Source organism: Corylus avellana, chromosome 3 (genome assembly GCF_965113065.1).
Source record: "Corylus avellana chromosome 3, dhCorAvel1.hap1.2, whole genome shotgun sequence".
In the NCBI taxonomy this organism is placed as follows: domain Eukaryota; kingdom Viridiplantae; phylum Streptophyta; class Magnoliopsida; order Fagales; family Betulaceae; genus Corylus; species Corylus avellana.
The window spans coordinates 25,378,270-25,434,165 of record NC_142492.1 but is presented as its reverse complement, the minus strand read 5'-3'; the positions used below and the strand labels follow the sequence as shown (position 1 = coordinate 25,434,165).

Sequence of the window (55,896 nt, the reverse complement as noted above, 5' to 3'; positions counted from 1 at the left end):
TTTGAATTCTTACATTAGTGAAATAACAATAAATAATTCTTAAAATATTAAAGAAAACACGACATTTTGAATTCTTACATTAGTGAAATGACAATAAATAATTCTTAAAATATTAAAGAAAACACGACACTTGGCACTTATTATTATATTAGATTGAAGAAAATTTTTTCCAAAATAAACTTGTGTCCTTTTTTAGAATGAACATGGACAGTATTCATCAGTTTTGGTTTATAAGAAATGATTTTTTTTTTTTTAAAAAAAAATTATAATTATAATTGAATTTATGAGTTCAAGTGAGTTACATAAATCTAAATTAAAATGATGAAAAGAAAATGTATAGCACTTCTATTTTTCTATTATTTTCCATAATGTTTAATAAATAAATAAAAAGTGATTAAAAAAAAAGTATTTTTGTTTTAGTTGAATTGAATAGGGAAGACACGATTCAAGGTGACCCATCACTCGACAACTTTCATATAACTATTGATTTATTATTAGTTTTAAAATAATAGTACTTACATATAGTACTAAAAGGAATAAATGAATTCTAAAAAAAATTATTATTTTTTTCTTAGGTAGAAGTATTTACGAGTTCGTCAATAAAATATGTCGGTCCATCATAAATCATTAGAATGTTTAATCCTTTATGTGCATCGGACGGATGGATAAGAAATTTGAGCCGGCCTAAATGTATACTCCATCAACTACGTACCGATTTCTTTCCGATGGATCAAGAATAAATAATTGTGCATTATTGATAGATAGAAATAAACCAACGTTTATTTACATTCTAGTGTTCATCTCGCTATATATTTTTATTAAGTTGTCATGCCACATTTATTATTAATTAAAAACAAAACAATCATTTCTATCTTTTGGTTTTTGGATTTGAGTAAGTAAGGGTAACGAGTAACATGAACAACTATACCAAATAAGCTATTAAGACAACTAACAAAGCAGAACAGTTTATGTTAAATTACGAGCTATCCCCAAAACTTAAGTTGATAAGAATATTTTCTCTCACGTGTAAGCTTAAACTTCATTTTAATAGATGAGACTCAATATGTGAAATATTTAATTTAAATAGAGTGAATTGACGAAGTCAAAGTTCAATTCCAGGACATTTAGCTCCGACACTATGTTAAATTACTAATTATTCAAAAAGTTTAAGTTGACAGGAATAGGTAAATTCAATCACTTAATCATTACTTTAACAGTTTATACCAACATAGCTTTTTCTTTGTTTTTTTTTTTTTATAGAAAAATTGTAGTTTCATTTCATTAAACAATGAAAACTAGAGCATAACAACTCCAAAGAGAAAGAGTAAATTGTTCTAAGGATACTGCATCAAAAACATTGCAGGGAATTTCTTCCCTCCAAGTCCTATCCATGATGTATCTAGCCGCTGCTTTTGTCGGCCCATGAGCCGCACCGACCACTTTTACCGGCGGAGTATTTACAAGTACTGCAAGTAGCTACAGGATATGCTGGTTAATTTCATCAATTTTTACCATGGTAAATGTTAAAATGAATGATGATATTTTTTTTTTTTTTTTTTTTAAATGAATGATGATATTGATATCAAAGAAATGATTCTAAGGTTGTTTTAGTCAATCACCCTCTCGTGTTTAAACTTCTGTGCTTTTTGTTAACGATCGTTGTGTGGGATTATAAGAAAAAATGTTTTGAGTCAAATATTTATCGAAAAAGATGAATTTTAGGAAAATTATATATATATATATATATATATATATATATATATATAAGAAAACTGATTTTCTGTAATTGCTTGGTTCCCAAGAAAATATACAAAGTAATCAAGACTTTCTTAATTATGCATAATCCTATTAAAACTACATTATCTAATTTAGAAATATATTTTTGTATAAGAATGTAACTAGTTGTGAGCTATATACTGTTTTTGACATCTAAAATAAACAAAAGTAGAATAGATGAATAGATGAATTTCATTGGAATTTTTTGTTAATTCTTGTCAAAATTTACAAAATATAATTTTTTTTATAAACAAAATAAAAAAAATTACAAATATTCATGTAGGTATCTTTGCAAATTCTATTAAATCCTAACCAACGCCTGAATCTTGCAATTTTTTATTTTATTTTATTTTAAATAAAAAACAGAGGTATTTTATAAATTTTGAAAATATTTAACAAAAAATTCTAATGGAGAGGGACATTGCAAAAAATTAAAAGTTCAATGCCCTAAATAAATTGAGAATTTTTAAACATTAAAACGTAATATCAAAGAGGAATGCTAAGCTTACAAACAAATTTTACAAAAAAAAAAAAAAAAAAAAAAAAATTACAACATGATGTAACGCAACATGATTATAAAAAAAATATAAATTTATCTTTTGAGAACCCCAATCATATTATGCCGCATTATGTTGTAAACGTTTTTTTGGTAAACCTAGCATTTATTAATATCAAAATGCTGGAAAGTTAATGAGGCCTTGGGAAGTTTTCCTATTACTTAATTTAATGTTCCATCCACTTTTTTGAACAAATCAAAACGTTTGTGAAATGTCAATTATACCACAAAGAAAATATTCAAAGGACTTTTTAATAACATATCAAAAGCATGGAATGATTTTCATATATTTTTTCTAATAAAATAAAAGAAAGGAACGACGCTGACTAGTCCAAACTCAATTTTATCACCATGTTTGACTCAAGGATGAGGGTCAAGGGAGAAAATGAAAAGGGGAAAAAGGAGAAAAGGGAAAGTTTTAAAAGCCAATTTCGAATCTAAAAGGAGAGGGAAAGTAAAGGGAAGAGATGGTGAGGCTATTTTCAATCAAACAAATCTCTCACTTTCCAAAACAAAAGACAATATTTGAAGATGTGTGGATAATGAAAACAAATATTTTTTTCACACTAAATTCACATCTTTAAAGACGTGGATCTATGATTGTCATTTGTCACGTCATCTTAATTGTATGACATTTATATAGGATCATTTGGTATCTCAGCCCGGAACCTTATAAGACAAAAATGTCTTTTATATTAGGTTGTAGAAATTTACTTTAATCTAATTATATAAAATTGTTATGTGTTTCTTGAGTATGTACAAAATAAAAAAAAAAAATTATTAGTTATATTTAAAAACAAGATAATTTTACATTCTAGTTAAAAATTTACCATAACAAAAGTGAATTGCTTTCGGCTTGGCTTTGGTTGTACTCGGAAACCAACATCCTAAGGTGAAATAGGTACAAGGAAAGAGCAATAGACCGGACCAACTTATAAAAACGAAACCATTCCTCTAAAGCTTCCATAACTAAAACAAATAGGTATAGGGAGAAGGAATCTCCTTAGTTCAATTGGCCAAAGGCCCAAAGCATTACCCTGTTAACTAGAATGTGTATTATTCACACAAGGAATATTTCAATTGAGAAGATTTGTCGGCATGTGGAAAAACTATTTTAGAAAGATGCTTTTCGAGGTGTTACGTGCTAAAAGACATGTAACAATTTTAATGCTTTATTTTAATCAAACAACCACAATAAAAGAGATAAATGTTAGAAAATAATTATATCAAACATTCATACGACCATCAACTAACTCTTGATAAAAAAAATTCTTAATTTTTTATTAGAGAAATATTACGAGTACCAAAATGATGTAGAACTGATTATTTGGTACCTGTAACATTTGTTTCTTATTAATTATTGTAATCCTCTCCAATATATAACTTCCACATCATCTTAATATTTATCTTTTGGCAAAAAATGTAGAAAAAAGAAAAAGAAAAATTAGTCAGTGTGGTTTACTTGATTTACAATTAGTTTAATGTGGTATTAAAATCAATTCAAAGATCACTGAGGTATGCGAAAAAAATAATTTAATTCATATAGTTAAATTCCGTCCACTAATTTAATAGATTCTATTAGTGTAACACTAACTTAAATCGGACAAGTATCACAATTTTATTTATTTTAAGGTTTTACGTTATCAGAATATATTAAGTCAGTGAACGAAATATGACAATAAGAATTAAATTATTTTTTTGATATAATTTTTATTTTATTTTTTATTTTTATTTTTTCAGTTAACAAGGATTAATGCAAATGTTAGTTAAAAGTGCCATACACGATAGACTTGGTCCACGTGCATATCACTCAAACAGAATCAGCATGCTCGTCACCCATCCCAACCACACACGTGTCCCTTTCGACCGGTCCCCATTGACGTGCCTGCACCGAATAATCAACGAAGAAAACCACCTCTGCACCTCACCTAATGATTTAGGTCTCTCTCTCTCTCTCTCTAAGCGAGAAGTCATTTCTCTGTACCGTCCATTCTCTCTTTCTCTCCACGTTCCCAGCTCCATAAAAACCTAATTACCCTCTCCAGGTCAGGATTTTGCAGATCCTTGTAACCAAACACCGACTGGGTCCCTTTCTCTCTGGAAAAATTCCCCTTTTGAATTGATTTTCTGGAGAAAGTTTGGGTTAGGTTTCCGAGAAGAGACGGATAATGAGCTTCCAGGATCTCGAGGCGGGCCGACCCTTGTCTTCGAGGCGAGACCGCATCAATGGCAAGCAGGACTCCACCCAAGCCGTCGCCTCCGGGATCTTCCAGATCAACACCGCCGTGTCCACGTTTCAGCGCCTCGTCAACACGCTCGGTACTCCCAAGGACACGCCCGAGCTTCGCGAGAAGCTGTGAGTTCCATTTTCCGGAAAATTATAGGGTTGTGTGCATTTACTTGATACACGTGTAGAGGATATATAATTCGTATTTGTAGGTTGAATTGTATGCGAATTGGGTTATCGTTTGGTCGAATTGACTTTTTGTGTTCAAATTGGGGTTTTTACGGTTCTTTTTTTTTGGGGGGGGGTGGGCGGAAGGGGTAATGATTGATTTTGGGATTTGGATCATTGGGTTTGAACAAGCTATAATGTATTATTATAATTTCAAGGCCTACAATGTATAATCTATTAAAGGAGAAATGCTATATGCACTCCCAAGTTTACTTCCTGAATGTGGTTTTTTAGTGCCGCGTCGGTGAGTGAAGGGAGTGTGCACTTGGGAGAGGGAGTGTGCACTTGTGAGTGAAGTTGGGAGTGCATGTAGCATTTCTCGTATATTAAATTATGTATTTTTGGCTAGCATTTGGGAAGTAAATCTATTGCTTTTGTGGGAGATAGTCTATGTTAAGTTTCGCTTTTGAAGGCAGTGCTGGTGGACGAGGATTTGTATTGTAGGTAGAGGAATTTTGATGTAATGTATGTTAGGGAAACTTATAGGTGAGAATAATTTGTTACTGTGAATGCGGGCAGTTAGCTTATTCGGCCTCTCTGATCTTTCTAGTATGCGGAAATTCTACTATAAAGTCTAAACTGCATTTCTGTGCGCTTTCTTAGGCCTAAAAGTAAAGGGCTCAGGACTTCATTTAAGACAAAGAGGGGCTTTTATTTCTCCAATCTACCCTTTTTGTCAACGTGCATGCTTGGGGGCTACGAATTCAATTTTTATTTCCGCTTAGCATTATGCTTGTTATGCATATGCTCTCTAGTTATCTTCCTAGCTAAGTTCTAACACTCGGGGTTCTTGTGTAATTTTTGGAATTTACCATGTTTGCAGTGGAATTTATACATAAATGTTTTGATTTATTTATCCTTATAGGCCATCGTTTCTGTGCAACTATCTTATTTCTTTAAGTTTGTTATCATAAATCTTTTGATCTTTGTCAAGAAAATCATGGCATGATGAATTTCCATATTTAGTGGTCCTCATTTCATTTTTTTTTTTTTTTTTTTAAAACTTGCAGGCACAAGACAAGGCTACATATTGGGCAATTGGTGAAGGATACTTCAGCCAAACTTAAACAAGCTAGTGAAATAGATCATAATGTAGAAGTTAATGTAAGTAGCAGAGCTCTCTCTCTCTCTCTTCCTCTCCTTAGCGCACACCTGCCTTATCTGAGAGTGCGGTACACGGGACCGGAGTTTACTCTGTAGGGGTGGGTCCGAAGGGCCCTTCCTTGGAGAGGTTCCCCGACATAGAAGCACACTTGGGTGGTGCTAAAATTGGATCAAAATGATTTTTGAATTAAAAATCTTTTGCCTTTTGCCTTGTTTTTATCATTTAATTCTGATTTCAAGAGTATAACGGTCCTCAATGTCTCCCATCTAATTTCAGGCCAACAAAAAAATTGCTGATGCTAAACTTGCAAAAGATTTTCAAGCAGTGCTGAAAGAATTTCAGAAGGCTCAACGGCTGGCAGCTGAGCGGGAAACAGCATACAATCCTTTTGTTCCCCAAGCAGTTCTTCCTTCTAGGTAATAGGTGTCGGAAAATTTAATGATTAAGCATGCATCTTTGTTAGTTCCTTCCTTTATTGTCTGTGATTATTTTTTTTTGTTGGTGCATGCTTGCAATAAAGCAAATTTTTGAAAAGTGAACTGATTCTAGTAAATTAATGAGAATACTTTAAAAACGGCATTTTTTTTGGGTGTAGAAATCTGCCTCAAAATCCTTTTTCAGGATTTATTGTTTCTTTAGTATTTGCTTGTTCAACTCACCCAGTGGTTGTCAATGCGTTATACTGTATAATTTTGAACTTGACTTGTATGTATCTTACATGCATACATGCATACAATTCCATATTTGTATGTATCTTACATTTTGGTCATTTATGCTTCATACAGTTACACAGCCAGCGAGATAGATGTAATTTCAGATAAGAGTCCAGAACAGCGTGCTATTCTTGTGGAATCTAGAAGGTGAGTTGTGTTTACTTCACCCATTTAGGTCTTTCTTTCTCAAAAATTTATTGCAAAATTATTATTCTGTTTCTGTTCAATCTACATTCTCCAATTTTCTTGGTCTTTGAGGGCTTCTATATTATGTTGCATTTCATTTTTATCTTGTTTCAGAACTCATGGTTACACTTTTAGACTTAACCCAAAATATGTTCCTTTGCTAATCTAAGTACAAGATGATACCTTGGACGCGTGTAGCTATCAAGTTGTATGCATTCTTTTGTCTTTTTGTTTCTTTGTATTCTTGGTGAGGCTCCAAGTAAGATTGATATATGATTTCCCTTGAAGAAGAGAATATTTTTGAACTGAGAATTTGAGGTAAAATACTTCAACCTCTCCTAGATTCTAACGAAAAAAATTCTTGGACCTCCTCATTTTAAAAAAATTTATTTAAGGCTCCCATGTGTTTCATTTGTGGCAAACACTTTTGATCGAGACCATCATTAGCACAGAGGAAAACTATTAATGGCATTTTAAAAATAATTAGAAATGCCCAAAACACCCTTAGTTGTTGCTAGAAGATTCATAATAACATTATATATCATTACTCAAAACTTTCAAACCTGTACCCTACACATGCAGTTGTATTTTAATTTTTTTTTTCCCCAAAATGAACCACAACCCTAATTATTGTAAAAAATGGACTAAGGGCAGGATCATCATCATATGATTTCTATTGACTGAATCCTCTGACATGGACTAAAGTGTAATTTTAGAAAACACAAGGGAGGTCTTGAAGTAACATTTGAAAGAATCCTATTTTCCTTTTTATAATGTGATTGCTACATATTTAGTGCCAAAAGGATGTTGGTGTTGAAACCTCAAATACAGATCCCATTGTCCATCTGGGGAGTTGAAGGCCCCCACTGCCTTTGCTTTGTGTCTTGATTTTATTCAATGTCCATTGGGAATGCTCTTTGTTTATCTACTTTGGTTAAGAGAGTTTGCATCCAGGCATTTGTTTAACCAGTTGCTTAAATTGCATACCCTTAACTTTTAATGATTTGTGCTGCAGACAGGAGGTCTTGCTGTTGGACAATGAGATTGCCTTCAATGAAGCTGTAATTGAGGAAAGAGAGCAAGGCATACAAGAAATCCAACATCAAATTGGTGAAGTGAATGAGATCTTTAAAGATCTTGCCATTCTGGTCCACGAGCAAGGAGCCATGATTGGTAAGTCATCTAGTTTATTATCTACAAGTCACCAATATTTGTCTTTCTGGCTCATGTTGTCACACATCAAGCATATTTATTTTTGCCAGATGATATTGGCTCCAATATTGAGGGTGCTCAGGCTGCAACTTCACAAGGGAAGTCTCAACTTGTGAAAGCCGCAAAGACACAAAGATCAAATTCGTCTCTGGTAATTTATGATGCCCCTTTCTCTTTCTTTTTTGGGAGGGGGGGTGGGGGTACAAAATGATACCCAGGGAGGGGGGGTGGGGGTACAAAATGAGAGTGGGTATCGACATGCATGACTGCATGCTCCATTCTACCCCGCATTCACTCTGTGCTCAAATCTTTTCTTAATTTGTGAACCGAAATGATAGATTGTCAAATTATCATGTATGCTTATGTTAAACAATAATTTTTTTTTTTGTGTGTGTGTAGACGTGCTTGCTGTTGGTGATATTCGGGATTGTGCTCCTTATTGTGATCATAGTTCTCGCTGCCTAATCAGAAGAGTCTGGTTTGATAGTGCAGCAAATTTGGTTTGTGCTCAGCAACAAGATAGTGTATTTCTTTGCTAATTTCTTCGAAAGTGTTATTTTACGAGACATCATGGCTGACCGGAGTGTCTCACTTCACTCCCCAGTATATATACATATATATAAATCGGGTGTCCGCTTATCGTCTTTGGTTGTTTAAGTTGGGTGACCGTTTGTTCTCTTCTGTAAGTCGTGTTTGGGGTTTTTAGGACGAGTTACAGGTTCTTGTGTAATGGTCCCGTTTCCTATTTATAATGAAATTCATTATTCTTTGGTTTTTCTTGTCGTCTTTATGCTGTGAAATTGGCAATGACATCCGGGTGCTCCTCCCCCCTGCATTTAAGGTAGAGTCTAGGATCTGTTTGGTAATCTTGTGGAAATGGAAGCAACTTTAAATCATTATCATCATCATTATTAGCACTTTTGAAGAGAAACAATGAAAATAGTCTAACACCAAACAAGGAAAGCGGTAAGGCCATTCAAGCAAGACTGATGATTATAATTATTTTTTATTGTTATTATCAAACGACACGATTTGAACCTATAACATCTGCACCATAGTGGTGTAATTAACAGACAATTACTTGTGGAAATCATTCTCCTGCACTTATTAACTGCATTTGAGGGAAGCAATTTAAATGCCAAATCGTTAAGCCAGAAGATAAATTACGATTGTTTCAGAGTTTTGTACATTCTGGCGTCTGAATAAAAAATGGATGTCAAAACAATAAACAGAGTTGATAATAAGGCTGAAATAAAAGTGACAAAAGAAACAACTCCAGCATGTGTCTTTATCCCGGCAGGTATTCTCCACACAATCTCACCACTTTCCATTTCATCATCGTCACTGGTCAAAGTAAATAAAAAGCTCTGATTATCTGACTCATCCTCTGTGCTGCACCGCACAAACAAATCAGGAGCTCCAAATTTAACTCTTGAGTAGCCACTTTCATCTATTGGCTGCAAAAAAACATAGAAAAGAATTTCAAGAAGTATTGCAACCAACCATTGCAGCCATTCAGTTGTTAATGAAAGACAACAAATTATATATCACTTCCTATTAAGTATTAATAATAGGCAAAACGAAATTTGTATAGTCCACAATAAACTATGCAGGATTCTTCTTATTACAGCATATGACTCTTGGCATATTTTGAGAATGCATGTCAAATGGCAAAACCACTTTTTCCAACCATTTATGGAACTTTGACAAAATGGGTATCTAGATTATGAAAGTAAGGATAAAAAACAGTTCCTGTTTCTTTTTTTCACAGTTCATAATATCCTCATCACTTACCGGATACCGTGCATGTAGTGGAAGTTCTATGTTGATGTCAAGTCCATTCTTGTGCCTTAACAAGAGATTGGGACGAACATCCATGTGAACTTCAACAGCAGAACGGTTGGACAGAAATGAAGGCAATTCCAAATTTGTATCTCCAAAAACAGCTACATCGTTAAGCACTGCAGTAAATGGTTTAAACTACCTTGAGAAAGAACAATGCAATATGCTTGAATTTAAGAAACTGGATTAATCTTTTATTTTTTACTTTTTTTTAGGAAAAAAGAATGTAGAATTTTACCACCACGCTGAAGAAGATGTTGTAGCTCAAATGGGTCTGCAAAGACTCCGGATGGCAATCTTTCAATAATTATGACCTCACAAGAGAGAGTTGGTAGCTCAGTTATGGATTTTGGATCAATGTTGAGTCTGATGGATGAGGATATATGACGATGAGAACCTTCACCAATCAGATTGCGCTTTAGAACTGACAATCTTGGCACAAGGTTCAAATTATCTTGTAGAATTCCACAAAACCCAGAGGGAAGTTCTTGTGCCACAAAATCTTGGAAATCTGAATCAAGCAGACTTTCGTGCTTTTCATAATAAGATTCCATTATAAATTTCTTGTGACTACAAAACGAGCTAATATTTGAATTGTTGGAATCAAAATCCGGATTAGACCTTCGTGCCTGAAAATTATGGATACACGTGAGAAAACTAATTCGAAGAGAAGGTAAAAGTTGGCAAAAATTTCTTCTCTAAAACATTGGATTTGATGCTATTTACAATATCTCTCACTTGGGATTAATGATAATTAATAAATTCAGAGTGTGTAGAATTTGCATAAGAAACTCTTTGGACTTGTCATCATAATAAGGAACCTCCTGACTGCATTAAATGTGAGGAACAAAGATTTTTAATTAAGATCAAGCAATCAAAAAAAGTGTTGAAGAGGTTGTTCTATTAAAATGAGGGGGAGGGGAGTCAAGTTTAGAAAGGCTTACAAATTTTAAAGCAGAAGCTAATAGGTAATTTCCAGGAGTTAGCATATTTGAACATAAAGACAAGAATTAGAGGAACTTGAAGACTTAATGGCATTCTAGTTGAGGCCTGAGCGTATATGAGCTATGATCTAGTCTACCTAAAATGAATTGTTTTACAATACCATAATGTCAGCAGAAGGCCACAAAAATTACAAAGAGAAAGTACTTTGTTTAACTTGCAGATGGCAACAAAGGAGGAAGCAATATTTGAATCAACAACTGCATCATCAATTGATTGTACATAAAAGCTAATTCTTCCATGCTTGGGGAGTTGAATAATTAAGCCCCATATTGACTTGGGAAAGCATGTAGGGCTTTGAAAATAAAGGACTATTAACTGATGTATTAACGTGTTCAATGGATATTCATGATGTGACAGTGAATATCATAAAAGGAAACAAAGAAAATATAATTGAATCTTAATTATAATATGATCAACTAAGTTCAATTTTTTTCCACTGGTCATGAACAAATTGATTAGTTACCATAGCCTGTGCTTTTCCATTGTAAGAGAAAGGTCATGTCAATGTAAAAATTATGGGTGAAAAATATGGTTTAGGTCAAGCAAAAGGTGGTCGTTTTGACAGCTTGTTTTTTAAACATGACCATATACATATATTGACCATAACTTCCTTAGATGGCACACAAACTGAACATTGGTATGCTTGACCACTAGATGTTTTCTTGATTGTTTGTTTAAGAGAGAAAATAAGATAAGTATATTTCAAAAACCATGGAGCAGATATAAGAAGTACATCTCCAGCAGGAGGAAGAGGAAAAAAACAAGTAGACAACCATAGAAATTCAGGAAAAAGCAAACATTATGACAAACAGGAGGAGCTCTAAATAACATTAAGAACCATAGTTATTTTCTATAAATACACAAGCATGAACACCAAAAAGCCATGTCAGGAATGCCAATATAATAACAAAAGAAGTACGCAAAAAAGCCACCATGTTGACAATGCCAGTGATTGATATCAGTTATATTCCTCTCCTTGCAAATGATGTACTTGGGTTGCAAACATAATCATCATTGTCTTATAATAAGCATCCCTAAACTTGGCAACACGCTCTTAAGTATTAATTTTACACTTTTTTCTTCTATATGGTCTATAAGGAGGAAAATATAAACCGTATTATCTTTCACGTAACCTTGCGCGAATCTCCAATCCTGGCAACAGCCGGTACCCAGAATCTCTACAGTAACAATGACATCAACCAGTAAACTTCAAAACTACCATGAACCCTACCAATCATCAAGTAAGAAACTGAGAAATCGGTGGGAAATCAGTATCAATGGGCATGCTCCCCATTGTATACAGAAGCAAACACTTGGCAATGCACAGACAAAAACCAAAACTTTGTTTAAGTGAAATCCCTAGTCATTAATAGATTGCAAGGTGTAACATATATAACATCCAGACAGATGGTTAGGAGTTTGTGTTATGAAAAATACCTCGAATAAGAACAGGAAAAAAATTGTCAGTGCATTAAAATCAAATAACCAGTTTGAAAGATACTAAATTGTCAGCTAACAAACACTACGGTCAACTCACCTCACTTGAAAGTGAAGAACTTTGCACGCAGGAGCCATTGCCAAAGAAGAGTACCAACGAAATTCCAACCAACACATAAATGCACAATTGAATATGTCGCCGAGTTTCCATGGAGTAACTGACAAACAAAAAGGAGTGGAACTATAAATACATAAACAAAAAAATATATGCAACCAATGTGGAGTTAACAAAGAAGCTAAAAAGTAAAAAAATCCATGAGAAACATTTTGCATTCTAAAACGATTTCATTTTCTTGATGGGAATTGACACGGACACAACAAGACCAACTTATTCGAATCTAATAATAGAAAGTGATCAGCTTCATAACAATAACTGAAAAAAAAAGTTCAATCTTGCAGCCCTCAATTTCCAGAGTATCCCTTATTTAATATCATCCAATTCCCTCAAGCAAAACGACCCAAAAAAGAAAAAAGAAAAAAGAAAAAAATCATCTAATACCCAAAATTCCAAGTAAAATCTATGATTCCCATACGAATTTACCAAAAAAAAAACAAAAAAGAACGGATTTGATTTATCAGTAACATACTGGTTTAATCTCTCAGAGCATGTATACAGAAAAGAAAAGAGAGAGAGAGAGAGAGAGAGAGTATAACTCACCTGAATCGGCTAATGATGGTGGACAGTTATCCTACCGTGTTCGGCTTACCATGGAAGAGAGAGAGAGAAAGAGAGAGAGAGAGAGGTTGCTGAGAGAGATGGGCTAATGTGGGCTCGGAAGCAGCCATGGGTGATGGGGCTCATTTCCTCAACACATAGTTGGGCTTGTAAGTCAGAATCAAGCCCGCCCCAAAAACTAAATAAACAAACAATAAATTCGACTACACCCAATTTAAACGAGGTGAGCGCAGTGGAATTGTAGGGGGCACATCCATTTGCTTCTATCTGTGAATTTGGTATAAAAAAAGCTTTGTTTGCCTAAGCGTGGAATTTTCCAGGAAAGCACCAAGCAATTTTCCCAGAAAAAAAAAGGAATACAAGAAAGAATGAATAGTACATCGCCGGCACATTCTTCAATATCGACCACAGCAATTGTGGGAGGGAGTAGCAGCAATGCTGCTTTGTCCACAGAAGAGTTCCACATCCCACCTGATCTAATTTCAATACAGGAGCGCAAAGACGAGGCTTTGCATGGTTAGTTACTTTCCTGTAGTTAACTTTCTCTTTTGTATTATTTATCAAAAAAAAAAAAAAAAAATCTCTTTTGTATCTTCGACCCCTTTGAATGACATGGTTGCTGCTATTCTCGTTAAAATTTGTTAATTTGAGCAATCTGGGTTCTTAAATTTCTTTATTGTCTGTGTAATTAAGCTAATCTGGTGAAATTCATTAATTGGAGTCATCTGGGTCATTTTTTTTTTCTGCAATATCATTGTGGGTTTAGTTAATTATTGTTACCTCAAGGGGTTAGACTCGTGGGCTTTTTGGATTGTCCTCAGGGAGTAATCCTATGTGGGATGGTCGACTGTACATGCCTCGGATTAGTCAGGTGCTCCTGGTCATATTGTTGTGGAATTTATTTCTGAATTTTACAGGGTCCTGTGTTCAAGTCTTCTTTTTTACTATTGAGTATTAAGCTATGTTCTTGAAGTTTGTTTGTTTGTTCCATCTGGGCCATTGTATTGCATAATCTTGGTTGGTTTAGTCTTTTCTCTTTTTGGTTGTTTTTATTTTTATTTTTATTTATTTATTTATTTTTAATGAAGTTTCTTAATTTAGACCATCTGGGTCATTTTATAGTTATTGTGAAATTCCTTAATTTTAGCCATATGGGCTCTTCAATTCTACATTTAATCTATAATTGTAATATTCCTCAATGTTAGCCATCTTGTTTTGGGGAGGGTGGAGGTTGAGGCTTAGCTTCAGCCATCAGAACATTTTCACTTCTACAAAATCTTTAGGGTTTGCAGGACTGGTCTTGTGCTTTTCAGACTTATCATTGACCCTCTATTTAATTGTTGATTTTTTTTGGCTGGTCCGGGCTATGACAAATTTTGAGCAACTATGTGAGGTGTAGAAGTAGGATTTGGACCTGTTTTTGTTCCTGACATTTGTAAAATCCTCAAGCTGGTGAATCTATTTTGTTGCCAAAGCAGCCTAGGAAAAGAAAAGAACAAGAAATTTGAACCTTATGTTATGTGTTCTTTTGGTTTCCTAAATGGAAGATACTTTCCTTGGCTGTACGAAATAATGCCTACTAGTGGATGAGGGAAGACTAAGAATGTTTATTTTATGGGTTGACAGTGGATAGCTCACAAAGGCAAATAATTGTTTTAAGATCAGGTGTGTGAAGAATTCTTTTTTCTAGGCTTGCAAGTAATGAGAATTCCTATATTTTCTCAGCAACCTTTCAGATAATTTGTTTATTCCTCGGCTTTACTTAGATCTGATTGTTTCATTACTGTGAATTTTGTAAGGAGAGTTCATGGGGACTGATTATGTCTAGCGTTTTCTATGATTCTTCTGCTCATAAAGGTGTTTATGAAGCTATATTTTTTTTTAATTTACAAGGAATTCACTAGCCTAAAGCATCTTTTGAGTTGAGTCTCCATGTATATGGGTTAAGTGTTTCTGAGGTTGAATTCCTTGTGTTCTTCATTCACTTTTTTTGGATCTTATGTTTCTTTTTGTTTTTGGTTGGGAAAAGAAGAAAAGACTAACAAAAAGAGAGACTCCACTTAACCGTATGCGGTTACTATATTGGACTCAGTTGAGTGGGGCTAATTGTCTCCTTGGGTTCTAAGTAGAAAAGTTTACAATTGTTGTATTGTCTCTCCTTTTCTTATGCTTCTTTTATACCAGATAGACCATTGTTCTCATAATAAGACACTGGTTTGCTTTCTGAATTCTAGTTCTAAAGTCAGATCTGATGGCTGCACTTGATAAGGAGGTTAAATCCTTGGATGAAGATAACTGGAAGTTTGAAGGACCTCGCTCCCGTATCCACCTTATATCAAGACGAGGTTAGTTCTTCAACCCACTAATTACCTATTGCTTTTGTCATATCCTATGTGTTGTTGATTTGTTACTATACCATAGGACCGTTATAAATTTTGATGGATCCTAGGTCCATAATCTGCAATGCTTCATAATGACTGCTATGAATATTCTAGTAATAGTTTTACATTACATTCTTTAGTCAAATTGCTGTCAATCTTAGTGAGTACCTTATGTTTGATTTGTCATGGTATCACTTATCAAAAAAATGTTTGATTTGTCATGGTATCACTTCAACACGTCAGTTTAAGTTTTTCAAAACATGATCCAAAGTAGTTGCAGATTTTCATATTGGCCGGGTAGGGCTGGTAAGGTGTTGGTTTGCTTTTTGGGAGTAGCAAAATTTCAATATTAACCTACTGGTTACAAGTTGACTCAGACTGAAAAGCTTAAATGAATGAAAACTATATAACCTGGCTACTTTTAGGGATTTAAGTGTGAGTCAAACTACTAGTGCTTGGCTCTTCACAAGACTTTTTCAAGATCGTTTGTGGGATGAATTTAATATATTTATGTTAAATCACCATTTATCTCAATAGCTTAAGCTGATAGGAAATGATGAATGTAATCATTCAATTAATATTCTAATACTTCTCCTTATGTGTGGGCTTAAACTCTCCTCCAACAAGGTCCAACATGTGAAAATATTTAGCTGAACTAGGGGATAAACTGTAAAGTCAAGGTCCGAATTCAAGATCTCTACTTTGATATCATGTTAAAATATTAAAATAAAATATAAAAGAACAAGCGGAAGCAAGAGAGGGACAAAGATTTGAGGTGGTTCAGCCATAGAAGCTGACATCCACTGCTGGTAATGCTCAATAGGCTTACATTTTGTTTATATGAATTGATTATAATGTGTTACAAGATGGTCTATTTATAGAGTAGAATGGGTAGGTGAGGCGTGCTAGGAAATGAGAACAAGTGGAAGCAAGATAGAGACAAAGATTTGAGGTGGTTCAGCCATAGAAGCCTACATCCACTGCTGGTAATGCTCAATAGGCTTACATTTTGTTTATATGAATTGATTATAATGTGTTACAAGATGGTCTATTTATAGGGTAGAATGGGTAGGTGAGGCGTGCTAGGAAATGAGAACAAGCGGAAGCAAGAGAGAGGCAAAGATTTGGGGTGGTTCAGCCATAGAAGCCTACATCCACTGCTGGTAATGCTCAGTAGGCTTACATTTTGTTTATATGAATTGATTATAATGTGTTACAAGATGGTCTATTTATAGGGTAGAATGGGTAGGTGAGGTGTGCTAGGAAATGTAAGGAAAATCCTGAAGATTATGATTTGATACAGACATATTTAGTTGAAAATCTTCTGGATTCTAACATAGCTAATGGTTTCAACTTGTCCTAGTTTGTTACATGATCAGCCAACCTGGCTCCTTCAATGGCTTTAGGAGAATCAAGCTACTCATGCTCGTGCTCTGTAAAAGAGTTTCAAATTGTTTGTGGAATGAATGAATAACACTCAATCTTGTCTTGTAACTTGTTGACTTTCAGATTCTGTTTGTTCATGGGGTAAAAATGTTTTCTGAGCAAAAAATGTTTCAATGTAAAATATTTTCAAGGAAAATTATTTCTGTTTCACTGCCTGGTTGAAAACCTGAAAGAGAGGATTTACATGTAGAATGAGTATCAAGAGAGGATTTACATGTGCTGCATGGAGAGCAATGTAATCTATGAGTTTATAAAACGTGCCTAGAAAATCCAAGCAAAAAGTGCATGCTTATTGGCATACCATGGTCTTGCTCATTAGCATAGCCTCAGCAACATCTTTCATAATTTCTCTAGTTTTCTGTTTTTTTGAAACATTGCTTTCACCTCTTTGTATTTTGACAGCCTGGTTTGGTTTTTTTGCTGCTTCAACTCTTCATAATTTCATTGTATTCCTTCCATATTACTGTAACTATTACCTCTTCTATCTGTTTATTGCAACATTAATATTGGTGATTTTTTTTTTTAACTGTAAATTTCACTTCAGGTGGCTTTTTACACAAGCAGACAGGATCAAAGAGCTGGAAATTGGCTCCACCAAAGTGATCCAGAGTTGTTAGAACAGAAGCTTATTATTATACACGTGAAAAATTAAGAGGTTGTGCTTCTTTCCTTCAAATAAATTAAAGCTGTTCAAGTGTAGAAATTCATCCCGAGTCCATCCAAGGCCTTTCTCTGTAAACCCCTGAATGTTTTCATTGAATTTCATAGTTATTGACCTCTGTCTCTGTCTCTGTCTCTCACATGCACACACATTTTATGTTTCTATTCTTTTGCACTTTGGCTGCATCAATCTGGACCTTGTGATGGAGATATTGATTGGGAAAGAACAGGTCTTAGACAAAGCCTTTCCTACGCATTGCCTCTGCCTCTTTCCACCACCTTTGTTGTTTTTCTGTTTTTGTCATTGTAAACTTCTACTTGTTGTTTTGTGGTATTACTGTTTACTGCTTTCTATTTTTCTATATTTACTGTTGTGTTCCTTGGGTTTTAGTGACATTGTAGTTTGATCTTATAGTGGAGATTTGTACCTACTCCCTTTTCATCAGCTTTTTTTGTTTCAAATTTTGACCATGTCTTTCCCACTTCACCTTATTTCCGGTGATTGTTGCAGTTCCTTAGTAGAGGTTCAGATAGGTTTGAAGGACCTCTTGAAGTTCTTGCACCTTTAAAAAGGGTGGAAGATGAATAGTTAAGTTGGAAGTTAAATGAACCTTCTTAAGCCCAAAATTTCAATGACAATAATAAGCATCAACATTAAAGAAAAAAATTGTTAAATACTGCACTAAAAATAATAATATTACCTCACAAAAAACAAAATTTAACATTTTAAATGGGTTTTAGGTTGGCTAAAGTTGTTTAATAGGCCAAAACTTTCCAGTAATTTTATACTTGTGTACATAAAAATTTCATCAACAATGGTTAATGAAAAGTAGGTTGAAAAGGAACCAAATTTTAATATATAAAATAGTTTTAGGTGGCTAAATGTGTGTACAGTAACATTTTATGAGTGGCAGAACTTTTAGTTTGAGAGGGCGAAATTAAAAAAATTAAAAAAAAAAAAAAAAATTGGCGGGGGGCAAAAATTAAATTTTAAGGGTCTATTTTATTAAAAATATATATATATATATATATTTTTAAAAAAAAAAAAAAATTATTTTTTTGGAGGACCACCTTATGGCTTGGGGGGTAAGCCTTGAGGGTGGTTCCGCCCCTATTTATGACTGTTTTATGAAGTTTAATGTTGTTTTAATTTGATCAATCCAACTGTCACCATTGGACAAAAATAAACATTTGTTTGAATTTAATGAATTTTTTTTATAACATTTATTTTCCTTTTTTGTTAATTATTATTATTTATATTTTTTAGCTACTCTTTCTAAGATGTTTAAACAAAAAATAAAAATAAAAATAAATTATAAGGTTAAATACTAAAAAAACCCCAATGGTTTCACTTCTTTATTTTTTCCCCTTAGGGTTTGATTTTTATCACAAGAAGTACCTGTGATTTTGATAAAAGATCAAATTGGTCATTCTTTTCATTGACCGTTAGTTGACTTAATGGAAGTTTACATCACTAACACGTGGACCAATTAAAATTCAACATCTGGCATAAGTGGCCACGTCGTCAGTGATAACATGGCCACCTAATTAATTTATATATATATATAAAAATTTGGGGGCCACCCCCTTGGCCATTTGCCACCCTCATCTGGCCTGATAGGGGTAGTTGAGCCACCCACAAGGTGCCAAGGGGGTGGCCGAAACCACCCCCTTGGATCCATGGGGGCGCCCGAGCCACCCCCAAACTACCATTGGGGGAAGTTTCGGCCACTCCCGTAGCTACATGGGGGGTAGCCGTGCTACTCCCAGTACCCACTGGGGGTGGTTTCGGCCACTCAAATGGTAGGCCATTCCAAAAAAAATTTTTTCTTTTAAAAAATTTAATTAGGTGGCCACGTCATCACTAATGACGTAGCCACTTATGCCAAGTATCGAATTTTAATTGTTCTACGTGTCAGTGATGTGGAGGTCAATGGACGAAAAGACCAATTTAGTATTTTATTAAAATTACAGTTACCTTCTGTTAGGGGTGTCAAGGCGGCCAATAACCGCTAACCGTAACCGCCTTAATGGTTAGCGGTTAATAAAATAGATAACCGCCTGCTAACCGCTTTTTTAAAAGTGGGCTTTTTTTGGGCTTTTTGGGCTTTCTTAGGGCTTTTTGGGCTTTTTTTTAATCCTTTTTTGGCTTTTTTTTTTACCTTTTTTTTTTTAAAAAAAATTTTAATTTTTTTATTTTTAGTGTCTTCTTGGGCTCAATTGCTATAAAAAGAGCTCATGTTGAAAAATCAAAAATATTTGACCCAAAATTTACATTTACTTGTACTTTAAAAAAATTTCCTTAAATATTAAATTATAATCGGTTAGCTTTATTTTATTTTATTTTTTTTTTAAAAAAAAACAACATATAAAACAAAAAAAAAATCAACACAACATATAAAAAAAATGTTCAGAATTCAGACAACTGTCACAACATATAATGATAATACATTAATACTTAAATTGTGTTTATAAGTAACACATTGGTCATTGTTTAATCCAATGTCAATTACTTAATTTGATATTATACGAATCATATCATCATTGTACATTAATAATATGATTCAATTGAAGTCTTGAATAAAGTATTTGAATTGTCATTGAATCATATGATTAAGTATTGATATTATACATTTATATTATTCATATGCATATGTAGACTTATATAGACTTATAAGTTTATAACATACAATGGAAATAAGTCTCTAGATATTTAATTGTTGTATTACTATGAATTGGTATACTTATGAGTTATGTCATATTATATATGTATAATTTGTTATTATATAATCAAATGATTTAATGATCAATTGATGATGTGATATAATCATATAAATTATAGTGATAATATATTAATACTCAAATTGTGATTTAATGATCAAGTGATTATATTATATGTATAAATATTTTTATAATTATAATTATAAAAATATATTATATAAAAAGGCGGTTAGCGGTTACGGTTAGTAAACCCAATAACTGCTAACCGCTAGGCGGTTATAGCGGTTAGGCGGTTAGCGGTTAATACGGTTAAGCGGTTAACAGTTAGCGGACCGCCCACATTGACACCCTTACCTTCTGTAATAAAAATCAAACCCTAAGGGAAAAAAATAAATAAGTGAAACTTTAAAGGGGTTTTTAGTATTTAATCCTAAATTATAATGAAAACTTACTTATAGCGTAGAATATAGGCAAGTACTAGTAAATAAATAACCATTTGTAAAATGTTATAACTTATGTCCTAGTTGCCCTATATAAGTATTAAAGTGTATACAACTATATACATTCAATATAACATACATTTAACTATAGTTATACAGTATAGTGAAATGTATGTTAAAAGGGGTGGCAAGAGGAAGATCATTTGGAGATGGAGAGGAATTTAGTCAAAATTTTGAAACAAGCAAGCTTCTCTAATGATGAAAACATAGAAAGAATATATATAGAGAGGGACCTTCGTTGATCTTTTGAAGATTAGACAAAAATTTCCTCAATAGAAATAATCAACCATTATCTAGCAATTTTGTAGCCGAATTTGTATTGGTACCTCTATATTCTTTAGTCCGTGCATCGGATTATGGCAGTGCATTTTCGGCTTCAACCTCCTTTTTGTGGTTGTTGTTCCCAAGTTGGGGTTCAAATAGGCTCGTTTTAATTTGTGCTCATTTTGCTTCTGTAACCACTAACCACCTTGAGCGGCCCCTTAAGAAGATTGGGTCACTTGTTTAATCAATTTCTTACCCTTTGTATGTATTTTTGCACTGCTCTTATTTCATTTTGATTTGTTGTTGGATAACCCACCATTCTTTTGGTTTTAGGATCATTCACTCTCTCTTCCTTTTGGATCGGTGGAAATGATCCTCCCTCATAATTATTTTCCTTATTCAATTAAAAAACAATTCAACCTAGAACCAAAAATTCTATTGTGGGACTTATCCCAGGGCCAAAAAGAAATTAAGATTAATTAAAAGAAGTGTTATCAACTCAGAACAAAAAGTATTTCTAGTGTGTGGTTTTAAAGAAAAACGAAGCAAGTGCAACTCAATTTTCATGCAAATGGTAATTAATCACAAAAAGAATGGCCAAGAAGCTCAGCAACGGTGCCTCTCTTCCTCCAGTCCCTCTCTAGACACCGCCGAACAAAGCTCCGAAACTCCGGTGAGGCTGTCTCTGGCATCTCCAGCCTCTCTCCGAAGCAAATCGCACACATCAATGTCACCCAGTCCGGAATTTGCCCTGCACCAATTAACGGAAAATGACCAACATGACATTCCAACACCACCACCCCAAGTGACCACACATCCCCGGCAAACTCGTCGGCGGCACCATCACCGCCGCCCCACGTCTCCGGATCAAATCTTTCCGGGCTCATGTATGCGCACGTGCCCATTGCCGAGTCACGTGCCTCGAACGCCCCCGCTCCCGCCACCGCCCCCGCCCCCATCGCCACACGGCTGACCCCAAAGTCCGCAATCTTCACCTCCCCCTTATCATTTACAAGCAGGTTCGATGGTTTTATATCCCTATGCACTATCTTCATGCCGTGCAGATAGCGCAGCCCTTTCAGGACCCGCCGGGCGATGCCGGAGATTACCGTCTCCGGCAATCTCTGCCGCGCTCGCAGCACCTCTTGTAACGAGCCTCTCTCCATGTACTCCATTACAAAGCAAAGGTAATTTTCTCCGCTTTTCGCTTCCGTACCGGAAAAACCATCGTCGAGAATTGCATGACACCCTATAATATATTCCGAGTCAACCCTTTTGAGGATTCCGGCCTCGCGTGCAGCCCGGTTGCGAATGCTCCCAGAATCTCGATCAAGCAAGAGGACTTTTAACGCGTAAATTGCGGTGGTTTTCTTGTGAACAACTTTATAGACTGCGCTGCCGCTGCCTTGTCCTAGAATAGCCATTTTCTCAAGGTCGGAAACTTTTTCGATGTCCGGAGATGGCAACAATGGCAGCAATTGGGTCTCGCCCCAGAACTGATGATCAGTTGCCGGATTTGGCAACGGTAAGGATAGCTTCAGTGCTTGTTGGTGCCTTCTCTCTCTCACCATGTCATCAATAATTTACACTATTCTTCCACCCACCTGCCTCTCCGTTTCTTTCTCTGTCGATAACATATTTCTTCTTCTTTTTTTTTTTGCAAAGAAATCAATCAATCAGAGAGAGTATTTATTTATACATAGCGTATATATGCATGGAAGCCACAAGCTTATCAGAGATGTTAAACGTGGATGTGGCTATCCCATGATCTTAGGGGCAGGTGAGTTTTTTGTGGTTACTCATAGGGGTGTGTTATGGTTAGCGGTTATTGGCAATAACCGCTAACCGTAACCGCCTTAGCGGTTAGTAGATTTCACTAAACGTTAACCGCTTAGAACATTCCCAATGGAAGAGCCATATTTTTATGTAAAATAGCTCTTCAAAATTCACTTTTATCTAGTTTAGCTAAGCCATTTTTAAGTATCTCTACATCCGATTAGTGGTTAACGGTTAGTGGTTAGTGAAATAGATAATCCGTCTTTTCAAAATTGAGCTTCTTTTTGGGGCTTTTTTTTTAAATTTTTTTTTTTTTTAATTTTTAATTTTTAGTGTTTCTTGGGCCCAATTGCTATAAAAAGAGCCCATATTAAAAAATAAAAAATATTTGACCCAAAATTTACCTTTACTTGTACTTTAAAAAAATTTTCTTAAATATTAAATCATAATCGGTTAACTTTTTATTTTTATTTTTTAAAAAAAAAACAAAAAACAACATATTAAAAAAAAAAAATTCAACACAACATATAAAAAAAAGTTCAGAATTCAGACAACTGTCACAACATATAATGATAATATACTAATACTTAAATTGTGTTTATAAGTAACACATTAGTCATTGTTTAATGCAATGTCAATTACTTAATTTGATATTATACGAATCATATCATCATTGTACATTAATAATATGATTCACTTGAAGTCTTGAATAAAGTATTTGAATTGTCATTGAATCATATGATTAAGTATTGATGTTATACATTTATATTATTCATATGCATATGTAGACTTATATAGACTTATAAGTGTATAACATACATTGGAAATAAGTCTCTAGATATTTAATTGTTGTATTAGTCTGAATTGGTATACTTATGAGTCATGTCATATTATTTATGTATAATTAATTATTATATAATCAAATGATTTAATGATCAATTGATGATGTGATATAATCATATAAATTATAGTGATAGTATATTAATACTCAAATTGTGATTTAATTATTTTTTTTTAAAAAAATTGTGATTTATTGATCAAGTAATTATGTTATATGTATAAATATTTTTACAATTATAATTACAAAAATATATTATATAAAAAGGCGGTTAGCGGTTACGGTTACGGTTAGTAAACCCAATAACCGCTAACCGCTAGGCGGTTATAGCGGTTAGGTGGTTAGCGGGCGGTTTTTAACTGCCTGCATTGACACCCCTAGTTACTCAAATGCCGTCTCCACTAGTAACCAACCAGAAATACTTTTTTTACGTCTGTAGTTATACAAGAGATGTATGTGTAGGACAGCACATCTTAGTCATGAATATAGTTAGTGTTTTTAAGGTGTCTTTTTTATTGCCATGCTTGTGTATATAATTTACATTAATGGGTTAGAATTGGAGTTTAATTATTATTGGGGAATCTCTCAGCAATTTGAGATTTGAAAATGAAGATCGATGGAGGGCGTGAAAGAGTGTAGATATATAGCGAAGGTATTAGGGAAGGGGGAGTGTTGCCAGCGAGATCTGGCAACACTCCCCCTTTTTTTTTTGACATACCCACACAAAGAAAAGGGGAGGGAAGATTCGAACTAATGACATCCGCTTCAAGAGGCGTAGTTCACAGCCGATTGAGCTACTCCTTTGGGACATATATGTGTGAAATTTTGATACAACAAAAAAGAAGGGGGAGTGTTACCGGTGGGATTTGGGAATTAGATTTATTAGGATTAGAAGCCGCAATGGAAGGTAAAGCCATGTAGCAGCCGCTTTTCTCTTTAACTAACCAAACTTCATTCGTATCTGATTGATGATATGCTCACAGGAGGCAGAGCTTTCGCTCCTTTCCATTTTTCTTTGAAAGCTGTTAAAAGGGTAAGAGAACTTTTTGGTTGAAACTTGAGAGGGGAAAACAAGTTCGGTGAGTAGCGAGCCGGTTTTACCAATTCGCCCGCCCGTAAGGGTAACGGGTGAATTTTATATATATATATATATATATATATATATATATATAACAGAATGACGTCATTTTGGAAAGAGAAACGATATTTCTAAAATCCGTTTCTCGTCTCTTTTTGATCTTCCTCTTCCTACCTCAGTTCTGTCTCGCTAGTTTTGTTTGCTGTTTTTTTTTTCCTTCTTCGCCATTCTCAAACTTAGCCTCTCTCGTTGATCTGAATATCTAATGCCCCCTTTAACAGCTTTATTGGCCATTTTTCAGAACGTGTATTGAAGAGAAAAGGGAGATGGACAGATGTGTTTGGGTGCAAGACTCCTGGACTCTCTGTATTTGGGTGAAACAAAATTTCAGGTCTCTCTCGACAAAGCAAAACCAGAGGAAAAGAAGTGATTTGTTTATCTTGAAGAAAAAAAAGCTCATCAGAGAGAGATGGGAGACGACATTAGTGGAATTGAGGAGTTGACGGCTGTTAAACATATTAAAGAAACATGTGTCCCTCACATGTTTGAAGGACACTCGGCGATTTATTAGATTGGTTGAAAGAAATTTCCTCCGACCCAGTTTAGAGGAAATTTCAGTCCGAATATATATATATATATATATATATATATATATATATATTCGGACTGAAATTTCCTCTAAATATATATATATATATATATATATATATATATATCCACTAAGTCAAACCTCAAAAAAGCATCATATGTTTACTAAGAAGGTTTCAAATAACCACGAACATAAATGTGTATTTACAGAAGGTTACTGTAATCCAGTGAAATATTTGAAAGGGTACTACATGACTGAAATTTTAGGCCAAAGCATCCATTACAAGTCGTTCCTTCAGACAACGGCCATGTCTACCTAGGGCAGGACATCGACCTGTACAAAAGGAACATAAAGCCAAAGCTATAGCCTCTAAAACCACCTTGCTCTGTTGAGTTCATTCGTGTTACTACCAACATGACGTAGAGGAAATCATAATTAAAAATAAATAAATAAAGAAAACTGTAACTAGGGTTCCCATATATGCAAAACAAAGCTAGGCTGAACAGGTACACAAGGTATTAGCTGGTCTTCCAACGACCAAAACAAGAGGAGCATGCGATTGTAAAGATCACTAGTATGACCCTAGGAGATGAGTGAAACAAAATGTACATTCAGTAAACAATATCAAACCTCATTGATATCTGATCTAAGATAGCCCATTTGTTCTGTAAGCTTGTCCATATGCTGAGCATTGTCCCATCCGTTCTTTGGCTGCATATCGTTTCCCTTGGGCATACCGTCAGCATAATTTGATTCAATCTCCTCTGGTGCTGGACTTTCCACAAGAAAGTCCTCCCAAACATTAAAACCTAGTAAGGCATCAATATCAGTATCAGAGGACATATCAATTTCTAAGGGAATAGACCCATTAACTTCCAATGAAGTGGGGTCTAAAAATCCACCATTGCCTGTTTCAGGTCCCATGTAATTTTCCTCGGGAATAGCAACACTTTCGGACATCATTTCAGGTATTTGAGAAAGCTCAGGCATGATTACATCTGCCTGAGGCATAGAAATGGAAGATGCATCTTCTGCTCCAACCAGCACACTCATATCAGGGAAAGGAATTGTTGTAACTTTATCAGAAGTTGCAGCACGAGGGGAAGATTGAATTTCGGAAATTGCAGCTGAGGGTCTATGCCCTGAAGTTGGTGGGACCTCTTGCAGAGTCACTCCTGACATACGGCTTGGAGAGCTCCCATTGTCCATTGCATTCGAAGATGATGAATTGTCAGCAATCAGTAAACTATCTTTGTCGTTATAAGATTCCAGCCTGGAGGAAGCATCCATTTTCATAATCTGCCTAAGCATTGCCTTTGCCTTTGCCGCCTCATTCATTGGTGGCTGGTACTTAACAATCTGTCCGTCAGGTGCAGCAGAGTGTTCGCTCTCAGAAATACCTTCTTGCTTGAGCCTTCGCTTTTTGTTGGCTTCAGTTATTCGCTTGTTGCTCTCATTTTGCTGCTGCACAAAGTGAGCCAAGAAGCCAGGACTCTGCACGGCCTTTGCCAGGAATGACATCATCTGTTGCTGCCTCTGCTCCATCCCCTGAAGACGCTGCACCATGGTTTGCAGCTGATTATCAGTAGTCTGTTGCTGCTGCCTCAACCTGACAAGTTCCTGCATAAGCACATTCTTATCCCTTTTAAGCCTCTCAACCTCTTCCTCCAGCCCAAACTTCCCAACCTCTACACAAGCACCCACTGATGAACTCTGCCCATGTGATTGCTGTGGCTGTTGATGACTATGCCCATGGGCAGGTTTTCGCCGACTAATACTCTTAAGGAGGTGTTTTTGGCCCCTCAAGAAGCCCTCATTTGCAAATTCCCAGCGGTCTGGATCAACCTTTCTGAAACCCTGTTCAACAAATAGTGACAAGAAAAGGAAAAAATAAATAAATAAATAAATAAAATAAAAAATAAAGGAAAGGGGGTGGGGGCAAAGCACAATATCAATCAGCAGAATAAACAGATGACAAAGCTAAGTAATCACATCCTAACAAATCAATGAAAGATGACAGCAAGAAGAAAAATAAAATTAGAATTCATGGATACCCAAACATAAATGAACAAAAAAATTCATCAATATTTTAATTCTAAATAAAAAAATAAAACGCACATAGTTACATAACAGTAATAAGACTGAAAAAAGTATCTTACCTTTTATTCAAAATATTATGAGATAATTTCAAGTGTTCAGTCTACTCAAACTCATTCTTATTACAAAATTTTGAATCAACTTCGAAGTAAAACCATGCACCCTAGCTCATTCAAGAATTGGAAGCAACATTTTGAAACTTAGTTTATGATAATTGTATTAAATCGCCAGCTATCCTAAAAGTTTAAGCTAATAAAAAATGATGAATTTAATCATTTAAATTAATATTATAATACTCTCCATATGTGGATTCAAATTCTCCCTCAACAAATAAATCTCAACACATGAAATATTTAATTGAATATATAAATTGGGGAGTTGAGGTTTAAACTTGAGACCTCTACTCGAATATAATGTTAAAAAACTATGTCCTAAAAGTTTAAACTGATAAGAAACTGTAAATTTAATCATTTAAATTAATATTCTAACAAATTGGGCACTTGTTCTACGTCAATCTTCGTTCAAGATCAAGTTCTCTCACCCTCAATGTAAATTGTAAATACGGCCGAATAAAATTCTACTTCTTCCAATCCTCAAATATACATTTCTCACCATAACACCAGTCAACCTCAAATCAATGGTCCTATGCATTAGAGATATTTAAATAAGTTGCAAGTCCTCACATCACCCAAAATACATAATTTTGCTTCTTTCTCACAAGTTAGCTATGACACTTTTCCTTGAAATCAATAATAAAAATAAGATGTAGGTAAACTACATGAGAAACTTTGGGAAACAAAAGGAGGAAAAGGAAAAGACTTCTCTTCCAAGGGAATTTATTGACACCTTTAGTAATATCCAGAAATGGTCCCATGTCCAACACAAATTCAGGATAGATTCTGACTATGAATCTTGGACAACATCATCACTAGGTACAGGACACTTCTACAGATCCAATTGTAAGTGTGAAATTACAAGCCACAGGGGTATAAATTTAGATAAAGCATGCGGCCTTACAGACAACAGAAAACTATGAGACCTACTAAGTGCAGAAAGGAAGCCGACCCTATAAAATCAGCTACCTGAACAGTTCAAAAAGCTTTCTAATGAAAGGCCCTTAAGTAAACCCCCCTTTAGTTGGCCCAAACAATAACCTACCATACGCCTTAACCACTGTCACAAAAAGAAATTATGAAATGGGTCTCCCCACAAATCCATTGCTAATACCCTACAATGGCTTATAGTCTAAATCAAAGGATGCCCTGAAAGTACATCACAGAAAATGAAAATCTTTATTTACATTATATTATGTATAAGAGGTACAATAAATTTGGAGAAACACCAACTTATAAAAAAAAAAAAAAAAAAATTAGAGAAACACCTCATCCATTTCAACATTCTGCCCCCAACCAAAAGAGTACAATTTTAAGGTTTCAACCCTCAAGAAACCAAAAAGTTAATTAGCTATAGAACAGCGTGTTTCTTTTTTATTTTTTGTAAGCAAGTAATTTTACTAAAATAAAATGCCGAACGGGCACAATCCAACACCAAGTATATAAGAGACAACCACCTTAGACTTATGCACTGGATGGGAGGGGGAGAGAGAGAGAGAGAGAAAGAAAGAATACAAACACAAAGAAAGTAGAAACCACAAGCTTCCAGCCAAGCTAATGGGCGATGCTATAGCATCCGTTGTCTCTTCCTTATAATGGTGGTAATACCAAGGCAAGATAATACTTCTCCCAAAGTAGTGATGAAATTCCTTCAGAATTAATGGTGGGTAGAGTAGCTAACAGTTTGTGTGGCTTGGTGGCCATTGTGGTGTCCTACATCGCCTGAGTATGGAGATGGGGATGTACTTAAATGTATACTTACACCCTTAATGACAACAACACGTTTTAAAGCTGTGATAGTCATGATCTCATCAGAACTCCGCAGTTAAGCGTACTTTTGCGACAGTAGTATCAGGATGGGTGACCTTCTGGGAAGTTTGGTTCAGCTGAGCCAAAAGCGAACAATATTGTGTGTCATTGGGGTGGGGTGTTACAAATAGTATTAGAGTCATTGCCCAACTTGAGATGGGGAGAGCCTGCACAAGCCCAAAAAGGTCGCTAGCGGGCATTCGCTTCGACACCAAGAATGGGCTAATCCCATGAGGGTCGCCAGCAGGGACGCTGAGTCCTAAGAGGGGGTGATTGTTGCGTCCCACATCGCCTGAGTATGGAGATGAGGATGTATTTAAATGTATACTTACACCCTTAATGACAAAAACGCATTTTAAAGCCGTGATGGTCATGATCCCATCAAAACTCCGCAATTAAGCGTGCTTCTGCGAGAGTAGTATCAAGATGGGTGACCTCCTAGGAAATCTGGTTCGGGGGAGCTAAAATCGGATAATATTGTGTGTTATTGGGGTAGGATGTTTCAGCCATTATCTGCCAGACTCTGATCTTAAAAGTCCTGGCAAGCAGTGAAGACTTTGCTATCACAAAAGGTGAGCATTTACAAGCCGGAGGAATCCTTACTGTTGAGTGTGTTGAGATGTGCAAGCGCTATTGTAGACATTGATTTCATGTGAGGAGGTTGCATAGAGGAGATTACCATGGACCGCGAGGCAGGCGATTGGGAGGGACGACTTGGGTTTAAGGACATGGCACAGAGCTAAGAGATGGAGAGGCTTAGGGTTTCTGGAGGGGAGGGACGGATGGCAAGGTTTGAAGGGAGAGATGGGTTTGCAAGATGTCACTGGGGGTGGCGGCACTTGAGTTGCAAGATGACGAGGCGCCACTAGGAATGTCGGGGGCCATTCGACCACACCCTCTTCCAGCTTTTTTTTTTTTTTTTTTTTTGTATATTTTTAATTATGAGTGACACATGTCACTATATAATTGGATCTAACACGGCACATTAACGGAATCCAACAAGATTTTGGACGGAATTTGATAATAGGGACTTATTTGTTATTTTTGCATGCCACAGTGAGCTTGCAAAACATTTTTATACCACAGGGAGTTTATTGCAAATTAGTATAACCACGTGGACTGGTTTTGTAATTTTCCCTCAAAAGAAAACCAACAGAATTTCCACATCCCATATAGGACTCTAAGGGTTTTTCAAAAGCTGCAAGAGGTGTATCTATGCCCACTCTAATCAGTTCATATGTTTGCCTTGCATTTAGCTATGCCTGGACTACAAATGCAACAACAAGATCATATGAAAAATGAAATCATTATTAACCTTGGAATCAGGTCATGATCGACCTGAGACTTGCTTCCTTTTCCTTTTCTTCCCCTTCTGCTCCATTTGGTTGCTGATAAAAATGCAGGAAGATGAGATATCAAAACTTCAGATTTTACAAAGTTCTTATTGTTTTGGAGACAAAGAAACAATAGAGCATCAAATCCCTGACAAGACCATCCCACTTAATTTAAACAAGTTCCTATTTTTCCAAGCAAAAGAAAAAACTTGACCATATTTCATTCATTCCTCTCTTATTTTTCCCCTTTTTCGTCAAATTCTCAGCAACCAATGGGGGACGACAACATGCACCGCAACCTAGCCCTAAATCATAACTTATATTTACTAGAATCTCTTGTTTAATCATTTCCAAATTATTTTCACCAAAATTAATTTAGTCGAGGTTAATCCCTCGGGTTTCAAAAACCCGAAACAGAAACATCAAATTCAAAACAGTATTCCTTTTCCCTCCCTCCGCTTTCTCAGCAACCAAATAAGGGTTCCTATCATAAACCCAATCGATTTCCTTTCTACAAAGCGAACTTTACTTCACAAGCTAAAACTAATTCCTAATTCAACCCACTACACTCATCATCATCGACGAAGTCACTCTAATCATTTAACCGACAAAAATCCACAAAGTTTCAAACAAAACAAAAATACACACAAAGCTCACAGCAATGGAAAGAAGAGCAACAATAAGTAGAGGATCAGAGGGGAAGGCATGTACGTAGGTGTTGAGCTGCCTGACGAAGCTGGAGAAGTTGTTGTGCTTGAAGTACTTGGGCAGGAGGTCCCGGGCAAACTCGGGCGGGTTCCACACCACGAAGCTGTTGTTGGTGGCGCTCCACGAAACTATCGGGTCGGTCGCCGGGTCGTCCACCATGTCGTACGTCTTGCTCAGGAACGGCGGCGGCGCGTTCGCGCTCGGCATCGGCGCAGGCGCCGGCATGGGCTGAGCTCCCCCGCCGCCGCTCGATCCCGACACATCTCCTTCGTTATTCGCTCCGTCCATTTTCCACCAAACAATTTTCTAATAGAATGGGTTGGAAAATTGATATTAGGGTTTTGAGAGGGTCGCAATGTACGAGGCCATTAGAGGGGTAAACTTAAACCCTAGATTGCAGCGAGCGAGAGAGAGAGAGTGAAAGATTTAAGAGATTTGGAGGGAGATTGTACGGAAACGATAGAGAGAAAGAAGAGGGGATATATGTATATTGGGGGCGGTGACGACGGAGCGAGTGGCCACGAAGCGGATTCCCTTTTTTGGGGTTGACGTGACGACGGCTGACGTTAAATTATGATATTAACAAAATATTTAAGAAGTATATATTGTTAAAAAAAAAAAAAAAAAAATATTTAATGGACTTCTATATGTTATCATATAACTGTAGTGGCCGTAAAAATAAGGATTTGATCTTCTAATCTCTAGTAGACTATTATTACCCTTCATAATTAATGAAATAATTTAACTTATTTATTTAATTAGAGAAATATTAAATATTATATTTCTATCTCATTATACTAATATCACATTATCGATCTATCTTCTAATTTTTTTTTTTACCAATGACTAATTCAAGAGCCGATATCCATTATCGGGATGATAGTATAATATCTAGTATTATTCATTTAATTATTAAGAATAATATTATTTAGTACATTGTTATAGGACTGTCATACACAGGAGTAGAACAACCCTTGGGCTTGGGAGATCCCAGCCCCCCAAGCCAAGGGGTGCTCTCCAAAAAAATAAAATTTTAAAAATTAACTTTTGCCCCCCCCCCCAAACTAAATATTCTAGTTCCGCCCCTGATCATACAATTAAGATGATGTGGCAGTTAAAATTAGCATTTGAATTAACAAGCGCTTGTAAAAAAGAAGAATCAATGACTAATTTTAAGTGTTATAGTAGTCTACTAAATATCATTTTTCATTGATTAATAATGAGTAATGCTAGTATGACGTGACATTGTCAATCCACCCTTAAATAAGTCATTGTTAAAAAGAAAAAAAAAAAAAAAAAAAAAATCTTATGATGGATTGACAATGTCATGTTAATATAGTGAAATAATAATAGTGTATATAACATTATTCATTATTCATTAATAATTGACTTATTCGAATCATCCATCCCATTTCCCTTGTGTGGACATGTCAACAAAAAAAGAAGAAGTTAAAAACTACATTTTTATTCCACAATTAACATACAATACTAATGTGACAATTGCAACCATCTATAGGACAAGTCATTTAAAAAAGAAAAAGTCAAAAGGTTAGTTAAGACTATCATATTATCGTGTTAATAATGCGAGATAACAGAGTAATTATACTCATTCGTCGTTCCTCTCCAATCCTCCTTAGGTTGATATGACCATATGACATGGTTCTCTCAACCAAAAACTAAATTTCTATGCATTAAATGATTGGAAAGATCACACCACGTAAGCTTTGAAAAGATAGAAATAATGCATAGCATTGTTTGGGATAAAAATGTGAGATACAATATTATTCTTCATACTTATTTATTATATATATTTTATACTAATTAACATGATACGTGAACAAATTTAAAAGGAGAATAACTTCCGTTTGGTTGTGGCAAAAAACCCCCATTTTCTGCCCACCAATGTAAATGTGACACCTCAGCATGGAACAAGTTAAGAAAATAAAACCAAAACACCAGATTATTTCTTCATTCTCCACACCTCAGACGCACAGCACCCTTTACAACCATGACCGCCCGCCGCCGCCTGGTCCCACCGGTGCTGCCCATCTCAAATTGCGCCGCCGCCACGCAGTCCCGACCATCACTGCTCAGATCTACCGAGAAGAGAGAGAGATGGAGAGAGACTGAGAGAGAGGGAGAGAAAACCCACACAAAGCCGAGAAGGGCGGCGCTGGGGTGGTCGAGGAGCCACCCCGTGGACTGGGGGTGGCCTGCGCGGCCAACCCGTGGCCTGGGGAGCCACCCTGGGCGGGTATCTCTCGCCCTCTCTCTGTCTCTCTCCGGTTGCTTTGACCATGGGGTGGCCCGCGCCACCCCAAAATGTTGTTGGGGGTGGCCGGTGTGCCACCCCAGCAAGATCTGGTGTGGCGCGGGCCACCCCAACAGGATCTGAGTTGGCGCGGGCCACCCTCGCCACCACAGGGGGGCGGCTCGCGGGCCACCCCAGGGCCTATGGGGTGGCTCGCGCGGCCACCCCCACCACCAAGGGGGTGGCCCGCGGTCTCTGGGGTGGCCTCGCGCCACCCCCAGCGGTGGCTGGGGTGGCCGCGAGGCAGCCCAGACAAATCTGGGGTGGCTCCCGCTGCCACCCATGGCTACTGGGGGTGGCCGGTGAGCCACCCCTTGTTGGGTGGTTGCTTCTCCTGACTTGGGACTTCAATTTTTTTTTAAGATTAATAATATTTTAAATTAATAATCAGATGTAGTTGTGTTTATTTTGTAAACTTAAGTTTGATAGGATTGGGTTAGGTGGCAACTTCTTATTGGTGGCAAAAACCTCCTCCTTTTTGCCATGACCGAACAGCAGCTGCTCTCATTTAAAAGGAGTGTGAAAAGTAACTTTAGTCTTTGTATATTAATCATCACGAGAAATAATATTTAGTAAAATTTTATATGACTATCATACAACTATTATAATAATGTGACAGTAAATATTAATTATTAATTTTTATTTTTACAGGTAATTGTTGATCAAAAAGTTAATTTTTACTGCACGGATGCATTATCCGAGCATTTTCCAAGATACTCTTTTCGAATAGAAAAGAGCACGAGGACTGTTGTTTGGGGACTTTAGCCGATAACATATTTGGCGGGAAAAAGGAAAGGAGAGAGAGAGCATGAGCTCGTCGGCGACGGGGGTAGAGCCCGAAGCCCCTGATCTGGTGTGCCAGCTGGACAACGTCCAGGGCATGGTCGATGCCCTCACCGCCGTCCGATGGAAACGCCTCCAGGTGGTCCCCGCTCCCCCTTTTCTCTTCACATTCCTCACATTTTTCCGTGATTGCCTTCTGATTGATTTTCGCTTCGCTAATCAGGACGCAATCGTGGAATTGTCAGAACACGGCGTCGTATTCATTGTGGAGGAAACCGGCTGTCTTCAGGCCAAAGTCTATCTTCAGCGCGAGGTACCCGATTTCCCTTTTTCCCTTTTGGCCAAACAGGGAGTTTCGGGACTTACGTTGTTTAATTTCCGCATGTAGCTTTTCATTCGTTACGAGTACGGCGCGCAAGGGCGGCCCCGGTTTGGTGTGAGCTTGGGCCTCTTGGTGGATTGCTTGAACACATTTTCGGTTCCGGGTCGTTCTACCATGATTGAAATTCGATATCCCGGACCTGATATGCAGCTCCTTCTCAAGTATGTTAGCTTGTCTTAAAATTTAAGTTGAAATGATTGGTTTAATCGTTTTAGTTAATATTTTAAAATATTTAATTTATATGAGAGGAAAATGATCGAGACAATGTTTGAATTCCGAATTTTTGCTTTAACACCATGTTAAATCACCAATTATCCTAAAAGTTTAAACTGCTAAGAAATTGTAAAAGTGTTTAATTAATATTCTAACGGGCGGATTCTATAATCTGAATTCTACTTTGATGCTTTATTGTATTTGTGCTTTAAGGTCTGTTGATTCCCTGGATGCTTGCATTTATGCGGAGATCAGGACAAGAATCCCTGACACAATTTCATGGGACTACAATTTTGAACCTGCTGGAAGCATGCCACTCAGTTTTACTGTTAAGGTATACTCTCTCGGTTTATCATCTAGTCTTCTAATGCATGAGAGTGGGTAGCTTTGAAGCTGCTCTTTCTCTAACTTCTTCTGCTTCTCTGCATTCTAATGCATGCATATGGTGCTTGTGTGATTGTACTCTCTTTTGAGCATCACCTACACTTGGTGGCCCCTAAAAGTTGCAATTTTCTTTCCACCATAATTTGGCTCTTTTTAGTGGTTTGAATTAATATTCTCTAATACATGCTAATAGTAGTATGTTAAGAAAATTCCGTTCGTCATTTAATGTTAGAATTTATTCATTCATATCAAAGTAATGCTAAATATTACATTTCCATCCACTAGGCTGATGTGGCAGTGCTCATTAGCTTATGAATTTTTCTTTTTTTTTAACAAGGGCTGAGTAGGATGTGGGTGAGATGGGAGTGTAGTATTTAGCGTTACTGTTCATATTAATTATGCAAAATGTCTAGTGCTGGATGGTGAGACAGGATTTCTGCTGTTCATCCCAATTAGTTGGATATAAGGTTTTGTGAGGTAACTAGCGCATATGCCATTTTGAAAGTTCACTATGTTTAATCTCAAAAAAGCCTTCTTTTTATTAATCACCTTCTTGCCATTGTTAATTCTTTCCACATTTGTAAAACTTCAAACATAATTTTCCAAGTTCGTTATTTACTAAAAAGTTCATTATAAAATGAGCTTAAACTGTTTGGTTGTGGTACTTGATGTGTCGGAGGAGGTATGTTATGTTATGTGCATGTGTGTGTGTGTGTTTTCGAGAGAAATAGCAATTGAATATGAAAATATTCCTCTAATAGGTGAATAAGTATGGTTTTCAGCGCATGCGTTGTTTATTTTGTTGCCTACTGTTGTAATCATGAACCACATCTAATAATTCAAAATCATGATATTTAAACCCCAGTCCGCTGCGTTGAAGGAAGCTATTGATGATCTTGAATGGCCTGGATCAAGCATTCAGATCATGCTACAACCAGTTCCTCCTTCTGTCACCTTTAAAGGTGAAGGCCATGGAGACTTGCAGGTAAGGTTTGCTTATAACTTGGAAGAAAGCACCTACTTTATCAGGTATGTAATATTTTCACAGGTTTAAATCCTTGTCTATCTTGCAGATAGACTTCATGTATTATGTGAATACTGATCTCTTGACCGCATTTAGCTGTGATCGTCAAGTTTCTTATAGGTACTCTATTATTTTTTTTCTTAATTGGTTTCATGTAATGCACCATTTCGCTCTAGTGAAATTTACAAATTGTGGCAATTTGTATTCACGTGTCAGGTTCGGGTCATATTGAGACATGAGTATAAGACTGCTAGGTTTAATTAAATGGGTCAAATCTCTCAACCATGACCCGCTAATTTCATGTTAGGATTATGTCGGGTTCGTTGGTTATGTCAAAAATTGACAGCCCTAATGTCGCATGTCGAGTTTGAGTCGTGTTAAGATATGAGTATAAGACTATATAGGTCACCCTAACTTGATCATTTTAATTAGACAAGTCAAACCCTTTAACCCTAACCTACTAATTTTGTGTTGGGCTCGCGTTGGTTCTCACCCTAATTTTAACAGGTACAAATACAAGTTCCTTCGAGCAACAACTTCAAATATACCCAGCAGCGTTATTAAAGATAACAGAGGAAGCAAGGTGACTGTGGGGCGAGGTGGAATGCTGAAAGTTCAGCACCTGGTTTCAGTTGCAAGAACATCCGTTTCTCACCCACACATTGATTCTGCTGGCTATCAGCAACCCAGCCGAATTGCTTACATCGAGTTCTTTGTGAAACCTGAGGAAGATGAAGACACTGTAAATGATTGACATTTGCTATTTATGGCAACTTGTTGCACATTGTTCCTTGTCAATGAATCTCACGGTCTCCCAGCATTCCCCTTTTATGCTACTTTTGTATATACTTTTCATGCATGATTAGGGAACAAGGACATCTTTATCATAGTTCATAATGCTTGTTCTAATTCCATACTTCAGTTTCGTGTTGAATTCTCGTTCCATACTTGATATTTTTTAGTATATTTGGTTTGGTATTTTTTAGTATATTTGTTTTCTCTCTGTGTTTGTCGAAACAATTGCCCAACTCAAGGAATCAAGATTGCTTAAATCAGAGGACTCAGGACAAAGATTTTCAACAATTTTATTGCTTAGATTGCTAGCGATTCGAATTAATTTTAACAAAAAATTTCAATGGAATTGAAAAGGCATCTTTGGACTCTGGCTTTCGCCGGAGTTGGAATAGTCAGAAAAACATTCAACACACTTTTGATGAGGTGGTTTTTGAGCTGCCTCTATCTTTGAAAAGTTAAGAGTCGGAGTTGATAAAAAAAAAAGTCTCTTGCTTTTAAAATAGTTAATAGAATTTGTTGATCTGTTGTATTAGCACTAATCGTAAGACTGTCAAAACAACATATATTACGACAATCAGGATCTTCTCCATTTCAAGTGAAATGTCGAGATTAAACATTAATATAAAAACACTGTTGCTCATCAAAGAATACTCCTAGTATCCATCCACTGCAACTGTCATTGTTGTCATCGCAGTTTTTGTGGTCATTGTTGTTCAAAGCTAGCTCCACTCAGGAAGCGACATAATAAGATACACAAGGTCTTGCGGGCTGCGGCAAATCATAGATTGTCTTGTTTTTTTTTTTTTTGCTGCACCAACCCCTGTTGGCTTCGTCCTTGCAATGCCTTCCACCTTTGAGTTATTTTTTGCTCTTTACTGGTACAGTAGCTATACTTGACCCAAACAGACAATATTCACCTGCGCACATACACAAAGAAAAACAAATAAGAGAGCCCATCAACCTAGCACCAAGTTACCAACTATTAGAAAAAAGCTCAATTAGAAAACACAGTAGAGAGAAAGAACAAGCTTTGACCTTGAAAAAACCAATTAAGCTAAGGGTAGCCAACTGTAGTCTTCTCTTTGTTTTGTTTTTATCTTTCCTACATCTTGATAATCTACAAGAACATAATAAATGTTTCCTTTCATTAAAAGGACCACAAAGTTTATGCTCAATCATACTATTTCAAAAATAAATTCAGAGCATATAATAGTAATGTAACAGATGCCTAGGTCTGTTGACATAAGAAAAAGAAACTATCATGAATATTGCTTGGACTAATGTTAAGGCAATCTACACGTCATTATTTATTTTCTGATAAAATCAACACAAAAGTATATCTTCTAAAATGTGATTTCTATAAGCAAAAACATTAACAGAAAAAGATACTGCTTCATACTCACCAAAAAGATTCCACTTTTCCAAGTTAAATTTGGAGAAATAACCATATCTTGCCTTATTGGGAGGTTTTAGAGAGTTTCCAAGGGTTTGAGCATTGCTCATAGCATCTGCAAGATACATGTAAATTCAATTACACAAAATAAAAAGAATGCACGAGGTCAAATATAGCAAAACACAAATATAAACACCAATGGTACACCACCGACTTGGGTGGCACTAGTGTCCTCGGTGGGGTTGGACCACAGTTTTGCTAAACCAGTTTGAGGGAGTGCCTGCAGTCTCCCTGTCTGTCTAGGCCCCTCCTATCATTGGTTTCAAGCAGGCAGTTGCTACTATAGTCATGCCCAAGTAGAATAGCCACTTTGGTCGCCCCCTCCTGTCTTTTCGCTAAAAACATAAAAATAAAAATTAATGGTACTCATTATAGATTGAACCAACAATTATAAGGCAACTGCTTTGGATTGAGAAATAATTATATTTGAAGACAAGCTTACAAATTATTCTTAAGCTAACTTAGTTACCAAACTGCATTTATATAACACTAATAGTGCTCAAAAGAATCTTTTACTAGTTTAACATTGTATGAAACCTTTAATTCTATAAGCAGACAACTCAATTTTGACGCTTCTAAGTCTTTTCAATGGAACCAAGGTTGTTCAGCACTGGAATAACAGACAAGATGAAGATATTAAGGAACTGACTAAGAAACAGTTCCAGCAGATTTTCTAAACAAGTATACATTATAGACGATGTATTGATGCCTCGTGATGTATTCCTTCTACTGCGTCATTATGTTGTAGGTTACACTAAATCATATATGTAAAAGCTTAATAATACTGATCTAGAAAAACAAGGTTGCAACCAATATCAGTGGGTCTAGTGTGTCACATTTTATATAGTTTATGGAGGGCAAGGTATATGGCTTATTGATAAATCCAAGTTCAGATTGGCCGATATATGTGGTTTTGAGGCTAAAGGTATGGGAAACAGTTTCAATTCATAGAAAAGAAATACAAATTTCCTAAGGCATTTGGAGGTTGGTCGCGTCGAAGTGATTATTCAAAGGCTCAATCCTCTTGAAGGGATTGATTTATCTCTTCGCTCCCTTTATTTTCCTATATGGTCAATTCAGAGAAAAGAAATACAAATTCCATAAGGCATTTGGAGGTTGGTCCCCTCAAAGTGATTATTCAGAGGCTCAATCCTCTTGAAGCAATTGATTTATCTCTTTGCCCCCTTTATTTTCTGATTAACAAATGATAGAAACCCCAAGCTTCTTATCTTTGAATAACTGCTTTTGTCTCTCTTTTGGCAATTAATTATCATGATTTTCTAGATGTTGTATTCTCCAAGAGTAAGGCATTGAGGCTAGTATACATATTGTTGGATTCCATCTAAAAGGAAAACATGTGAAGTTAAGTCACATTATCAAGCACATTACTTAAAAAAAAAAAAAGAGTCGTATTATCTAATAATGTAAGGTTCAATCTCCCTTGGAAGAGTATGTGGAAAGTTGACCACTTGAGTCAACCCTTCAAGGTTAACTTTGGATAATTTACGAAAGAGGAATGCTATTGTGATGTTGTATGTGTAACTCAACAGTGTAAGAAGTGTAGGGAGTCTATTGATAATTTATTCCTTCACTGTGAATTTGCAATTGAATTGTGGAATATGCTTTTTCAGCTGTTTGGTGTTGATTGGGTTAGGCCTTGAAGGGTGAGTGATTTGTTGGGAAGTTAGAGCGGAACACAAAGAGTTTTGAAGATCATGAGAGTGGTTTGCTAGAGATAAAGAAGATGATGCTACAATCCTTGTTTACATGGAAAGTGGCTTGAAATAAATAGTGTGCATGTCTCTAATTGTTCTGATTGTTTTGGAGTTATGTGCTTCTTTTTCTACAATTTTTGGGTTCTCTAGCATACGCCTTATGTACTAGGGTTACGTCTCTCTTCGCTTTGATTAAATATACATTACTAATAAAAAAATTAGTTATCATGATTTTCTTGTTCTTTTTGCTCCTACTAGTTAAGTGGCTTCTCTTGTATACTCCCTGTGTACCTAGGGACGCCTTACGCTTTTTATGATATCTCGATTACTTATTAAAAAGAAAAAAAGAAACCCTAGGTTTCTATCATCACCACCTGCATGTTCCATGAAATGAAGGACAGCTTCATTTTGGACGATATAACGCAATCCTTCTGGTAAGCTCCTGTATCAAATCAATCACTCCATACAGATTGCCTCCATTTTTTTGACATGACCCTCACGCAATTACAATTTATTAATGCTACATATTACACCCCATCTCACCTCTATCCCACTTGGCTGATGGGCATTGTCATATCAGTCTAATAGGTTGGAGGTGGGGTAGTGGTGTAGTACGTAGCATTACTCATTACAATTCTACTCTCAAATAAAAAATAAAGAAAAAAAAATAGGGGTTTTGTTTGACCACCCTTGGGGTGGCCAACCACCCCCAAAACTATCTTGTGGCGGGCCAAGCCCAAAGGCCTTTTGAGTAGTTCAGCCACTCACAAAGGTGGCTTGAGGGGGTGGCTGACCACCCCCAAGCTATCTCCAACAGCCTTTGGGGGTAATTTTGCCACCCATTAAGATGGCTTGGGGGATGACCGACCACCCTTAAAATTGGCCTCTATGGGTGGTAGATTAAATCTATAAATGTTGTAATACTATTAGAATAATGGTTAAGTGATTAATCCTATCGGCTTAAATTTTTAGGACAACTAATAATCTAACATGTTATCAAAGCAAGTTATCTTGAGTTTGAATTCTCACTCTATTCTACCATCCATCTAAAAAAAGTTTAAATCCCATGTTTTGGACCCATTTATTGAGGACTGTTTGAGCCCACACATAGGGAGAGGGGAGCATTAGAATAATGGTTAAGTGCTTAAATTCACAATTTCCTATAATTTTAAGCTTTTGAAATAATTGATGTAACATATACCAGACACTAAAGCATCAAAATATTCCTAACTTCGGTACTCCGTAGTTTATATTTGACAATTCTTTTAAGGGAAGAAATAGTTCGTTATCAGTTATGAATCAAAAGCATATCGTACATGTCACAATGTTTTAGCAAAATACAAAGAAAAACTGTAATGCACTCACCTGCATATGGCTTTCATGATGATACACAAGTTATTTTTGCCGTGCATTATTATTGAAAACGATGCGGAATAATGTGATGAGAAGATGTAAATGCTTGTAAAAAAAAAAAATTCAAAATTACTACAAGAGTTTTAAATGAGAAGGGGTTCCCAGAATACTTACCGAAGGTGGCTTTTGCAATGTTATCCAACTCCATAACCAATCCAATTGTGTACTCCTTAAGTTGTATTATCCAGAAATAAATCCCTCTTCAATCACCAAAAAGCTCGAGTCATAAGTATTATCTGCTTCACTAATACTGTAGCATAAAGTGAAAGAAATAGGATATCATCATAATTCCTTCAATAAATTTAAATTCAAGAAGAAGTACACTATCTAAACAAGTACCATGAAGGAAACCAATGGCATAAGCGCAGACAGGTTTTGGACTTATGCACTTCATGGTTCAAATTTCAGAACCTCCCCCCCAAAGAAAAAGAAGAAGTAAATATCATATGTTTCCTTTCTTGGTTGTGAATGATATAAGAAAAAAAAAGAAGTAAATATGACATGCTTCCTTTCTTGGTTGTGAATGATATATCTTTCAGAATACTAAACAAAAATTTGGATCTTAAGAAAATTGTATATCTACCAGTGTCTGAGCAAAGGGATTTCTTATGGCCGTATATTTTCAGAATTGTAGACAAAATGTGGAAAACTGAATATAATTAGCTTCACTAGAAGTTTTGTGGATCAAACTAGTCTATAAAGTTTGAAATAGCAAACTATACAAAGGTAAAGTGAGTAGTAGTAATATACCATCTGGTCCTCACAACGCCATTCCCTCAGCTTCCTAGCTTTTGGATACTGCACCAGCTTTTATTCCCCAGTGCAAAGCCATACCATCTGGAGCAATACCACTTGCCTTCATTTCATCAAATAACTCACGTGCTCTTTCAATATTTCCAAGTCTATGGTAACAAGTGATGAGAACAGTGTAAGTTACCACATCTGGAGTCACTTTGTTCCTCTTCATTTCATCAACCAACAAGTTAGCCATGTCCATGCGTTGCAAATTGCAAAAACCATAAATTAAACAGGTATAAGTTACAACACTGGGCATATGGCCTTTCCTCAACATTTCAGCGAACAATGCCCAAGCCTTCTTCATGTCTTTAGTTCTGCTAAACCCAGCTATCAAAGATGTGTAAGAAATCTTATCTGGAACCAAACCTTTTTCAGTCATTTCCTTGAACAATTTATATGCTTCACGCATTTTGTGTCTTCGGCAAAATATGTTAATAAGAATTGAATACGTGACTGTGTCAGGCATGACCCCAACTTTTAGCATTCTTGTGTACAACATCAAGGCCTTCCTAAAATTTGATTGTTTGGCAAAACCATCCATTAGCGTACCATAATTAACAACTCCAGGTAGTACATTCCTCTTAAGCATTTGAGGAAAAATTTCCCAAGCTTTTTCTGATTTTCTTTCCTTGCACAGCCTGTCAATAACTGCATTATAGGTATATGAGTTAAGGAAAATGCCTAGGTCTTGCATTTCATCCATAAGTTTCAAGGCTTCCTCCAAGTGCCCTTCCTTGCAATATCCATCAATTATAACATTGCAAGTGATGGTATTAGGCAAGACACCATGAAGTAGCATGATATTGAAAACTTCCAAGGCCCTATCTAAGAGGCCCAACTTGCAGAACCCATGAATCAGACTCTGGAAATTAGAAGCATCAGGAACCAAATTATTGCTGATCATCTCCTCCAAAAGTTTACAGGCAGAATCCATATCGCCCTGCATACAAAATCCATTGATTAAGATTTCATAAGCGATATGATCGTATCTATAACCAGCATCCCCAAGATTATGGAACATGTCTAGTGTGATGTCCATCAGTCCGCCCTTACATAGACCATAGAAGAGTGAACTATAGCTAACTAGAGATGGTCTCAAACCATATTGACCCATTTCCTCAATCAAATTCAGACCTTTCTCAATATCCCCCATCTTGCAAAACCGATCAATCAAAATGCTGTAACTGTAAACATCTGGCGATATTCCAAAGCTCTTCATTTCTTCCAAAACTTTCAAAGCTTCATATACTTCACCTTTTTGGGTAAACCCATATATAATAGCATTATAACAATAATTATTCACAGGCTGGTTTCTCCATCTCAAATTCCGAATATATTCCAAGGCAAACTCGACACAACCAACTTTACAAAGTCCATGGATATATGTACCGTATGTCACAACAGTTGGGTTTTCCCCACTCATCTCCATTTCTTTGAGAATCTCAGTCGCTTGTCCAATATCTACATCCTGACAAAGATGTCCTTTACAGTAAAAGTTCATCATAATTGTGTACGTGTAAACGTTAGGTGATGGTCCAGAGTTTTTTAAATCTTCAAATAAACTTCTAACAAATTCCACTTTATTTGCTTCCACCAAACACTTCAATAAGAAATTACACGAAAACATATCTGGTTTAAGGCCAATACTTTTAGCCCGCATAAACACATCCACAGCATTCTCAAGCATTGAATTGGCCGCAAATACTTTTATTAGTACATCAAATACAACAATCGATCTCACCGCATGCTGAGATGAATCCAGTAAAGTTGGAAACAATTCAAACGCATCATAACCAACTTCATTATAATATCTAATGATATCTCTAAGCAAAGCATGAACTTCCATATGCATCCTAGCTAATGCGAATATATGAACAATAATTCTAAATGCATCGATTGAATGAGAAAATCCATACTTTCTCACGGCTGTTGAAAAGTATGGAAATCCAATCCAATCCAAAGACTTGAAAACTCTGCCAACTAACGGAAATAGTTTGGGCTTTTTCCGGATACGTGACCTGTTTCTCGGCATATTAACTTTATCAATTAAATTAGTTTCAATTTTAGGATTTTCATCGAACATATGGTCTTCTGAAAAAATTGCAGAAGCAGCAGCATAATAACCTCTAACAATGCATTTTTCGCGGAGAATGACTTGGTTCCGGAGTAAACACGACTCAGCTAAAAATATCCTTGAACATGAGCAAATACCCATCAACCCCCAATTCGATTTTTTCAAACAATACCACAAACTGCCTCATACCAAATCTTTGGGGTCAATGAAACCCAACGCTATTCCACCATTGAAGCTTCTCAAAACCCAGTCTTTTTTGCTCAAAAACTAAAAATAAAGACTACCCAGAACACCATTCTTGACGAAGAAGAAATTATGCTCGAGAAAAACCAAATTTACTGCGGGCTATATATGACAAAGTTAACAGGTATTTACAACAAAAAAAGGTTGGAAATAATAGAAGTACCTCTATTTGAGGAGTCTATGATTCCCACACAGAGAGAGAGAGAGAGAGAGAGAGAGAGACAGAGGTGGGTCAATCAAAAGCCGGACAAGAAGGTGAGGCTTGTAGTGTTTGAGAGATTTTTCTGTGCCTGAAAGCTGAGAAGCATGGCCCTCTGCAGCATAGGAGCATGAAAACGGCCGCCTATGCGCCCGTTTTAGCAGAAGAAGAAAGTTGGACAGAACTGAACCGCCTGTGCGCCCGCTTCAGCGGTAGAAGAAAGGAACTGTACTAAACCGCCCGTTTTAGCGATTATAAATCCTAGGAGGTTTCAATGCTATTTCTTTTTTATTTTTCTTTAGTTTATTCAAGCTATCATTAAAAGTAAAAATGGGGTAAAGAAAAAAATAAAAAAGAGGAGGAATCCGCCTAAAAAGGGCCAAGGTTATGATTAGTAACTGGTCTAAAAGGATGATCGGTCACATTAGAATTGCTCAAACTTCTACGAGAGGTAGCAATGAGAGAAAGCCTAATAGAGCAATGTCAAATGGAGGTAGAGAATGCCTACATGTCATGAACTGGAAATTTTTTTCTCCGATTCAATTTGAAAAAAAAAACTTCATCCCAAATGAAATTCTAAGGTAGAATAGTCTTTTGACATATTTTGAAGATATGATCATATTTTATTTATGCATTCAAAGTTTTTTTTTTTTTTTTTTTTTTTTTTTTTTTTTTTTTGTATTTCTCACGCTCTTTAAATATGCATTTGGTTCTAAAATTGTCATCTTAGACATGTTTTGTATGATTACTAATTGCATGACCTATATTTCATTTTAGGTCAGTTTGGTAATTTTTCAGACATCCGATGAGATTGAGAGATTAGACTCAAAAAATCCACATCAACAGAAAGAGATGGACAATGCAAGTCTAGATGTTGTTTGAGGATGATAACATAGAACAAGCATCAATTAGTTTTAATTTACTCAGCACCATTTTATATGTTATAGTAATGCAACAAAAAGTATGATAATGCCAAAAAATTTATGCTCGTTTATGTAAAGAGTAATGCTACTCTTCACACAGGCTAGCATAATTTATTTTAAGTGACTTTTTATTTAAAAAAATAATAATAATAAAGTAGTGACTGACATAAAAAGTCACTTAAAACAATTAACGTCAACCGATGTGAAATAAGTGTAAAGAGTAACATTAATATTCTGTAAAATCAAACACTTGTGAAAATTAATGTCAGCCAAAGAAACACGAAGCTTTTAGCATAAACGTGTGCTTATACCAGCTTATTAAAACTATCAAAATGGTACAAATCAACTCAAAAGTTTTCAGTTTTTATTTTTTGTCACTTTTTTCTGGTTGAATACTCTCAAGCTCTCAACTCCAAAACTGGAAGAGCATGCTCAGTACAACAACAGCTCTCTATCTACAGAGGACATCCGACATGGAACCAAACAAAAATTACACTCAAAACATCACCCAAAGGAAAGAAAGTAATGGCAAAGCGCTGAAGCAAAGGAAATGTTTGAATCAAATTATGAACAAGATGGGAGCCATTGAATGCCTTGCACTACAAGGGCCTTCCCTCAATACCCTGGAATTTTATATAAATTACCACAAGCAGCCTCAACAGATTTGGTAGCAAGTGCTCTTCAAAGAGATTATCACCAAATGCTTGGTTTGCTCCTTTCAAATAGGCTATACACATCTGATGGTGTTCACTGAATCACTACTACTCCGCCGTGTGCTGTTTGCAACCCCTGGGTCCAAAATGCTGAGAGCTACGCCTCACAGTCTTTTTGCATAAATAGCAATAATGAACTTGGCATGCCCAGCAGAATATATGATTGTTATTTCCAACCTGACAGAAAGCCATATCAGTCAAACTAATGCAACTCCATGACTTTAAATGATTAAAAAAAAAAAGACGATCTTCAAGACGGCTCTCAACAGAAAAAGTTGTCATCTAAAATTGTTGTAATCAAGAGGGAAAAAAATTTTGTAGTCCAGCGGTCATAGATGAACCAATGCCTTGGGGTCCGGTTGACTTTCGACTCAATCTTGACATGGACATGGCCAGATGCATGATCCTCAATATTATGAAATGTGGGCTTTCTCTTTTTAATTTTACTGTTGTCTCTAAAATAATAAATGCTGGGGCATCATCATTATGAAGGTTATAATTCTATAATAAGAAGATTTCAATTCACTAAATAAGGTATGTGAAATGCAAACAGAATACTGGGAGGTGACAGCCTACACATGCAACTTGGATATAACCATCGTTAACAGTATCAGAACTTCAAATGAGAGACCCAATCTTAAGTCACCTTTGCATTAAATTGGCCACAATTAGGGCATGCATGAACATGTTGAGCAAAGAATCCAGCTCGAATCTGACCCAACACCTGACGAGGATTAATGCGCTCTTCCCACCCCTGAATTGCTTCTTGTGGGAACAGATCACATGTCCCCTCCCTTGAACGAGTACAAGTAATTAAGTCAATATCGGTAAACACACATTTATGAAGAAACAAAACAGGCATAACTGGTAAAATCTAAACTGGTTGTAAATCACATACCTGAAATGATCATATCCATCAATCGCCTTGTTACAGCGGTAGCAGAAATACTGCCCACAGTTATTACACATCATCTTGTTGCAACCTTCAGTTCTGGAAATTGCTATCTTACAAGATGGGCATTGCTTAGCATCACGAAGTACTTCCTTGACACTAAGAATTTCATTGATCATCTCACGTTCTCTAAGCAATTGATCCTCTTTTAGTTGAGATGAATTTTGGCGCTCCTGCAACCAAAAAGCAAAGACTGAATTTATAGAAATATGGAAAGTTTTCTACAGCTTGAAGAATGCTAAAATGGAAATAATAAAGAAAACCTAAAAGCTCAAATAACAGAAGATATCATTATAAACCAAGGTAGGCAGAATATCAAGCAACAAGTAAAGCCCCGGTTACAGTGGACAATCTATCTATCATTAAGTAAATAGAAAAAAAGAACGAGCCAGAACTTTATAGGACACACTTTTAATAAGGAGAAAAATATCTGAAGACATCCTGAGGTTTCTCACACAATGGAGCAATTGGTGTACTGTAATAAGAAATGACAAAAAAGCATACTTGCTTTTCGTCATACAGCACATGGCCAAAAGCAATGCTATAACCTCATAGATATGTGAAGATCCTGTCCTCAAGACTCAAGCAAACATGCTTATATTTTACCAAACTAAAAAATTAAGCCATCTAAAAGGGACTTCAAACTCAAAGGTGCAAGTGAAAAAACTGAATCCATAGCCATAGGCCCATAAGCAGAGCAATTCCATGGACAATTTCCTATTGTTGTATACCACCAGCCCCACACAAGGTACAAGACAGTATTTCCACCAAAAAAGTGTTGACAGACTAAAGTATTCTGTTTTGATGGAAATGAAAAGCATGCATCATAACACAGAAGGGACCAAATAAATTGCAACAAAGGATGCAAGAGAAGAATCTACAAAGTTTACCTGCAAAATACGAAGCCTCAGTTCTGATGTCATACACGCTACGCCAACATGGCGCCGCTCCCTGCAAAGTGTACAAAAGCTAAAGAAGCACTTTGAGCATTGAGCATGCTGGTCCTCATCTTCTATGCAGGGTGTTTCACATCTTGGGCAATAAGCAATATCAGACATTGAATCGAGCGTTTTTTGTAACATTAAGGACTCCCAACGTTCATACTCCGCATCACCAAGTAATCGTTTCAACAATGCGGGTGGGACCATGCCCCCACATTTTGCATTAGGACATTGAAGTTTGTTTATGGTACCTTCCTTGACATGCATGTCAGAATAAATCTTCATGCATTTGCAGCAGAAGAAATGCTCGCACGGCAGTCTAACGAACTCACTACCTGGTATGTGTACCAGGGAAAAATAACATAATATGAATTGGATTGTCAAATGATGATAAATTTACCAAAGGTAGACTGGAATATTAAGTTGGAACATCCATGCAGATAGCTAACAAAAGAAATCAGTTGAGAGAAGAAATCAACTTGATCAAGATACCATAGCCTGGAACCAGTGACAGAATGGAAGTCCTTTGACATATGATTCAGGGGGGATATACAACTATGCCTAAATCACTGCAGGTTGTACACTGAGGTTGTAATACTCCAGTCCTATATTGCAAAGATGAGGAATAGCCTACATAAAGTAGGTTGTTTATAAAAATAGTCATGAGTGCTAAGTCTCAAGTTGCCTAATTACTATGTGAAACTATGCTTTATAAGGAATTCTAGAAAAGCTCCAAATTGACTAGTCATTTTGGGGTAATAGCACAGATGTGATTAGCGATTTTCCCTTGGTCATTATATAAGTCTTATAATTATAACATATTATATGGATTTGCTTTCAAAAAAAACAAACACAAGACTCTTAGGCTGAAATATTGTACAGAGGAAAAAAGACAATGTCCTGATGCAAGAAAATGAACAACTGGTTTTGGATTAGCATTACACATGATAAACCTATTTGGAAGTAGTTAGTAAACATAACCAAGGTGATAAACTATCAATTATAATTGCTCCAAACAAAAGAAGGCACCATCAACATTGTGTGGGGTCTCCTATTAAGCTTCACCTAGGCAAAATAATCGTGCTGCACGGGTTAATTGTTAAAAGACGAAAAAATTATTGAATTTAATATATTAAAAAGATGAACATTATATAATTAAAAATGTCTTAAAACCAAAAAAAAAAAATTGCATTAACTACTTTTATATCAATTTGAAAGTCATTGGAAAGTAAAAATAAGAATCTCAAAGCATTGATTACATGCTTAAAAACAAATAGGTAAATTTTGGAAGATCCTAATGGTAAAAAATGAAAACATGTAATAAAGTAATAAAATATATAATAGTATTATAAAAAGAATGTTGGTTTATCTATATCACCGCTATAATGTAAATAATGTTTTAAATTCTTTAAGATCTATTTTATAAAACATTTTTCAAAAACGTTGCTTTTCTTACATCATTGGAAAAAAATCTTATTTAATACGTCAAGCAAAGGTTGACAATTACCTGCATACTCACTAAAACAGATACAGCATTCATGCAAGTTTTTGTGGAAGTTCTCATGGTGTCTCTCATCGTCGTAACTTTTTATTGAAGGAATATCAACATCTGGCGAAAAAATTCCAGAAACTGCACGCCTATCTCCTGCATGTCTTATGCCATAAGGACCAAGCATTATTTCTTTATCAAACCCAAGATGAGAAAGAGAAGAACTTTGTAGCCATTCCACCCACTGGTACATGACTTCTTGCCCTGGCTGTTCTCTCCATATTGTGTCCAGCATGGAGCAAAGATTGGAAATCCTACTAGAATCCAGCCACTGAACAGAGATAGTAAAATAAGGAGGTATGTGGCTTGGGTAGGATTTAGGTAATAAACAAGTCAATAAAATTGGTGGAAGATATTGGACTTTGAAAGAGTATGAGAAATCATCTGAACTGTCAATTTTGGTCTCAAAATCACCAGATGAATTTAGCTTTGCAGTAATAGCAACTTCACCCTGTGCTTCAATGTCTATATGAATCTGCAAAATAACAAACAGGTGTTGGACTATTCACTTCTTTATGGATATTGAACTTTTGTCTTTAAGACATTGGCTTACTGCAAAACCTGAAAAGATCTTAAGCCGCTGTGTCTGTCAAGCATGAAAACATTGTCTCCGTAGATGGACTCCATAGCAAGTAACTGCAAAAGAAAAACACAAAAGATGATAAAGGGCAAGAAATTCAAAGCAGTCATAAAGTTCCTACCACGCAAAGCCATCATTCTTCTATACACAGGCATGATTTTAAAATTAAGGAAGATTTCTTCTAAAATCTTCGTATTCATTCTGCTTTGCAAAACATTGAATATTTGGCATTTCAAAATTTCAATCATCTCTCAAACAACAAATTTATCTAATTTAATAAAATTCTGGGTAAAGGGTCTGAGATGTCAAGTCCAATATCTATTTCAACCAGATTCTAATTTGGAAATTATTAAAAAAAATAAAATCTAGTAATGGCCGATAGATGAACACAAACTTTACATAGGCCGTAACACTTTCATGAATGGAATTCCTAAACTAGGCAAGATATAATTGGAAACTCTTATGACGGTAAAAAAAACTTTCACAAAGGCAACTCAGAAAGCTTGCAAGATTTCTAGAGAGGAAATATAGATACAAATGCTAAAAATGGGCCGGGCCACATCTTATGGTAGCCAGCTCAGGAGGCAATCCTTTGGTAGCTTGGAGGCTTATGGCTAAGCTATCTTTTCAAAAAAATTGGTCAAAACCTCAAAACCTTGCCTTTTTTTTTGGTCTGACATGTTCAGATATGAATTTCACCCATTTAAGATTCAACTTCTTTATTGTCCTCGTCAGCTCTCAGTGCATGACCACACCATTCCAACCAGCTCTCCCCTAGGTTTCACCTAACAGGGGGCTGTATAAGTAACTCCTTACGGAAGACCTATTTTTCTTGATGTCCAAGTCTTCCTTCATGTTAACCATGACACTCTCAGTACAGGTATACCATAATTTTACTTTAACAAGCTAGATAACTCAGTAGATCAAACCAGGCCAAACACACTTAACATGTATGGGCCTAAATGTTGACTGACAAAGTGCTTAATCTGATAGCAACACTGTAATACGGACCCAAGGACTTCCTCTTGTAATACTCTAATTTGATTCCAAAGCATAATCCTATGTCAGCCAATAGCTCTTATTTAACAGAAGCATCCTCCTAATCTCTCTCTCACCTGAAGAGACTAAGACAGATTCATCGCATTGGCAACAGATTCATCTCAGTGGCATATCACTTCTAACTCAAAACTTTTTTCCAATGCATATTCTTCGTGGGAATAGCAACTCAAAGTACACGTCCTTTTCAAATTAATGTGAAACATTCTGGATATCTTCAAGCTTTTATGTCGTTATTATCATTCACCAGTACCTGATTCTCATTAATAATGCGAACCAATTGAACATGTTCACTAAACTGTGTCGCAAATATGAGCAATTCATTTTATCCATAATATGGGGAGAAATAATTTTTCTCATTATAGCAAGAGGGACAAAGTTAAGGGGAGGACCCAAAGATCTGGGAAAAAATAATAATTATGGCCATTTTTGTTACTTTCCTAATAGTGTTTCTCATCAATACCCCTCAAAAAAGAAAACCTGGCCAAAAAAAAAAAAAAAACCATGCCTCATTAGCGATCCCCTTCTTTCTCCAAGTAAAAGCTTCTCAAAAGAATAGGAAAAAAAAAAAAAAAAAAAAAAAGAGAAAAGCTTATGCCTCACTCTTCTTCCACTTTTCCTTTTCCTTTGAAGCTTTCCAAACAATTCAACCTTCAAAGTCACAAAGAGGGGCAGAGAAGATCCATTTCACTAAGCAAAGCCAGCCCCACTGCCCTACACCATAAGTGTCTCAGTACCTCCCAAAGAGACCAACCTCTTCATTATTGTAAGCTCCAATAATATTATAGTTTCTAAATATATTTTCTTTAAGCTTGAGTCTCTTTTTTTCCTTATATTTTTCCCTTTGTGCACTTGTTATTTTTTACTCGCTAAATGAACGTCAAGTACACTTAGCATAATCAATTTTGTTTTTTCCCCCCTTTGTGCACTTGTTTTATTATAATTACCTTAATATGAATGATGTTTTAAGAAAACATACTTTTGTGTAAGAACTTAAAGATTTAGCCGTAAGCCAATTGTTAGAAAATACATCTTTTAAAATTCTATTTAGAGTATATCCAACTCCCCAGATAAAAACCTTGGTTTCGCCCCTAAAAGCGACCTAAAATTAAATAGGAATTAGCTCTTAACAAAGGTTTCCAACAGGCTAAAGGAGCACTGTTTACTAAAAAAAACTCACCTCATTATCAGCCAAGTTTGAGCCAAATATGCAGTTCAAGCTGGGTTCAATATGATCTTGGGCCATGCAAACATTATTGTTATTATTATTATTTGGATGAATATACACTCATTATTTATCAATAAGATGGTGATTTAATTTATTTTTGCACAATTTGTCCATTTCTATTGGCCAGACAGCAACTTTTTAAGTGCATATGGGAGAATTTTCACCTCAAAGTCCGTGGCACCATTCCAGCAAGGTTTCAACTTATTCAACAAACTCTACTTAGCAATAAGCAGAGCAGCATATAGACCATCATCAGTCATCACCAAGCTAAAAAACCTACAATTTCATATCATTGGCAAGTTCACTAACTTAATTACCTCATCCTCCTGCAGTTGATCATTAATCCTCAGCTGCTCCTCCGACAATTCCGGCTCCTCCATGCCCAACCGCAGCTCTTCCAATCTTTTCAAAACACCATCCACTCCCTCACTTGACTCGGACACCTCAACTGTCTCTTTCTTACTTTTTCCCTTCCCTTCTTCCTCCTCCTCCTCATCATCTTTCTCTCGCTTCCCACTGACGTTCTCCCCAATACTCAAAGACCCTATCTGAGAATCCAAAGAATTCACAGAACCCACTTCGTTATTCAAAGAACCCACCTCAGGTTCTTTCACAAACTTGGAATTGACCGCATGGGAGCGCCGATTCTCAGACACCCGCTTGGAATTTTGACGGGTTCTGGGGTTACGATATGAGATGGGTAAACTAGCGGCGGTGTGTTCGATTCTGCTTTCTGTAGCAGAAGAAGAAGGGGAGGAAGGCGGTGAGAGCTGGGCTTGGACAATATTGTGTTCCTGATCGAGGGCGGGCCTAAGGGTCCAGGTCTCATCAATTTGAAGAGGCGGGTTGCGGTGGCGGTGGCGGTGGTCCTGTCTTCCTCCTCTTCTGCTGTCTCCTTCCATGGCGGATTCAAACAGCTCTCTGACACCAAACTCTTCAATTAATATATATATATATATATAGCCGAGAACCCAAAAAAGTCAATTATTCGGAAATGGATCCTCTCGTTTCAATTTTTTTGAAACGGAGAGCATTCATATATTGTATTTACGAAAATAAATATCATAAATTTGTCCAAAATATTTATCCCTCAAATTCCTAAATCCACTAAATGCATACTCTCCATCTCCAACTTTCTTTTGTATTTATTGATATTTGATAAATCAAAAAATCTTAATAATAAAAAATAGTATTTTTTAAATTCATTAACGCAATTCTAAGCAAATTCTAAAGTGAGCTTTGCATTAAATAGGGATGTTCAAGCAGGGTGGTTATAAAACCGTTAACCGCATAAGGTAGTTGTGGTTAACGATTTTAAGAGTAAGGAAAAGCGGTTAATAACTGCTAACCGCTTATTATATATATATATATAACATCCAAAACGACATGGTTTTGGCCGTGTATGACTGTATGTATGTGAAATATAATGTGGAATGTGATGTTTTTGTTAAGGTTTATTCAAAAACATTGTCTGGCAAAAAAAAAAACATGTTATTTTCTTCTTTTTAGGAACATTTTGGCACAAAATGTTTAAAATAAGCTCAATGATGGCCAAAAACACTTAAATAACTCAAAAACTCATAAAAAAGCGATTACAAAACTGCAAGTTATTGGTTTAAATAGCTACTAATAACCGGTTATAAAATAACCACTAACTACTAACCACCTAGGTAATTGCGGTTGCAGTCATTAAAAAATTTTCTATTTTAGTTGGGAAAGAACGGCAAAGTCCATCCCAACCGTCCAATGAAAAATAAGAGGAGAGCAAAGCACTAATGGCACGCGAAGCGCATGTAAAATGGGCACGGAGAAAAATAAGTGTGGGAAAGAAGCAGCGGAACCCGCCCAAGGCCATTAAATTGGGGACAACTAGGACATGCATGATCATGTTGAGTGTACGTAATTTAAGTCCATATTATTAAACGCAAATTTATGCAGAAACAAAACAAGCATAACCAATAGAAACCAAAAGGCAAAGACATAATTTAGGTACCTAAAAGATCAGTTTACGCAAACATGCAACGTGATGACTCTCTTTAATACCAAATGATATAAATATCATGTAAAACTCACTTTTAAACCCCTCTTTCCCACCCAATATATATATATATACATATACACAAATTATTAAAATTGTACTCACACTACAAAAAAAAAAAAAAAGCATTTTCTGACGTGGCTACAGTACCTACTTTGTTGCCACATCAAAAAATTTCTGACGTGCAAATTTTAAAACGTCAGAAATTTTTTTTCTGACGTGTAAATAGTGACAGGTCAGAAAATTTTGACGTTTTAGATGTTGGAGCGTCAGAAAAAATGTTACAAATTTGGAAAATTAAAAAATGATATAATTTCTGACGTGGCAAAATTTGCCACGTCAGAAAATTATGACGTGGCGGTTTGCCACGCCAGAAATTTTCTGACGTGGCGGTCTGGCACGTCAGAATGCTATATATATATATATATACTCTAAAAAAAAATCTGATATATATATATAGTGTTCTGGGAAAATTTCTGGCGCGCCAGTTTGAAGCGTCAGAAATTTTTGACGTGCCAAATTTGGCGCATCAGAAATTTCCTGACATGCTAAATATTGCACGTCAGGAAAAGAAAAAAAGAAAAGGCCGAAATTTTGAAATTTTTTTCCTTTCTTATTTTCCCACACGTTTTTTCTTCTTTTTATTCTTTCCTCCTTTTTTATTTTTCCCACACTCTCTCTGTCTCCTCTCCCTTCTCTCCACGGCGATCCAAGAAATTAGGCAGAGAAGGAGAACGAAAAAAAAAAAGAGAAGAGAAGAAGAAAAAGAAAGGGAGAAGAGAAGAAGAAGAG

The 55,896-nt window shown here is 36.0% G+C and overlaps 8 protein-coding genes across 12 annotated transcripts; 3 read left to right on the top strand and 5 right to left on the bottom strand.

The window, feature by feature from the left end:
* Nucleotides 1–4,260: 4,260 nt before the first annotated feature.
* On the top strand, nt 4,261–8,779 carry LOC132174679 (syntaxin-22). Its single transcript, XM_059586319.2, has 7 exons — nt 4,261–4,688; nt 5,798–5,891; nt 6,169–6,308; nt 6,678–6,752; nt 7,807–7,964; nt 8,054–8,154; nt 8,403–8,779. Exons 1-7 carry the CDS (start codon nt 4,501–4,503, stop codon nt 8,466–8,468), a joined length of 822 nt encoding a protein of 273 aa, XP_059442302.2. The 5' UTR covers nt 4,261–4,500; the 3' UTR covers nt 8,469–8,779.
* Nucleotides 8,780–9,032: 253 nt separating this feature from the next.
* On the bottom strand, nt 9,033–13,107 carry LOC132176346 (phosphatidylinositol-glycan biosynthesis class X-like protein). 2 transcript variants are annotated; one of them, XM_059588524.2, is made up of 6 exons: nt 13,006–13,107; nt 12,388–12,505; nt 11,984–12,028; nt 10,084–10,474; nt 9,798–9,964; nt 9,033–9,460 (listed from the first exon to the last, which is right to left on the bottom strand). In XM_059588524.2, exons 2-6 carry the CDS (start codon nt 12,496–12,498, stop codon nt 9,167–9,169), a joined length of 1,008 nt encoding a protein of 335 aa, XP_059444507.2. In that variant the 5' UTR covers nt 12,499–12,505; nt 13,006–13,107; the 3' UTR covers nt 9,033–9,166. The 2 variants fall into 2 exon arrangements, with proteins under 2 accessions (XP_059444507.2, XP_059444508.2); XM_059588525.2 differs by lacking the exon at nt 11,984–12,028 and having other exon boundaries at nt 13,006–13,106.
* A 156-nt stretch (nt 13,108–13,263) lies between these two features.
* SAMBA (valine-tRNA ligase) lies at nt 13,264–17,900 on the top strand. Its single transcript, XM_059588526.2, has 3 exons — nt 13,264–13,539; nt 15,258–15,368; nt 17,395–17,900. Exons 1-3 carry the CDS (start codon nt 13,392–13,394, stop codon nt 17,451–17,453), a joined length of 318 nt encoding a protein of 105 aa, XP_059444509.1. The 5' UTR covers nt 13,264–13,391; the 3' UTR covers nt 17,454–17,900.
* Nucleotides 17,901–21,573: 3,673 nt separating this feature from the next.
* On the bottom strand, nt 21,574–22,566 carry MKK10 (MAP kinase kinase 10). The gene has a single exon (XM_059585809.1). It carries the CDS (start codon nt 22,564–22,566, stop codon nt 21,574–21,576), a length of 993 nt encoding a protein of 330 aa, XP_059441792.1.
* A 2,910-nt stretch (nt 22,567–25,476) lies between these two features.
* On the bottom strand, nt 25,477–31,879 carry LOC132174982 (heat shock factor protein HSF8). Its single transcript, XM_059586762.2, has 2 exons — nt 31,341–31,879; nt 25,477–27,133 (listed from the first exon to the last, which is right to left on the bottom strand). The coding sequence occupies exons 1-2, from the start codon at nt 31,623–31,625 to the stop codon at nt 25,901–25,903; spliced, it is 1,518 nt and encodes a 505-aa protein (XP_059442745.1). The 5' UTR covers nt 31,626–31,879; the 3' UTR covers nt 25,477–25,900.
* A 2,509-nt stretch (nt 31,880–34,388) lies between these two features.
* LOC132175932 (PCNA domain-containing protein) lies at nt 34,389–37,409 on the top strand. Its single transcript, XM_059588029.2, has 7 exons — nt 34,389–34,570; nt 34,655–34,744; nt 34,820–34,974; nt 35,240–35,360; nt 36,276–36,395; nt 36,484–36,554; nt 36,942–37,409. The coding sequence occupies exons 1-7, from the start codon at nt 34,457–34,459 to the stop codon at nt 37,186–37,188; spliced, it is 918 nt and encodes a 305-aa protein (XP_059444012.2). The 5' UTR covers nt 34,389–34,456; the 3' UTR covers nt 37,189–37,409.
* A 320-nt stretch (nt 37,410–37,729) lies between these two features.
* LOC132176488 (uncharacterized) lies at nt 37,730–45,368 on the bottom strand. Of its 4 annotated transcripts, XM_059588714.2 has the most exons (6): nt 42,561–45,368; nt 41,925–42,060; nt 38,837–39,017; nt 38,633–38,737; nt 38,265–38,346; nt 37,730–38,146 (listed from the first exon to the last, which is right to left on the bottom strand). In XM_059588714.2, exon 1 carries the CDS (start codon nt 44,821–44,823, stop codon nt 42,595–42,597), a length of 2,229 nt encoding a protein of 742 aa, XP_059444697.2. In that variant the 5' UTR covers nt 44,824–45,368; the 3' UTR covers nt 37,730–38,146; nt 38,265–38,346; nt 38,633–38,737; nt 38,837–39,017; nt 41,925–42,060; nt 42,561–42,594. The 4 variants fall into 4 exon arrangements, with proteins under 4 accessions (XP_059444697.2, XP_059444696.2, XP_059444699.2 ...); XM_059588713.2 differs by having other exon boundaries at nt 38,633–39,017; XM_059588716.2 differs by lacking the exon at nt 38,837–39,017.
* Nucleotides 45,369–46,387: 1,019 nt separating this feature from the next.
* Nucleotides 46,388–54,038, bottom strand: NHL8 (NDR1/HIN1-like 8). Its single transcript, XM_059588481.2, has 7 exons — nt 53,384–54,038; nt 50,764–50,838; nt 50,161–50,677; nt 48,603–48,988; nt 47,659–47,885; nt 47,407–47,554; nt 46,388–46,937 (listed from the first exon to the last, which is right to left on the bottom strand). The coding sequence occupies exons 1-7, from the start codon at nt 53,966–53,968 to the stop codon at nt 46,809–46,811; spliced, it is 2,067 nt and encodes a 688-aa protein (XP_059444464.2). The 5' UTR covers nt 53,969–54,038; the 3' UTR covers nt 46,388–46,808.
* Between the last annotated feature and the right edge of the window lie 1,858 nt (nt 54,039–55,896).

Bases quoted from the DNA above. Each gene is read 5' to 3' on its own strand.
- LOC132174679 (XM_059586319.2), top strand. From the start codon at position 4,501: ATGAGCTTCCAGGATCTCGAGGCGGGCCGACCCTTGTCTTCGAGGCGA. The intron at 4,689-5,797 runs GTGAGTTCCATT...TAAAACTTGCAG, and splicing joins CCCGAGCTTCGCGAGAAGCT to GCACAAGACAAGGCTACATA. The intron at 5,892-6,168 runs GTAAGTAGCAGA...ATCTAATTTCAG, and splicing joins ATCATAATGTAGAAGTTAAT to GCCAACAAAAAAATTGCTGA.
- LOC132176346 (XM_059588524.2), bottom strand. From the start codon at position 12,498: ATGGAAACTCGGCGACATATTCAATTGTGCATTTATGTGTTGGTTGGA. The intron at 12,029-12,387 runs GTGAGTTGACCG...TTGTTACTGTAG, and splicing joins GTTCTTCACTTTCAAGTGAG to AGATTCTGGGTACCGGCTGT. The intron at 9,965-10,083 runs GTAAAATTCTAC...CATTTACTGCAG, and splicing joins ACATCTTCTTCAGCGTGGTG to TGCTTAACGATGTAGCTGTT.
- SAMBA (XM_059588526.2), top strand. From the start codon at position 13,392: ATGAATAGTACATCGCCGGCACATTCTTCAATATCGACCACAGCAATT. The intron at 13,540-15,257 runs GTTAGTTACTTT...TCTGAATTCTAG, and splicing joins CAAAGACGAGGCTTTGCATG to TTCTAAAGTCAGATCTGATG. The intron at 15,369-17,394 runs GTTAGTTCTTCA...ATTTCACTTCAG, and splicing joins CCACCTTATATCAAGACGAG to GTGGCTTTTTACACAAGCAG.
- MKK10 (XM_059585809.1), bottom strand. From the start codon at position 22,566: ATGGTGAGAGAGAGAAGGCACCAACAAGCACTGAAGCTATCCTTACCG.
- LOC132174982 (XM_059586762.2), bottom strand. From the start codon at position 31,625: ATGGACGGAGCGAATAACGAAGGAGATGTGTCGGGATCGAGCGGCGGC. The intron at 27,134-31,340 runs GTACATGCCTTC...TTTGTTGAACAG, and splicing joins TCAGGCAGCTCAACACCTAC to GGTTTCAGAAAGGTTGATCC.
- LOC132175932 (XM_059588029.2), top strand. From the start codon at position 34,457: ATGAGCTCGTCGGCGACGGGGGTAGAGCCCGAAGCCCCTGATCTGGTG. The intron at 35,361-36,275 runs GTATACTCTCTC...TTTAAACCCCAG, and splicing joins CACTCAGTTTTACTGTTAAG to TCCGCTGCGTTGAAGGAAGC. The intron at 36,396-36,483 runs GTAAGGTTTGCT...TCTATCTTGCAG, and splicing joins AAGGCCATGGAGACTTGCAG to ATAGACTTCATGTATTATGT.
- LOC132176488 (XM_059588713.2), bottom strand. From the start codon at position 44,823: ATGGGTATTTGCTCATGTTCAAGGATATTTTTAGCTGAGTCGTGTTTA.
- NHL8 (XM_059588481.2), bottom strand. From the start codon at position 53,968: ATGGAAGGAGACAGCAGAAGAGGAGGAAGACAGGACCACCGCCACCGC. The intron at 50,678-50,763 runs GTTTTGCAGTAA...GTTATTTTGCAG, and splicing joins GCGGCTTAAGATCTTTTCAG to ATTCATATAGACATTGAAGC. The intron at 47,555-47,658 runs GTATGTGATTTA...TACTCGTTCAAG, and splicing joins GATGGATATGATCATTTCAG to GGAGGGGACATGTGATCTGT.